At 46.1% G+C, this 72089-nt stretch overlaps 1 protein-coding gene across 1 annotated transcript; it reads left to right on the forward strand.

Moving 5' to 3' along the window:
- Positions 1-19736: 19736 nt before the first annotated feature.
- On the forward strand, positions 19737-58748 carry LOC119431660 (choline transporter-like protein 1). Its single transcript, XM_037699138.2, has 15 exons — positions 19737-19756; positions 24372-24450; positions 24551-24614; positions 26099-26207; positions 29137-29260; positions 30448-30495; positions 31184-31255; positions 33766-33897; positions 36769-36875; positions 37822-37962; positions 38800-38912; positions 40332-40498; positions 47648-47740; positions 56065-56157; positions 58608-58748. The coding sequence occupies exons 1-15, from the start codon at positions 19737-19739 to the stop codon at positions 58668-58670; spliced, it is 1425 nt and encodes a 474-aa protein (XP_037555066.1). The 3' UTR covers positions 58671-58748.
- The last annotated feature ends 13341 nt before the right edge of the window (positions 58749-72089 follow it).

Genomic DNA, 72089 nt, shown 5'->3' on the forward strand with positions numbered 1-72089 from the left:
TCGCCGTTTCGCTGTGGCCGGTGGCCGCACCGCGAGCTGAGCCGTTGCCTAGAAACCACCGCAGCTGGCAGCGCTGCTCGCCGCGCCATCTGGCATGAGGTCAGAGGAGGAGCCGTTGAAACCGCATTGCAACAACAGAGGAGGAGCCGGCATTGCATGGTATATGTAGAAGGGGCGGATTGGTGGGATTCGTCGGCCGATATGGAAAGTGAATCGGAGAGAATGAAAGAAGCCAGGCTTCGTCGTAGGAACGGAACCAAGAGGAGGCAGCGAGCAGAGGAGGCGGAGGAAGAACGAGCCGCACGCCTCGAGAAGCGTCGTAAGTACGAAGCGGCCAGGCGGGTGGATTCAGATGAGGATAGCACCCGAAACGTGCTCAATTCACTGGACGACAACCCCTTATCCTCCCGCTTTACCGACCATCGGGCCGTCTTTGTGGCAATTGAGAAACAACAAGATGAAGACTTTCAAAATAAATGCGTTACACTTTAAAAATGTCTAGTCTTTAATGTAACCATCACTTAACGAGAGGTAACAACCAAACCTAAACACTCAGACGTACGAAGCTAAACGATAAAGATGTAACCGTAGAGAGAACCAAGCTAAACAATAAAATTAACCGTACCTCTCACTACGCACACCCCGGCATAACTGAGTTAATGATGATGAATAAACATTTATTAGGCCCAAAATATATTGGTGGTGCCCACAGGTACCAGACGGGGTGGTTCCCTAGTTACGGGACCCATATGTTCCCAGCAGCTCCTGGCCCCTGTCCGTCAGTGCGAGCTGAATCGGTAGGGCGGGGCTGGATAACAAGGTCTCCCATCGCTCAAGGGGTTGGGGATTGGGGGTGTTGGCGGGAAGGGTAGGAGGGGGGGTCTTGAGTTCTGTGCACTCGGCCAAGATATGCGGCAGGGTGCCCTTTTCCCTTTTGCAAAAAGGACAGAGCGTATCATGTTCCGCGGGGTACATGCGGTTCATCAGTACGGGATGCGCAAGCGATCCCGCCTGCGCTCGACGCAGGATGGTCTGTTGTTGCCTGGTGAGTTTGGGGTGCGGTTCTGGCAGTTTGCACCTTTCCTCTCGGTACATCCGGGTAATGTCCCGAAAGCTGGTAACCGGGTGCGGTAGCTCTTCCGGCTCGTGCTCTGCCCGGATTGACATTTCTCGGGCATGGTAGTCAGCGATGGTGTTGCCTGCTACCTGCGAGTGAGCCGGGACCCACACGAGCTCTATGGCTCTTCCCGGAGGCTTGCACTTGGATAGAATGGCTCGGGCCGCGGAGGAGATTACCCCCCTGCGGAAGCTTCCGTAGGCTGTCTTTGAGTCGGTGACCACGGTGTCAAGCAACCGTCAATTTTATTCTCCCATCATCTTTCAACAAAGCCTTCATAGAAAAGAGCTCTCCTGTGACGCTTGTTTTGTACCGCCGGTAAAACACACTCATATGGTTCAGCAATAGTCACCTTCATCACCTTTTACCCACGGACTTGGCTTCCGAGAGTCATGTCGTAGGTTCGAAACTCGGGAACGGTTTTAGATGCGAAGCACCTTATGCGCCCGGGCTGTCGGCGTCTCCTGTCGTAGTCACGGTAAGCAAGTGGCTCGTGCTTGCGCTCGGCCCGCGCTCGTGAAACTGCTCCCGCGTTCGTCGTCGTCGTCTTCCACAGCTGGCTGCGTTGCCGCTCACCATTCCAGCAGGACTCCATGTGGCCCAGGTTACCTTGCGTGGCCCAGATTGTGATATCATCCGCGTAAAGAGCATGATGAATATCAGGCACAGAAGCCAATTTGGAGGCAAGATGAAGCATGGCTAATTGAAGAGGAGGGGAGACAGGACCGCGCCTTGAGGTGTTCCCCTCGAGCCGATTATGTATATAGTCCGTGTTCCGCATCTTGTATGCGTATGTAGGCTTGGCGTTCTGTAAGATATTGTCTTATGTAATTGAATGTTTTGTGGCCACAGTTGGTGTAACTGAGGTGGTCTAGGATTACTTCGTGCTTGACGTTGTTGAATGCGCCTTTAAGATCCAAGGCCAGGACCACCTTGTCATTTTGGGGACATTCGACAGTCCGCGTTCCGCGCGCGTCTTCGACCTTATGGGAGCGGAGAGAGTGGCACGTCTGCAAGTTAACCCATACATTTACCTACTGAATGCATTAACGCTTGGCAAATAGCCAAAACCAGTACGTGACTGTTCTCCTTGGAACGAAGATTTGGCATCTCATGCGAGCATGTTGTCTCAAAGAATCCCCATTCTCGGACTGATCTTCTGAATGACATTTTTCATTGTAACGTTTGAAATACGTCCCAGCCTTGCCAATGGAGACAACAAGCTGAAACATTTGTAGGAAAAATAAAGTCCTTTATTTAAATAAAGGGACTGCTTATGGACTTTTTTGAAAAGCTTGGATTAGTAGTCAGAATTATAATGTTTTGCAATCATGACCGAGGCTAAAAATAACTTGCTTGATTGCTTGGTTCTTAGTTTGTTTTCTTGGTTTCTTAGAATCTCGCTCCTTGTGCCTCTGCTTCTAGCAAGTGTACTATTTCCCCTGTTTGGGTTGGTACTTATTTAGTATTCTGAAGCTCACGTTATTTCCGGAAAACTATGTCCTGCTTTGCTAGAAACTCGTCTTCAAAGAAAATTCACCGACAATTACCCTTGCTGCCTAATGCAAATTTCGTGCGCTGCCGTTTAGATGTTTTCAATTCGCGGTAAATTATTGCAAAGAATTTCATTCTGAACGACAGGGCATTGAGCCTCTGCTCGGGCAGCTCGTTCAGCCAACAGCGGCAGACGAAGCATTTCCACCGGTTCCGTCACTCGTTCTTCTGAAAGAAAGCGTGAACACGGGAACGCTTGGCTCGCGCGGAGCGCATTCTCTAGCGGCGGCTGCACTGCAGGTGAAGTAGCGCATGCGCAGTGGGTCCGAAGCCCACGCCAGCGCTTTGTTCCCGCGCTGGTCGCATGCTTGGTCGCCGCCAGCACTCTGCTTTCCTCCTAACCCACTCGCCATACCCTCTTCTGCTTTCCGCCTCCAGGTTACGCTGCACCCTCTTCTCCGCTTTCCTTGTCGCGTCTTCCATCCCTTCGCTTTCAACTTTCGCGGTGCTCGTTCGCTCGAATACGCCACCGCCGACGCTCTCCGCAGGAGCGGGCGCTTAAGAGTAACGCTCTAAAACACCATGTTTGCTGCACTCATTACGTTTCAGAAAAATCTGTATTGCCTAACAAAAATGCCAGGCCTGCGCGGCACACGCAGCACAGTCACAGCGTAAGCTAGACGAGCGTTTCGACAGTGCTACCTAGTAATTTGAGTGAATGCGTCAGGAACGCGCTTGGGACGCCTTCGCGCGCGCAAGCCGACGCGTTCCATCGCCGATGGCTAGCGCCCTTCGGCCCAGCGAAGCGGCCGTCAATGCAATTACGGCTGTCACATTCGCTCCCATTGCAACGCACCCGACGCGGCCTGCTTGGGACGTCGTCGCGCGTGCAAGCCGACGCGTTCCATCGCCGATGGCTAGCGCCGTTCAGACCATCCAAGCGGCCGACAATGCAACTACGGCTGTCACATTCGCTCCCATTGCAACGCGCCCAATCTAGTGCAATCAGCGTGATCCTGAGCGTCCGTCTGCATGTCGCCCATCTGCATGGCGGCATAACGACGACTGTGTGACGCCGACACAGTAATGACTAAGCAGGAATGACGACAATGAGATGTCGGTTCTCAAATAATGACGATGCTATATAACGACAACATCGCGAGGACGACGACATGAGGACATTCTAGTGACGACGAGTGTATAACGTCGATGGCTTGACAACGATAGCAAGATGACAATAGGATGACGATGCCGGAATGACGGTGATGGAGGGACAATAGATGCGTGATAGCGACTGCCTGACGTCGAGAGATAATCACAATGGTTGAATCATGATTGAATAACCACGGAATTATAACGACAGATTGAGGAGCAAGAAATGACGTTCATAGATTGATCAAAGTGATATGACGACAATGACATGACGAAAAGCAGATGGCGTTCCTGATGTGATGACGACGGTAAAATGACAGCGTGACGACGACGGTGTGACGAGTACCGGATTAAAAATTTCGCAGTTTCACCGGAGAGGCGAAGCATCAATTACGATAGCAAATTAGTAGAGAGCTATACGGAGTAAGGAAAGTAGTTTTACAAGCTGTATAAGTTTCGGTATACACCAGCACCGCGCAGAACTGTTGTCGACGCCATCGGCGTTCTGCCCGCGTTCGCACTGAACGTGCGCGTTCGTTGACGGTGCCTGAACGTTGACGGTGCCTCTGGGGGCGGCTCGGAGGTTTTCGACGATTTTTTATTGCGATAGCAATTATATGGACACTCAAAAGCAGATTTCTGCCGTCGCCGTCGCCAACGCCGTGAGGTTCCGTATGACGTCAACGGAGATGATATCGTCGCCGCGCGCCGAACGCTGTATGTGCGAGTGAAAGGGCGCGAGGGACGCGCGCTTTCATTTCTGCAAGCGGGAAGGCCTCGCGGCCTCCCATCCCATCCCGGGCCTAACAGGCTCGGCACAACACCCCTGCAGACTCTGCAGCACTCTACGGCCTACCACCTCGGCCGATACGTGCCGCCTCAGCCTGCCGGTTTGCTACGCCCAGCCATGGTGACTCCACTCTATCCCTTCTTTCGCTCCCACTTACCCCTCCCCGTTGGCGCTGAGCCGTGCTCCCTCAAGGGCTGCAGAAGATAGCGTCAACCTTTCCCTTTCCTCAAGAACCACTTACTACTACTACGGGGAGTGAACGCACGGCGGAGAACAAACGCGCGTTCTGCGCTGTGCTCCCTTAAGGGCAGCAGAAGTAGGCGTCTCTTTCCTCCTCTACAATCACCATATATTTAGAGCAAACGTGCCTTCTTCCGACGCACGAAAGGCCGTGGGGGGGGGGGAGGGGGAGGGAAGGGAGGCGACGTTTAGCTGCGGCACCAAGTGCCTATTTATATCAGAGGCTCCGGCAACAGTCACTCACCAACGCCGCACGCATTTTGAGCGAACGCGGGCAAAACGCCGACGGCGTCGACAACAGTTCTGCGTGTTGCCGGTGCTGCTGCATGTCCAAGTTTATACAGCTGATAAAGCTGCTATCATTGCTCCGTATAGCTCTCTTCAAATTTGCTATCGCAATTGATGCTTCGCCTTTCAGGTGAAACTGCGACTTTTTTTATATAAATACCCATTTGATGCCGCAGCTAAACGTCGTCTCCCCTCCCTCCCTCCCTCCCTCCCGTCCCCCCACGGCCTTTCGCGCGACGGAGAAAGTCGCGTTTGCTCTATATATATGGTGATTGTAAAGGAGGAAAGAGACGCTTAATTCTGCAGCCCTTCAGGGAGCACGGCGCAGAACGCGCGTTTGCTCTATGCCGTGTGTTCTCCCCCGTGAAAGCGCGCGTCCCTCGCGCTCTTTCACTCGCACATGCATCATACGGCGCGCGGCGACGATTTAATCACCGTTCACGTCATACGGAACCTCACGGCGACGGCTACAGCGACGGCGACGCCGACGGCAGAAATCCACTTGGATTGCCGATGTAATTGCTATCGCAATAATAGAAAGAGAGCAGAAGAGGAGAGAGAAAAAAAGTGGTCGCAGTTTCACCTGAAAGGCGAAGCATCATTTGCGATAGCAAATTTGTAGAGAGCTATACGGAGTAAATGATAGTAGCTTTATCAGCTGTATAAACTTGGACATGCAGCAGCACCGGCGGCAACACGCAGAACTAATGTCGACGCCGTCGGCGTTTTGCCCACGTTCGCACAAAATGCGTGCGGCGTTGCTGACTGGTGCCGGAGCCTCTGATATAAATAGGCACTTGGTGCCGCAGCTAAAAGTCACCTCCCTTCCCTCCCCCCCCCCCCCCCACCGCCTTTAGCGCGTCGGAAGAAGGCGCGTTTGCTCTCATATATGCTGACTGTAAAGGAGGAAAGAGACGCCTACTTCTGCAGCCCTTAAGGAAGCACGGCGCAGAACGCGCGATTGTTTTCCGCCGTGGGTTCACTCCCCGTGAAAGAGCGCGTCCCTCGCGGCCTTTCACTCGCACATACAGCGTTCGGCGGCCCGCGGCGACGATTTCGTCTTCATTGACGTCATACGGAACCTCACGGCAACGGCGACGGCGACGCCGACGGCAGAAATCTGCTTTGGAGTGTCCATATAATTGCTATCGCAATAATAAATGACTAGTACAAGCGAAACGCGAGCACTATAGAGTGGTAAGGAGAGAGTGGTTGTGAAGAGGAAGAGGCGCTATTATAGTGGTAGGGGGCGGCGTTTGAAATTCCATAGTGAAGGCCCGTAGACCGCAGGAATCTTAGTCGCGCGAATAAAGCCTTATGCGTGGACGTTGTTTGGGAGCGCTGGTCTAGAGCTTTTAGATCGGATAGTGGACGATTGTCCAATTGGCCACACTTATACGCTTGCCTCTCGGCTCTATCGCGCGGGTTGATACAGATAATGTGTTCGAGCGTTTTGTCACTGCTGCATGTGTCACACATTGGGCTGTTGGCCATTCAAATAAGGAATGAAGTTTGTAAATGGGACGCATAGCCACAGACGGTACAACATGCCCTGTTCAAGTCGTGGTATCCTAGGCGGTAGATGTATCTTTTTCTACGGAGACAATGAAGTAAATCACACATGGTCAAAACGTTCCAGTCCCCACAGAGGCTACGTACATTCACGGGACATCAATCGCAGCCCAGCAGCGTGTGTTCGCGAAAGTGGAGTCAAAACTCATTAACAACTTTCATGTGCCGATCGGTTGACTTCGTCGGCGTGGTCATTCCCTCTGATGTTTTTTTTTTTTCGAAAGTTCGTCCAACGGCATAAACTATTAAATATAGAAATGTAAGCCGGTTTCAGCCATGAACTGCAATAGTGCCCGATGATTGCTTCCATAGAGCCATGAATCATTGTCCGGTGGTCGCGTAGGATGAAGGCCCACTGTTTGCAGGTAGTGCCGTCGTACCTAGTTTAGACCAGGGCATGTCCACAACAGAGGTTTGATTGTTGCCGCGGACGGTCGAGTTGGGCAGTATGGGCAGGTATCCGTAAACGATCCACGGAGGTGTTGTGGCCATGCATATGTTCAATGTCCCGAAAACCAGTGAAAGATTAGGTTGTGTCCGTTGTCATGGCTGAAATCCGGCGAAAAGCCGTTGTGTGTCTGTCCGTAGGCTATCCAATTTTCGAGGCCATTTGTTCATTGGGTCCTTGACACATTGGGCTTTGTATGCATTGAAGGCCTGCCTTGGAAAGACAAAACGTTTTCCATTGTTGTGGTGGTTCCCGAGTAATGAAATCAAGTGCAGCACAAAGTGCATCGAGCTCTGAACCTATCCATGTAGTCACACATGACGTTTTCAACATGATTTCTTCGGATTTTTCCGGAATGATTACTGTAGCAGTAGAGCTGTGAAGCTTTACCGAACCACCTGTGTAGATATATTGCCGGAATCTGAGCATGTTATAAATGAGTTCCAAGGTTGCTGTCGTGGTGCACTGCAAGGCGGAGTACTGAGCCCTACACTACTGAGCCTGGTGCTTGTTGGCCTCGCCGATTCTTGTCCGCAAACTGTACAGACCTCCATATACGACGACGAATTTTTTTTTTCGCTCTTGGTATAACGTCAGTACGAAACTAAATATATGCATGCAGGCTCGTTTCATAAGATACGCTAATGGTGACTTATAAATTGTGTTGTCCGTAATGTATTTTTCACGGTCTTCAGCTTGATCACTGTTCAATGTCACGCATTTAAGTATATTTTCGCGAATCGCCTTTGTCTCACGGCACGTCCAAAGTAGATGGCGGGCATCCGCTGCAGACGCAGGAGATGAGGGCTTATTCGGACACTGAACAATGTCTTCGTATGGTTGACCCTAAGTATAAGTGATGGCTGCTGTAGGGGCTACCCAGGCCCGAAGTCCACCCGCGAAAGATTGTGGGAAAGGGCGCAGGGGGCCGAGGGTGTCCCGCCGAAGGATGGATTTTTGGGCAATGAAAACAGAGCATGGACCACAGAGAAGGGTAAGAGGACTAGGTACGGGTATCGAGAAAGAGTGAACAATGCGGTCGGCAAGGTCATTGTTGTGTTCATGACCTTGTGCCTACACCCATTGGACAGAAATGTTCACACGTGTTGAAATAGGAATTTTGTGGCTCTCCTCCGAAGTGTGCAACGTTCTTGTTACTTGTTTCAGATGTTTAACTGCGCCGAAGCGTTCAGGATAGATGTCGGATGCGTTGGTGTTAGGCAAGTTGACGAGGGTTTCTATCGCACTTGCATATGGGCTTCAGGAGTGGCAAGGCCGCGCACGAGTTCAGAAGGCTTCAATGGAAGTGTGAATACATCTAAGATAGCAAGGCCTTGACTATTCACATGAAAAAAAAAAACAATTTCGGGGGTTTACGTGGAGAACAAAGATCTGTTTATGAGGCATGCCATAGTGGGAGGCTCCGAATTAATTTCGATCATCTGTTGTTCTTTGACGTGCACCCAATGCACGGTACACGGGAGTTTTAGTGCGCTAGCACTAGGGCTTCCAATCCGGCGAAAAGCCGTTTTGTGTTGGTCTGTGGGCTAGCGCGACCGTGAAGAGCCAGAAGCACGGAGAGAGAGAGAAGGCAAGGAGTAGGTACGTCACGCGTTGGAGGTGAGTAACCACCTGCAGCCAATGACAGGCTCCCGACTCACAGGGCGCAGCCAATGAGAGCGCGTGCGGCAGTCAGCTGCAACCAATTGGAAGCAGCGCTCGGCCGTAGTTGCGGAGGTGGGGCGTCGCGCGCGGATCTCCACCTCTCACAGATAGTTTAGCAGCTGGCCAGGACAAGTCGTGTCGCAGTTCTATGGAGATGGACCATGTTCTATGGAGATGGGTCCACCTAGGTTGGTCGACGGACGCCGGGCTTGACGGAACGCGCCAGTGCGGCTGAAACGACAACGTGAGCGTGCGTCGACTGATCCTGATATTGTCACTAAACGAGAGAAGACGATGGAAGCAGAAAGGTTGAGAACATGTCGTGAACGTGCAAATGAAATTCCTGCACAAAGGGAAGGCCACCTTGACCCTGATGCTGAGGCCATGAGAAAAGCGCGGACTAACAAAATTTCTGAAAGGGCTGAAGATCACGGTCTTCCGCCCCCGGTGCAGGTGCGGCCCGCGACTACGACAAAGTAGTCCCTTAGGACAAAATAAAGTTTCTTGTCTGTCTGTCTGTCCGAACAGAGACAACGCCGCATGGACGCCAATGCGACGGCGTGGGTTCATGCCCCCTCCTGCGGCCAGTTCTTTCGTCCACTTTCAGTTGCATTAATTTATCATTTCTTTAATTCATTCATTAAATACATGTAATTTTCCCTATGTCGTCCTTAGTGTCTGTTTGTTGGCTTCCTATGATATGACTAATGAAATCGGGCCCCTCGGTTCCCTTTCTTCTCGTTCATCACATAACAAGGGTCTCAAATCCGGCAACATTTATGCCTTTAGATAGCATGTGTGGGTCTATTGACCTGGTGCCTTCACCCAAAAAGATCACGTACTAGTGACGCCTGCGGCAGAAAGAATGTTCCACATCCGCCGCTAAGGTTTGTGAGTGGTGGCGCTGGCTAACACTCCCAGGGTTAGTTCTAGTTGTAAACAAGTCGCATTTTTGCCCGAAATGCGAAGCAATAATTGCGAAAGCAAATTAGTAGAGAGCAATACGGATTAAGGATGGTAGTTTTATCGGCTATATAAACTTGGACACATTCGCTCACTAACTGAATTAACAAGCATGGTGTCAGCGCGCACAAGCAAACATGAGTAGATCACACTTTATTACCGCAAACAACCGCTGTCAAAACGGTGGCGTTAGCAAGTGCAGCTGCAGCAGCGAACGAGGGTTCCTGCGGTCTATTGCTTCAACGGAAACTGAGCGGTGAAAGCACAGTGTATACAGAGGTAGGAGCCGTGTGCAGATCGCTTTCAAGATGCGGTGCGCACGACCGCCCGCAGCTGTGCAAAGTACAAGTACGTAGTTGCTGGCAGAGGAGAAGCGGCTCCCCCTCCCTCCCGCTCTGCCTTCCCTTTTTCCTCCTTTCGCGTGCGAGATTGAGTCTCCACTTCCCCTTGCGCCCATTCGCAAGATACCCAGTTGGTGCCGCAGCACCCTTCCCTTCCCCACGGCCTGACGTCAGGATCCTGACGATGCCGTGCAGTGTTCCGCGGCTATGAACGCTGCGGCTCATACGCTAGTTTATGACGATGGGGCGGACTTGCGCAGCAAACGCACGACTTGGCCATCGTGCCGGGCGAAAACAAAAAAGCCGGTGTCCTTGCTCTTTGACGAATATGCCGAAGACACTCAATACAGACAATACGGATAATATATAAATTCACTATAGCAATATTCACTATAGCAGACCTACCACCACAGCTTCGCTGGCTTCCATCTTCCCAGCAGTGGAGGCGCTCTCGTTATTTTTATTCATTGCCTATTTCAAATGAGGGAGCGTGGAGAACTGTGGCGATCATACTGGAATAAGAATTTCTATCGGCTATCTTCAGGAAAAAGAATTACATAGCTACTTCAGTGTGTAAGATGTAGCAACTGCGATACGACGACTTTCTATTATTGTCGGGCACCTCAGGTTGAAGACGCGACAATTCGCAATTAATTCGCAAACCGTGCAAAACTGCAATGCGCATATAGCGCAGAATACTAGAGTATATGCTGAAGGGACAGATTATGTTTTCCTGGTAAACGACAAAGTTGTATGCCCTCGCCCTCAAGCACAAACCATAAAGCCATGTCTAGGAATCTTTGACATTGCCCTTCGGCTGTCTGTGAAACTTCACCGCACTGCACCAACATAACTCAATCCGCAACACTTTCAAAAAAGCAATATTTCAGAAGACCGCCAGAATTTCAACAACTTGCGTTTCGCAACGTTGAGAGGGTGCGTCCTTTTATGAACGTGCATACTTACGGCACTTCGTTTTAAAGTCTGTTTCTTATAGCAGAAGTTTGGGCAGGTCAGGACGCTGCTATAACGCAAGATGGAAGGTTACGAATAAGTGTCATCAATATGTATGTTATTAGGATGGCGTATTCTCTCGATGGTGCTAACTGAAAGTTGCTGAAATTGGGGCCACCTTTCGAACTAGCATTTCTAAAAATGCTGTTCACCGATTTACACTGGTGCACTGCGGTGAAGTTTCACAGATGGTTGCAGGTGCAATACACAGAATTCCTGGGTATGGCGAAACTTTGAAAGTAATGAGAAAGGTCCAGTTGAGCTAGATGGCTACATACATCTGCAATTTTAAATAATTACATATAGGATCAGTGGAAGCTGAGAAGCTTCATAAACTATTGAAATGTAATCATGTTCGCTTGAAAGTCAATTCAAACGTTGACGTTCTCCTTGAACGACGACGTTCCCTTGAATGGTGAAACTCCCTTTACAATTTACGCTCTTTCTACCGTGACGCCACATATTCTAGCGGCGTCAGGCAGGTGCTGGTTAGATGTTCGTCTATAACGAATGCCATTACGGTTTTAAGTACGCCGACAGCCTTGCTACCTTGAAAAATACGTAGAGAGGTAATCACCGCCGCATACATCGAACGTCTGATTCGGCCACTTTCGCTGGTTATAATCGGTAGTCTAGCTTCCTGGAAATGTCCATAGAGCATTGGAATGAAACGTTGTATACTACTCCAAGCTAATTTTCTGTTCATCCACCCCATGGCCTCATCATGACGGCGGTGGCGCCTGCCACTCGCTAAGACGCAGCTTCGAGCGTCTCGCTGGTCAGGACCAAAAAAAAAAATGCACACGGGTACAAAATAATCACGAGGCAAAATAATCTTCGTGAATGAAGCTTTCCCACGACACGAGGGGGCCGCGACAGCGACCACCACCTGGAGGCAGGTGTTGGCGTCGTTCTCCCTACGTCCCTCCCTGCGCTCCGTGGGAAGGACGCCACAGGTGTTGTTCAACTCGGGCAAGGAGAGACCCGGGATTCCACGGAGTGCTACACGACGGTCTCGTATTGCCGCGGAGAGCCACACCGAGCGAAGCCGTTGTCGGTTACCGTTTTTCTCGAGGGGAAAGCGCCGAAGTCGACCCCGACACCGTCACCTGCCTCGGGAGACGATGACGACGCAACCAGCACGGCGGTCGTCACCTCTGGGGTCTTGCACTCGGCGGGACCGTGAGAACCCATTGTGTTTCGGCGTGGCGGTCATTAGCGTAGTAATTTTCGGACGCGACAGTAGCGGTGGTCGCGACGGACATTTGCGCTTTGGGAAACTTGTGACCAGGTTAAAGACATCTCGAGAGAGAGGCAAGCGTCTGCAGCGGCAGGTGTTCTCATTCGCCCAATTAGTGCAATGTATTGAACTACAGAAGGTGTCATGAGAAGTATTTCATGCGACGTTCTTTTTTTTTTTTTTTTTTTGTCGTTCCGAAGTGGGAAGCAGCAGTTTTTGTCGCCACCTATAACCGGCACCTAGCTCCGGCTATAATACGTACGCGTATGTCTTTAGCAAATGTTGTCTTTTGTATGTGTCTTCAGTACTAACATTGATATACCATGCTGTGTTTACTGAGAACATATATTCATCGTGATTAACAGTTGTATAGTGATATGTTTAATAATATTAGGGCCGGAGCCCTTGTGAAGCTGCTTGTAAGTGGCATACGGTTGCGGTCCCGGTATATTGTCTTTCTGGTTTGTAATAACTGAATGCAAAATAAATAGTTTCAAAATCAAATCAGAACGTTTCAGGTATTGCGTGTGGTATAGAAGGTACATTTGAAGTTAGTAAAAAATAATTCATTCTCTTTGGCTGATATTCCTTGACCGCCTTATTCAAGTCTTGTCTCCACAACGAATGTGTTTCACAGATGAAAGAATATGGTTGCTTGTCCAGAGAAAACAAATAGGTGATTTTTCACCTGAATATGATCCCCATTATCACGTACTTTACACTGAAATGTAAATAGTATAAGACGACTACACTGGTGATCAACAGGCGACATAAGTATTAATGCGTCAGCGTATTTTCAGTTGAAGGTAAATACCGGACGATCTGCTGTTTCCTGCCTTGAAAGTGTGCATAATCATTCATGCGCCAGCTCAGGCATTCAGATTTTGTACATGTTGAAAAAAAAAACATCATTAATATACACTTATTCTTAACTATTACAAACAGTTCAAGCGTCCATATTTTATGGAGATGCCCCTCTTACACACAGATGTCTATTAATAGTTCCAATTTTTGCGTATTCTCGAGCTTAGTTTTTTTTTTCTTACTTTCAGGAGCCCGTGCACGAAGCTATTGAGTGACATAAACCTGAGTGTAGGTTAATTACAAGCAGCCGCGCACACAAGATCATCCAACATATAGCTTTTGTCTTCACATTCAATAAGAGACTTGCTACAGGGCTACATAGGCAGAGGATCATCCCTGAAGAAATGCGGACTAGTGCAAACTGCACATTAAGATCTGAAGGGCAGCACGTGACCAAGGCGCCGGAACGCGTCACGGTTGAAGTCCTTCCGCGATTCACGAGACGACCGCCGGGTTTTCAAGAAGACGTTGACCGCGCCATTCCCAAGGTAGGCACGGAAGCGCGTCGACGTGTACACGCACCCGTGAATGAAGGTGACAGCTTGAATGAAATTGCCGGAAGCTCGTAGTAAACGTGCGCACTGAACTGAGCGCTGGCAATGCTGCCTACTGGGCAGTATTTTTCAGGCAGGGCAAGCAACCAGAGTGCATTTGGGGTTGCCGAATTTTGAGGGGCTTTTGAGTTTGAATTTTGAGGGAATTTTGAGTTGGCGATAAGCATTTCACTTTGATCATGAGAAGGACATTTACAGAAGAATGAAATTGGGTTGGAGTGCATACGACCGGAATTGCCAAATCCTGACTGGGAGCTTACCACTGCCGTTGAAGAGTAAAGTGTACAATCATTGCATTCTACCAGTGCTAACATACGGGGCAGAAACTTGGAAGTTAACAAAGAAGCTCGAGAACAAGTTAAGGACCGCACAAAGAGCGATGGAACGAAAAATGTTACGCCTAATGTTAAGAGGCAGGAAGATAGTAGTAGTAGTAGTAGTAGTAGTAGTAGTAGTAGTAGTAGTAGTAGTAGTAGTAGTAGTAGTAGTAGTAGTAGTAGTAGTAGTAGTAGTAGTAGAAAGCTTTATTTGGTGCTTTGTAACGAAATCCCACAGGGTGGAGCCCTCAGTCCAGGGCCCCATTTGTTGCTGCTGTTCGGCTGGCCCGGTCGATCAGGTATCGCTGGTCGTCGAAGGCTGTGCTGGAGTGGCTTTCCACTGGGATGGGGAGGCGTTGGGTATTCTAGGTAAGCCGGGTGGTTTGGAGCATTCCCACGTAGATTGGTAGAGGTTTGGGTGTCCACCACAGAAAGGACATTTGTCGGGTACTGGCTAGGGTAAAAAGTGCGGCGGAGAGCAAGGCTGGGGAAGGTATTAGTTTGGAGCTGGCGCCAAGCGGCTGCATCTGCACGGTTTAGCTTCACGTGTGGTGGAGGGAATGTTCTACGGGATAGTCTGTGGTGTTGTAGTATATGCGTGTATGTAAGCGGTATCGTTTCCACCTTGTCTGGGTTGGACTGGTCTTCCACCGGTGCCTGGAGGGTTAGGCCTCGGGCTGTCACATGAACGCGCTCATTGCCAGAGAGAGACGCATGCCCAGGTGTCCAGACTAGGTGAACTAGTGGAATATTTTGCCTCTTGTGTAGCATTTTATTAGCGATCGGTGAAATCCGTCCTTGTGCGTAGTTTAGACATACTTGCTGGGAATCTGCAAGAATATATATGATCTTATCTGGGGGGTGAGCGCTGATGGCGAGGGCTATGGCACATTCTTCCGCTTCCGTGCAGTTGTAAGTGCTTATTGTGGCTGATAATACTGCTAATAGAAGATGTGGAGGTGGTTTCCGTATGCTCGGTGCAGTGCCATTGCACGTGCAGCGCGCCTGCCTTATGTTGTTCGGGGTGCTCGGTGTTCGGGTCCGAGGTATGGGGGCCACTGTTATGTTTTCTTTGATGTTTGGTGCGATTGACAGAGGCTCTCGTGGGGCAAACTCTGACGTTGGGTAACGTAATTGTCTGAGTACGTGCCTTCCTGTCGATGTACGTGTCAGTCGTTCGATCTGACCGACTTTCTGGGCTTCGATTAATTCGGCCATGGTGTTATGCAAACCAAGCTGCAATAGTGTGGCTGTTGGGTTGCAGATAGGAAGGCCTGGCGCCGTTTTCACCACTGTTCCTATGAAGGTGTCTAGCTTTTTTTTTTTTTTTTTTTTTTTGGAAGGGGGGGGGAGGGGTGAGTCGTTGGTAAGGTGCGTGATAGGTAAAGCGGCTTACGATTAAAGCGTGTATGATGCACATGACGTCGGATTCCTTTAGGCCGTGGCGGCGGTTCGTGACCCGCCGGATCATGTGCACTACCTGATTAATCTGTTTCTTCAGTAGCGTCAGGGTATATGTCGCTTTCGCATTGGCTTGACCGTGGAGCTCTAGTAAGCGTAATTTGTTAACCTTATTTACAGGTTCACCCTCGATAGTCACCGTGATGTCAGGCGGTAGGTGATGTTTCCTTTGGAGTTTTTTTTACTATAAGCAGTTCTGACTTTTGAGGTGCGCACGTAAGTCCCCCTGGTCGTGCATATTTCTGGGCGACATCCGCTGCTGCTTGTAGTGCGTCCTGTATTTCACCATCTGAGCCACTGGTGGCCCAGATGGTGGTATCATCAGCATAAAGCGCATGCCTAATTCCCGGTATGGCATCTAGTAGAGCAGGTAGTCTGCTCATAGCTATGTTAAATAGCACGGGGGAAAGCACCGACCCTTGTGGCGTGCCTTTTCCCGCAAGAGGGATGGAGTCCGAACGTATATTTCCTATACCTATAGTCACAGTGCGATCTTTAAGAAACGCCCGGTGTGGATCAGAGAGCAAACGGCGATAGCGGATATTCTCGCTGACATTAAGAAAAAAAATGGAGCTGGGCAGGCCATGTAACGCGTAGGATGGATAACCGGTGGACCATTAGAGTTACCGAATCGATACCGAAAGAAGGGAAGTGCAGTCGAGGATGGCAGAAGACTAGGTGGGGTGATGAAGTCAGGAAATTGGCAGGCGCTAGTTGAAATCAGCTACCGCAAGACAGCGGTAATTGGAGGTCGCAGAGAGAGGCCTTCGTCCTAAAGTGAACATAAAAAAAGCTGTCGCAGTTTCACCTGAAAGGCGAAGCATCAATTGCAATAGCAAACTTGTAGAGAGCTAAACGGAGTAATGATAGTAGCTTGATCAGCTGTATAAACTTGGACATGCAGCAGCACCGGCAACACGCAGAACTGTTGTCGAGCGACGCCGTCGGCGTTTGCCCGCGTTCGTAGAAAATGCTGTGCGGCGTTGGTGACTGTTGCCGGAGCCTCTGATATAAATAGGCACTTGGTGCCGCAGCTAAACGTCGCCTCCCCCCCCCCCCCCCCCTCCCTTTCGCGCGTAGGAAGAAGGCGCGTTTGCTCTACATATATGGTGATTGTAAAGGAGGAAAGAGACGCCTATATATACTTCTGCAGCCCTTAAGGGAGCACGGCGCAGAACGCACGTTTGTTCTCCGCCGTGGGTTCACTCCCCGTGAAATTGTGCGTCCCTCGCGCCCTTTCACTCGCACATACAGTGTTCGGCGCGCGGCGACGATTTCATCTCCATTGACGTCATACGGAACCTCATGGCGACGGCGACGACGACGGCAGAAATCTGCTTTGGAGTGTCCATATAATTGCTATCGCAATAAAATAGGCTGATGATGATGATGAGTTTGCATTGAAGAAGCTTACAAAGCACAATAACTGCATCCTGGTATTAGACATGCGATGTATACCTGCGAAGTCGGGACTTACGTGTCGGGTCGCTCACCGGCTATGTCCGTACTGAGTTATCCAAGTCATCACAAGGTGTGTCAGATATCGACTGTTTGAACACTTACTTACCGATGTCCTAATACTTTCAGGCTTGTTAGCTGCACAAGCAATTACAGGAAGCTGCCAAAGATACCCCATGTGTTCAGATAATGCTAAGAAAGCTTGACATTGGCTACCTTGCTTTCAGGGAAGGGTTTGAGCGCTGTGCGGTTGGGAAGACGAAAAAAGCAAAGCACACGTTAAAACATGGAAATACCTGCGCACGTGCAAATATTCCCCTGGTTTCTTTGGTTCTGTTCTTTCTGGTACCTTTGTCCAATCATTTAGCAGAGGATAGTGAACTGAATTGTTTTCTGGCCTAACATGCTTGGTGTCTCTGTTTCCTTTCTCTCTCTCCTGGCGCCAGAAGTGTTGCTTTCACAAGGGCAATCACTTATCTATCTTTCAGATTATGTTACCAGTCCGCCTAAAGAGTTCTGCTAACCTCAGCTAGCATATATGCTACCTTAATTTTTTTTCTCTAATCCAAAGTGCCATCGTTCGATAATTAAAGGTTCAACATAACTTTCTACTTCGATTCCTCCATTCGCGATCTTTGTGCCCTTTTCAAATTACTTAATTATCCTCGAAGATTCAGCAGCAGCAGATTAGTGTTCCTGTAAATATAATTCATCTACCACATTTTAGAAATTGCTAAAATAAAGTTGAGGAAAATCGGCATTTGCAGCGGCTCAGGACCACCAAATAATTTGACACTTGAACGTGTCCTAGAACGCAGAAGCCAGACACTCTGCCGAGTATCCGGCGAACGCCAACAGGATGTCTATGTTTTTGTGGAAGTGTTTTGTGTAGCGAGACGCTGGTCTTCCCTTTGTTTCGAAGGCACGCGTGCGACGAGTGCATGGGTTGAGCTTGCTGTTGCAACGGTTGGTGACTTCGCCAGCGCGAAACCGGAAGGAGGTTCACCTTCCCACGATCCCACGCGGTGTTCAAGGAGGACAGTGAGCCGTTTACTTGTTCTCGTCCACATATTTCTAAGCCGTGGTGGCCGCAATGGTGTAAATGCCCCTCGGAACTGATGCATTCGATAGGAAACCGGGGAGGGTTGGCATACGCGGTCAACAGAAAATAATGCAGGCTATAATTGTTGTGAAGTGAACGACCAAAAAAATGAGATTGGCAAATTCAGAACAACCTTTCCGGTATAGAGTACACAAGTAGGCAGTGGATGGCTTTTTCACTTGAACATTGCAAAGCGTTGAATATAATCTTTCTGCCTCTTCATTTATGAGATAGCTACCACACACCTGTACGCGTCAAGGTGTTCGTGTATTAATGCCGCACGCGCCAAATAGTCATGTTGCAGCGGTAAGCGCCTTATCATGCTATGTCACGCGTTGCCCTGGGCCGCATCGCCCGCAAGGTGTTTCATAGCTGCCGCAAAGTGCAGCCATCTCTGACCAGAGAATTGGGAGAGACTTTATGTGTTGATCGTGTTCAAGTGATTTTCGCTTTCACGGAAGCAACTTATTTTGTGGTATGACTTATTGCTCGGTGAAACCTCATGTCATGAATGATAGCGCAGACAAGTGATGCTCCTACCTCATTAAATTTTATAAGCTACGTTTGGACAACGCCAGTTGCATGCATGTCTGCCGCACTGTACTAATTTTTGCTTGATCAGAAGCGCATGTTCACGCATCGTCGCTCTCCGAGAGGGAATTGTGCATCCTTCACGCCTCTCCCCCCCCCCCCCCCCAAAAAAAAAGAGACAAGAAAACCTCAACTTGGCCGTTTTCGCAGTTGTGACCGGTATTCCTAGACCTCGCAATGTCAACGGTAATTTTTCCTCTCGCGAGGATGCCACTGAAAGAGCAGCCAGCAAACTGGATGCATTTGCTGGTTGCATTTCTTTTTAGTTCTGAATAATAATTTGATATAGATGAAGAAATATCTATTAAGTCATTTTTTTTCTTGGAACTATGCTAATCTTGCAAAGACAGTAGATGCGAGGCCACAAACATGACCGCAGTGCATGGGCAGTTTGAACAAGTTTTGCAAAGCGCGAGGCGAGTACATAGTAAAGCTATAAGTCAAGTCATCTGTTACAATATTCATTCTATAATTACTTTAATCACAACGTCAACAGTAAGCATAAAGAATACTGTAGAAAAATGCATGGTAGTGCAACCACGTTGTTGTAATGGCAATGCGAGCAAGTTAATACGTTAATATATGTTAATGCTACCTTTCTCTCCCCTTCTCCGTTCCCCCAGTGTAGGGTAGCCAACCGGACACGGTCAAGTTAAACCTACCTGCCTTTCATTAGTCATTTTTTCTCTCTCTCTCTCGCATAAATTATGAAGCAGAACACTCAAGTCATGCTAGTTTAGCTTGATTTTGTAAAGCCAGCGTACCAGTTTTCTTCAATAAATGAATTCGTTAATTGGATGGCACCACATGCTTAAAAGATGAATTTTTATTGCATGTCTTTCCACTTGCTCTAGTCTGTTAATCAGTTGTTTCGGCAATGACACCAAATATAAGCATACTTTATAGCGGCATTCCAAATTTCGTGACAATTATTGCAATTTATATTTTTGTACAAGATGCAATTATTTGCAAACAGGTCGATTTTTGCATGCCATTAAGAAGGCAAATTATTATTGTGCATGATAAATAAAACAGTGCCGAAGACACTGCCTTGGCGCACACATTATGGCACAGGAGCTAAATTGGTAGGTTCACAATTAATTTGTGCAAACTTTGAGTGCTTAGTCCGCCTGCTTTCAATCGAAACGTGTATGTGCATTGCACTTTGTGGTCTCCTGATGTAGACTGAAAGTTCTATTTCGATTAGTTTTATTTTCTGTAGCACACAATGAACGACCTTAGAATAGTCCAGCAATACTTGGTGCGTCCTTTATTGCGTATACACTCTTAAAAACGTTTGCACCCTTTCGGGCTTGTGCTACAACAATAATCGTCATCTGCCTTTCTCGTATTTCCTTTCTTTAACGCTGCGAGGCCAGTATTTCCAGGTAGCAACCGGCACGCCCGTTGTGAGAGTTACATAGCATTCTCGAGGGGAAAGTAGTGAGTGCACAGTTTTCAAGAAAGGAAACGGAAGTAAGGCAGATGACGTTTCTTGTTGCAGGACAAGATAAGGCCCACAGGGTGCAAACTTTTTTAAGAGTGTGCATTTTGGTGTATGTCGCATGTTATTCCGGTTAGCGGCATCACTGCCGAAAGTCCTCTACGGAAATCGCATCTTCAAGGTCAAATAATATATTTTTGGTCATGTTACTAATTTATGCGTTTTAAAACAGCGCGCGATGAAGGGGGCGAAACCCACATCTTCCGCATAACGCGTTCGTGCTCTACCATGTGAGCCACGGCGACGGCCGTTCTCGAGCCCGGGCCCCTTGCTTGGGCATTTCTTGGTCAGCGAATGTAGTGGCGCTGCACACGCCCCGTCACGAATAAATGTAATGGAAGGAGCATTACTACCTTGGAAAATTTATGAGCCAGAAGGCGAGGCTGAAGATTTCGGGATATTCACAGTGTAGGCCAGAGACAATTGAGCCACAATACAACATTCTAGATGCTGATGTGAGCTAGGATTTACCAGGTACTTTTTACCAGGTACTTTTAGACCAGGTACAGACGATTTCAGGACAACGTGGCAATTCTTTTTTTTTTTGTCGTAACGGGCAATGCAACCCCCCCCCCCCCCCTCCTAGCTTATGGGTCCGATTAAGGTAGAATGAATTGTAGCCATCAAGAGTGAAAGTTGGTCCCTCATTTGGGCAGCAAGTTTCAGTCAACGTTATGTGGTCAAATGTCAATTGTAATTGTTCTAAATAGAGTGCGACGTCGTCTTTTTATAGGTAATTGACCTGGTGTTAATATGTTCATATGTAGGAGTAAGCTGCTGGTTTGGTTATGTGAGCAGACATCTCGAGGAAAAGCAAGCTCTAGATAATCCATAGTGAACAGCTATTCAAACTTTCGGGCAAGCACAGCAATGGACATTACGCCAGCGCACAACCTCTCTGCCCTTCAAAAATCCTGTCGATATCAGGCTCGCTTGGTATGTGTACAGCAGGTGTTTCGTCAGACTGCTTAGTATATATCTTTCCGTTGAATGACCACACCGATTTCCATTACATTCCTTATTTCTTTTTGACAGCAATCGCGAGCAGTTTTTTGAACTTCTTGCAGAGATGCTCATTGACATACACAGGTGGTGAAAAATAACTTGAGTTGCCAGTGCCTAAATCTGCATTTGTAATGGGTGCTCTCTTTGCTTTCCTACCCGTCTTCAAATCTGAAGGTCATCAGTTCGAATCCTACTCCAGTCCACCACATTTTCAGGCATGTAGTGGTGCCTGACACCGGCGAAAAAAAATATATTGCCGAGAGCTAGTGGGGCTATACTAGTTCAGGTGCAACCAAACTAAGAAGGCCCACTAAGCTTCATCAAAGTCACTCTCTCACCAGAACAGGAATTGGCCTCCCTGGTGCAGTATTCAGCCACTATATATATACCTCCCTCATGACTCCGACAAATGGAGATCACAGGGAGAGGCCTTCGTCCTGCAGTGGACATAAAATATAGGCTGCTGCTGATGATGATAATATCACAGTCGTCGGCGAAAATGCGTATGCTAGAAGTTATGTTGTTAGCTATGTCATTTATGTAAATTAAAAAGAGAACTGGCCCTAATACTGACCCCTGCGGTACGCCCGATATTATTGCAGTACAGCTAAAAATGGGCTCTCTAATCTAGACGTGTTGAAAGCGACTGCGCACGAATTATTCGATGCAAAACATGGCATTATAGACAAGTTGCAGTTTATGAACCTTCTTATTTATTCTTCTGTGGGGCACCCGATCAAAAGCTTTTGATAAATCTATAAGTATAGCATCAACGTAGTGCAAAGCATGCAAGGAGTTATCAAAATCGCTTACTAGTTCAAGTAACTGTGTTTGACAGGACATCTTGTATCTAAATCCGTGTTGTTGTTCAAGCAGTTTTGAATTGAACAACGATGTTACTTTTGTTCTCTGTTCTACTCGGCACACGGCGACTCGCCTCCATGTCACCCTTGCCAAGCGCTAAGTTTACAAAGCAAATAATTCACAGATTCATTTTCCCTTTTCACAACGCCTTGCATCTCTTTGTTAACACTCATAGAGTACTGATCACAGCTGTTCAATCGATTCTCCAATTCAATCACACAGGTTTTCAAGGACAAGTTTTCTAGGTGCCGAGAAGCGTTATCACCGTCCAGCCGAGCAGTTTCTGCGACAGCTTGCTCCAGTTTTATTGCGATAGCAATTATATGGACACTTGAACCGGATTTCTGCCGTCGGCGTCGTCGTCGCCGTCGCCGTGAGGTTCCCTATAGATAAAATCTTCGCCGCGCGCCGTATGCCGAGAGGAAGCGTGCGGAGACGCGCGCTATCACGGAGAGCGAAACGCACTCAATCTCCCACGCGCAAGCAAGGAAGCAGGAAGCCAGCGCCGGAGGGAGCAAGGGGGGGGGGGGGGGGCGCACTTCTCGGCCAACAACCGCGCTCGTCGCTCGCTCGCACCGTCTCTTATCTCCACACGGCTCTGACCTTTAAGTGCATTCGCCGCTCAGTTTCCGTTGAAGCGATAGACCGCACGTACCTTCGCCCGCTGCGGCGTATGCTTACTGCCAGCGTTTTGACAGTCGTTGTCTGCTGTCATTCAGTGTGATCTCTTCGTGTTTGTGCGCGCTCACACCACGCTTGTTCATTCAGTTCGTAATAGTCGGGCCACATTTTCCAACGCACGCTACACACGCAATGCTGCCCGGATCGGCAGTGCAGCGCTACAGGTGTGTCCCTTCGCACGCGCTGCCCACGGGAAGCGCTTCTCATCAACACCACCGTTTCACACGCGCCTTCTCGTGGTCATCGAGTCTCTCTTCATGTCGGTCTACTTACGCCGCAGCACACCTGCTTACTTAATCAGCTCATGTTTACTACAATTCATATTGCTACCAAAGCCGCTCACCTTACTTCGTATGACATTGCTGTGTTGCTATCGCATTCATTGCTTCGCCCTTAGGGCGAAACTGTGACATTTTTTTAGGGACGAAGCTCCTTAGGGCGTGGGTCTGTCCTTCCTCCGATGTAGTATGTAGCCACCTGTAGTGATATGAAGTGTTCACTAGATGGCGTTCCGGTTCCGCTTCCACTTCCGGTTCCGGTTCCACTTCTGGTTCCGGTTCCACTTTGCGCGCGTTCGGTGCGAATGCGGGCAAAACGCCGACGGCGTCGACAATAGTTCTGCGCGTTGCTGGTGCTGCTGCATGTCTAAGTTTATACAGCTGATAAATCTACCTTGAGTCGACCCCATGGCTGCTTCGCATACTACTCAGGGTTCCCCTACGGGAAGATGGTGTAATTTTCTCTCTCATTCCCGACGCACGCTCTCTTTATCTCTCGTCCGTAGCTGTGGTTTACCCGAATGATCCCCCGGTGCTTCGCCCACCCATCATCATTCCCTTCGTGGATATGCTGTGATTTTTTTCTTCAGGTCATCAATAGTGTCATGAGCATAGTCAATGCTTTTAGTCATGTTCTTTTGCTCTGTTTTCAAATCTCGAATTTCATTGCTGAAATTCCTTTCCACACACTCACGGAACATCTTAAGTTCCTGCTACATATCTTCCCAGAATTTCAGACATTCAGTACTCACTTCCTCTTTAAATTTAGCGATAACAAATCAATATTTCATTTTTCTAATAATGTGCGAGAAGTGAGGAGAAAGCAGCACAGCAAATACAAAAAGACAGCTTGGCAGCAATGACAGAACACTTCAAAGTAAAAAAAAAAGAAATTACAAGCGGCCTAATATACTTCGTCACTAACCTGTCCAGAACGCAGATTGCTAATTACGACGTTCACAGTTCCATCGCCGCTGCCAAGTGGTGCAGCCGGTGATGTGAGCGCTCCTCTTGTGCGGTGAATCTCGTGACGTGGACGTAGATGTACCGCGCAGGGCATGGCAGCACGCAGGCGCACAATGAATCACGCAACAACGTATCTATACAGCCAGGGACCACATCACTTTTCCTTCCAGGATCGGGTATCACCGGTGAAAAAAACTTGCGTCACCCTGTACAGAAAGCATAGTGCTTATTACGACGTTCACAGTTCCGTCGCCACTGCCAAGTGCCTGAGGCCGTCGCGAAAACGTCGCCTCTTGCAGACACTTTTGTTCAAGTGACAATAATCGTTTCACCACTTCTGCTTTTTCAATCGCGCTTCATGTGGTACACATGTATGCTTAAAAATAAGCTTTGTCCACGCAGTGCCGGCCTGCTGCCTTACGTTTGCTCGGTGCAAGCATCCGAGGTGCGTGAGTTCATACTCAGGGATTCGGACTCGAAGGTAAGCGACAATCGTGCAAATGGTCCCTATAGCATCCTCTTGCCAACGACTTCGCAAATAAGAACTAAAGATGCCAAACTATTCTTTCCAATATTTTCAGATTCTCGCTGGGGACCTGCTGTGGCAAATGGATGAAATGTGTTTTGTGGTGCTGATAGGAATAGGTAAGGGCTCGTGGATAGCGCCTGGCGTAAACGCTGCGGTATAAATGAAATCCTTAAGAACTCAACAAAGGCGTGTGAGTATTTAGGGCTCCTGTAAACGAGAAACGAAAAAAAATAATCGTGTGTTTTCGCTCTCCAACTCGGTAGCGCCATGGAGCGGGTGAGTGTGACGTTGTGCAGTACAGCCCTTGTCATGTCGAATTTTCAATGGTATTCGAACTATAATGTCAAATTTTTTGTCAACTCTTAGTAACCTCGAAGGACAGATACATATACGCCCTTTGTAAATAGCTTAAAAGTAAACATGACGAAATGTGTCAATATGATGACATATTACATGCGGCAGAAAGCACCAGTGGTACCTAACAACATTGTTGCTTTAAAAGTAATCGATGACAGTGTTCACAAATCCTTGCGTGAAATGACGCTTCCAATTGTTTTCGCAGCGAATTGATGTGCCATTCACAGAAAAAGTATTAACATGTTATTGGGTTTATATTTTACATTATATCGAGACGCATTTCGAATCTTTACATAAGGAATGAACAGGGAGCGCTTTGCAATAAAACGCCGAAAAAGAAACGTTATGATTTCACTTATAATAACGTCTTTGCATAATAGGCCAATACATTTGGAGACCTCTTACAAAGGTGCGTTTTATCGGCTCACCGCTTCATGTCCACTGTCAGGGCTTGCAAGAAGCAAATTCTTGTACAAGTAGCTGCAGAAATACTCACTATCTATAATCAGCCGCGACTTATTTTGAAAGGCTGATTATAGACAGTGAGAAATAGTGAGTTGTGAGTTGAAAGATGCACGGCTGACGGTTGGGCATTTAGTGTTTTAGCTGATAACAGCGGCGGCGAAACACGTAATGATTTGAATGAGAAATTTCTCGCTCAGTGTTCAGTACGAGAGAAGTTGCTAGCAAGAAATACTTGTTGAATGTTTGTACTTATCCACAATTTATTACGAAAACCATTCCTTGCGTCGTACACAAAAGAAGGTCGCTCTAATTTCCAGTTAGGACAACATGCTCACAATTTGTAAGTTACAGAGATGAACTGATATACTTTGCGTGTGGCGAACCTATAGGTAGCTCTGTCAGTGAATTCAGCAGTATTTCGCTGACGCACACAAACTCCCAGAACGCCACACTGTCCGCGGCGTTCGCGCTGCGACTAGCGTTCTTATGCTGATCGCATGGTCACGAGTTTGAGTTCCCGTTCTGGCAGCCTCATTTCGATGGTGGGAAATACAATTTGTTCCGTATCATACTGTGCCGTCTACTACGGCACCTTTCATTACCGCATGTGGCCTCGGGATGTTAAACTTCACGAAATTATGAAAAAAAAAACCGCACTCAAATAAATACCAGCAAACAGCCATCGGTGCTCATTCGCACAAAAACACAAAGCTCATCTCTGAGATAACAAGCGTTCAGCTTGCTGGAAGCGCTCTTACGTCAGCCTCGATCACTGCAGGCATCACAATTGTTTGGATGCTGTGCCTTCGCTTCTGGATGAGCATCTACTCTTGGCTGGTGATGATGGCGTCGGCTGTCAGCACGCTAGCCTTCACAATCACACTTTGGTAAGATCTTCTCTTATAGGATGCACGATTTGGCAGTGCTCTTCGAGAGCGTGTGATGCACAGGGAAGTGATTCTAGGTAATTGTTACAGAGGTAAAATGAGGAAGGGAAATATCCAAATGTATAGGTTGAATTTCCCTTTATTTTTATTTATTTATTTATTTATTTATTTACTTATTTGTTACAGCAATATTAGCCCCCATAAACGCAATGAATATGGGGGGGGGGGGGGGCGGAGACACATCATTTTCATGTAACATACCAAGTTTCATAGAAACAAGAATAAAAGAGAAAAAAATACCTGAAAAATGAAATTGCTATGAAAGCGTAGGAAAATTATGTGACACCATTGCCCACTAGTTACGAGTGGTCCCGCAGCGAGGATAACGCATGCGAGAAGCTGCGTTCACAGTACTATGATGCAATCTCAGAAAAGATTGATCTTTCTCGTTATGTCGCATCGTGAAGTAAGCCGTGCTAAAGAAAGGCGGGGTCAGCGCCCATGTTCGGTATGTGTTTAAACTTACAAACTTCCTATCGTGTACCTTCACTGCTTTAACACGATTTTTAAAAGCGTATAAAGGAAGGAAGGAAGGAAGGAAGGAAAACAAGAGGTGAAAGACCGAGAGGTTAACCAGGTTAAGTGTCTGGTTGGCTACTATGCACAAGGGTGCGGCGTAAGGGCAAAAAAAAAAAAAAAAAAAAAAAAAACAGAAAACAAGAGAATATTTTAAAAAAGGAACGCATCAGTTCGCACATTCCATAGTTTTTTAAATGAGCCCTGTTTCTTTAAAAAAAAACATACTAGCGCTTTTAAAGCAGTTTGTGCAGAGGTCGGCTGGGACCAGGGACCAACAATTCTGGCTTCCGTAAGGGTACGGTTGTCAATCTTGTTGAGAGTGGTGCTGAGGACGTTTCTTTGTGCACTAAAACGATGACAAACACACAAAGGTTTCACTATCGTCTCTTTACATTCGCAAGTTTCGCAATTTGGAGTTGCGGCCGTTCCGATAAGGCAGGAGTACGCGTTGGTGAAAGCTACTGCTAGCCATAGGCGACAAGTGAGAGTTACCTCCCGTCGTGGTAAGCCATTTGGAAGGCGGAGCTTCAGATCACAATCCATGGAACAAAGGCGCTGGTTTTTAGAGTCTGCCGAATTTTATTGGGCCAACCTAAGCTCGCGAGCAAGCGCGCGGTGCTTTCCCGTTGCTTCTGTTCTTGACAACGGGATAGTGTCACAATCGGCACTGGTATGTGAAGATCCAGCCGCTGCGTCTGCTTGCTCGTTTCCAAGGATACCACAGTGACTACCCATTGAAATACGATGTCATGTCCTTCGTCAACTGCCCGATGGTAAATTTCTCGTTTGTCCACGACACGTCGTTCGTGGGGTGCACGGCGCAATGCAGAGAGCAAACTCTGGAGGACGGCTTTGTAATCGCAGAAGATGACTTATTTCTGGTGCGTTTTTTGATCGATCAATTAAATTGCTGCACACCGAGCTGCAAGTTCGACAGCCGTCGTTGATGTCAAGTGCGATGTCCTCAATTTTATCACTGTAGATTTTGCTGGGACATATACTGCAGTTGCTGAATTGGATAGCATGACCGACCCATCGGTGTAAACATGTAAGCGGACACTGTGGACCTCATGTAGTTGCAATAATGCTGCCTGCTTCAATGCTGCTGACGGTATTTGTGCCTTCTTCTTGATGCCTAGATTCGTAAGGAATACATGAGGTTAATGCAGACACCACTGTGGCAACGAAGGCCATGATGCTGGGACGTAATCCAAGGGTAGCGATGCTGCGGGAGTAGTCAGGAGACTGCTAAAACTCTTATGCGGCCCAGTTGTTGGCAGGCAAGCAAGACGGTGAACGCCTATCCTTGCGACATGTCGAATGTGCACTCTCAGAGCGTCGACTACAATATACTTGATTTAGGGTGGTCACGTCCCATGATGATTGTGGCTGCTTGTATACTCTGGATTGTGCGAAGGTTCGTTTTACTGGTGCTTCCCAGCACGGGCATGCTATATCTTAGGAATTCCATAAATAATGGAAGGTACAGCTGTAGCATCGATTGCACAGATGCGCCCGAAGACTTTGCGTTGACAAATTTGAATACATGGGATATTGCAGTCAACATCTTTTTTATATATGTAATATGTGGCGTCTAAGACAAATCACGGTCGATGATGATTCCAATTTTGCCTTCTTTCATGTTTAGTCTTCTGTCATGTTGAACCATTTCTAAAATTCACCTAGCCTTCATTTGGAGGGATGTTGTTCTGGTCAAGTTGGCGTATAGTTAAAGTATGATGGTTCCAGCAAGGTGACGCGATTCTTTACTATTAAAGTGCTGAGATTATAAAAACAAGGCACCCTAGATACCAGCTGTGCCTGTGTTGATTACTGATAAGTTTTTTTTCCTGTTTTGTTTGTTTTTATATCCCACTTTGCTGAAACCATCAGATTTCCTAATTGAAAAAAAAAAGTGAAGATAACAATGGTGCCAATAGTAAGTGAATAACATTTTTTTCGCGAATGTAGGCGAGTACCCAAATGGGGCTGAGCCCTGCCTCACACCTCTCGACCTCTGCACATGCATTGGCTTTATGCACAGGCTTCTTCACAGGCACCCACGTTTATGCTCAGCATATTGAGGCGGCTTCGCGCCGTTAAGTTATGCTAAGACAACGCACAAATCATTACCAATTTTCACTTACATATGCTAAGAAGTTATTTGAATGCCTACGTAGAAAAACGCAACAAACAGACATGGACCGATACAGAGAACACCTTGATGACATTTAACTTTTTTCTCACACAGACGAGGTTAGCACTATGTTAAATTTTCTGCTTAGTTATACAGAAATAGAGGGACCTATTTTTTTAGATACCTAAGACATTGCGTAGCACTTATTTGCAGGTTGGCCTGGGGCAATGACATCACACTATATAGGCGCTCGCCTGGTGACGTGATGGAGCTGTCCAAACACAATGAACGCAGTAACCTGTGGATCGTGGTATTGGTGCTACTCACGATACTCACGGTAGGTGTAACAAGCACTGCTTACAATTGTTGATACTTTGTTAGCTGCTCATAAGTCCTTTGTTTCCCGACGTTCCTTGCCGCCAGCTTTCCCTGATCCAACCAATTGGTTCACCCAATTGATCCAATTGGTTGATCCGATTGATTCAGTACAATTGATCCAACCAACTGGTAATATACAAAACGGGTCGCTTGGTGTTTAGAACACACATAAAGCCGAGATCAGCTATTCTAGTGTAGTTTATACAGCATGGGCCGATAACACTCCCTTCAAGCATTTTCTTTTTTTCTGCACAGATGCGCAAATCCAAATGCATCGCTTGGAGTTGTCGCCACCATCACTGATTTGGCACACTTCAAAACTTTCATTCATAAACATCGCTGAAGTTACGCCAGTTTTACTGTAAACCACCGTATTTGTTTCTACTCCTCTTGAGATGTCCCTGATTTGGAGCTGTTAGGTATCATAATTGAATAAGGTCTGAGCACTTAAAGGTGCGTTGGTGTGTCAGAAGAGAAACATTGACTATGAAAGCGTAAATTTTCGAAATACCAAGTAGTAGCAGCTATTTGCTATTTATGTCCTAGTTTTCTTTATGATACGTATTTGCAAAACGTCCTCTGGTTTCATGAAAGCGACACGGATGAAAATAACCATAAAGTGTAATGTGCCGCTCAATATTCCATGGGTACTCATTAAGAGAATCTGAAGTTTTTTTAATTTTGACTGAGGTTACCTTATTTCTAGTGATATTATCCAATTATATTAGGAGAAAGCTATGGTCCTAGTCTAACAAATTAACTTCTAAGAGCATGCTTACGAGGGAAAACAACTGAAATATACGCAAACAATACAACTGATTTCCAGACATAATCTTTTTTAACTTGCAGGGTGCACACCTATATTGATGAAGCAAGCCTAGGCAAAAAAAAAACAACGAAAAAAAAACGAATGATTTTGAACAAAATATTGTTATCACACGTTAAACGTGTGTATAGAAAACAGCATTAATTTGCGATACACAGGAGAATACTCTGCCGGTACACTTGTCTCCATCAAAACATTTTAGGCAGCTTTGATATTTTGCGCATGCAATTGCGTGTGTACTTCACATTCCTTCATTATCTTTTGGCATGATCCCAGTGTTAAACAAGCCGGTGGTATAAAGGCCAAATTTGTTGTTACAGATCGTCACACTGCTCATGATTGCCGCCGTTCTCAAGAAAGTCACGATGGTAAGGCACGAAGTTAAATCACCAGTTTTATCATCATTACATCATCATCATTAGATCATCATCATCATAATCGTCCTATATTTCTGTTCACTGCAGGACGAAAGCCTCTCTTTGCGGTCTCCAATTACCCCTGACTTGCGCTAGCTGATTGCAACTTGCGCCTGCAAATTTCCTAACTTGACCATCCTATCTAGTTTTCTGCTGTTCTCGACTGCGCTTCCCTTCTCTTGGTATCCATTCTGCAACTTCAATGGTCCACCGGTTAGAGCATTTGATAGCTAACACTAACTGTCTTACTAATTTTGCGCTTGAGAGCTAACCATAATTTGCCACTTGTAGTAAATACTGATGACGGCGCTCTTGGATTAGATATTCTGGACAATACAAACCACCAATTTGCTAACATTGATGGTGTGGAGCACAACGATAATGTAGGCACAGTATTTATGAAAAATTTCCTTCCTGGTAACTGAGTTGAACTTACGTCGCTGCTGTTTGCAAGGAAGAACACGGGGGACGTTTACCACAGGATAGCTCACTTCCCCGCTTGCTTTTCTAACCTTTAAAGCCTAAATCATAACTCATAGGTAGCGTAGTACTGCAGGAAAACAGCTTCCTCGCCACTGAAATTTGTCTCCTACATAATTTACCACCGAAGCCAATTACTGCTTCTTCCCGCGCTGCGCAGATTGTGGGTGTGTTAGAAGAAGCCGGAAGAGCCCTTGGTGACGTGCCTTCTCTTTTCGGCCAAGCTATCATGGTGAGAAATTTACGCTGTGCTTGTCAGTTTTGCTTAGTTTTCGATGACAATATGGTGCTGAACGTTACTGAACAAGAAGATATATGTTGCTGCTACTACGGCGGGTAGTTCTCGAGTAAAGTTATTGGGCCGTGGAGTGGCGCTGATGATTCTGCTCGCAGAAAGGAGTGTCCTCTGAAGTCATGATCCCAGTCTTACTTAGTACTTCCAGAAAATAGTAATTTTAACAACAATAATAGTATTATTGAATAAAGAATAATTTATTTAGTCAATGTGCAAATGTCAGAGAAATTAAAATTCATGAAACGTAACTCACCAAAGGTAACATATACTGCCAACGCATAATCTACATAATACCGGGTGTTCAAAATTAAGCTTTACGGAATTTTTAAAAATCGCCTGTGGCAGGTAGCATAATTCTTATCGTTGAGGTGGATTATCAACACGATAAATCGAAACACGTATTCAACTAATGAACAAAAATTGACTAATGAACTTCTGAGTTAATTGCTTTAAACAGATATTGCAATTGACGAATTTTAGCCGGTGAGCTTGCAAGACACATCCACTTGAAATAAGTTTCCACGATGACACCAGTTTCGAGATATTATTTCCCAAAATGTGGGACGAAATACATAAGCGTACCACTTACTTTTGTACTTCAATGTATAAAACAGCATTCTGGTAAAAAAGTAAGTAGAACAACCGTGCATTTTTACGGTGGGTTTGATGGCGCATACCTCCAAACTGGCGCCATTCTGGAAATTCATCCCAAGTGGATATGCCTGACAAGCTCACCGGCTACAATTCTTAAATTGCAATATGTCTCGTAAAGTAATTAACTAACAATTTATTTAGAGAATTTTGTTAATTATTCGAATATGTCTTTCGATTTCTCATGCTACTAATATCCGCCTCTTCGGAAAATTTCGTAAAGCTGAATTTTGAACACTCGGTAGATTGGAGGAAACTAATTTGCTTATTCGTGGCATATTTGTAATCCTATTATGCATAGGGCTACACTTGTTGGTTTTAAAACCATCTTTAAAGTGACAGCAACCTATCTGTATAGTGCAAGCACTGTACTAGTCCTACAATTTTCGTTTTTTCCGGTGTGTTTATTTAGACATCTTGTGGGCATTTTGCAGTTAGGGTGTTTATATGACGAAGGGATGTTACGTAATTTTTTTTCGAAGAAGACGGCCAGTAAATCTCCATTTGCTATGCGTTACTAATAATTAGGCTACAGCCACTCGCCAAAATATCAACTGTGTTAACGTGTTGTGTCGAGTACACAATGAGCAGACAATGCACTCTCAGTAGGCAATGGTTTAAATTTTTTTATTCGCATTATAATTTTATTTTTATAGGCAAATACTCAATGCGCCCTTCGAAATGTTTGCATGCCCGTTATTATGTGAAATTGTGTAGAGAACTCAGGCAGTTCTATGTTTCAAACTGCTTTGGGGTGTGCACTCAGGTAGAATGTTTTCGGCGAAATGCGAAGGCACCAGTGTAGTCACATTTAGGTTCAGGTTCAAAACCCACAGGTGGTCAAAATTATTCCGGAATTTCCCACTATAGGCGTGCCTCATAATCAGATCGCGGTTTAGGCACGTAAAACCCCATTATTTCAATTTCACACATTTTTTTATAGTGTTTGGTTTTCTACCGTGCTGCACGAATGCCCTTTGTTTCAAGCTGATTATTTGAGTAATCCTTAGCTACCCGTCATGAGCACACTTTTTCAATACGCTCATTTTAAATATAAACAGAAGTAAAATAACGAAAATGCAAGTTGAATATGACAAGGGCTTGAAGAAAGAAACATGTAAGGGGAAACTCAGGGAGGTAAAATCTTCTCTTCTACCTTACGCTGAAGAACAGGAAAAAGTGACGCAAAATACTCGAAAATTGAGAAAGAGAGAAAGACAGAGAAACAGGCAGCGCAGACACAAGATCACGGCCAGTAACTATCCCCGCAGGCTATCACTGCACAGTATCACTTGTAGCACAATGAACACCTCTTTGAGTTACCACCGATATTGCAGGTCTCTTGTCCTAAAGCAGTAATAGTGCGAAAAGAACTTGTTAGGAAAGTAGACGATGAGGCTTGCTGTACATTCTTTCTTTGGCGCGCGGTTTTGAACGCGAAAAAAGGACAGACGAGATACAGTGAAGTGGCCAAAGATGTCAGTGCCTTCGTTGCCCTCAACTGCCACGGGTTATGAGGTCGCCATTCTAAAATAGTTTGTTTTGATATTCGTCCTCGACGATATCACACAAGCGTGATTGCAAGCGATCATCTCTGTACATTGAAAAGAGGACAGTGACAGTGAATGCGTAGAAGAGTCTCCGCGGCACCACAGTCATCACCCGAGGCGCTTTAAGCCCACCCGATGCGCAACGCAAAATAGTTTGCTTGAACCACACCCAGCCACCACTAGCCTTCCGTGAAACTTACGTCGTAGTAGCATTCCATTCTTTCCATCGACTTGGTCATATTGCAGGCAGCCGGAGGAATTGTTGTAATCGCTGGGTTCTGGCTTCTTGGTCTCATCGCCATGCTGTCGGTTGTGCATCCATTCATTGACGACGCACAGCAGCGGACCGTTGGTTTTCATACAGACGGCTTTTTTCTGGTAAGGTACACTTCTGTGCTTTCTGCAGCTGTTTAGATCATGTGACCTTTGAATAGTATACTTCACCTAGGAGCGTGTCTGAATAAATGGAACGGGAGAATCGTGTTTTGTCACATATTAAAGAACAAGGTTGAACTTATAACTGTAGCAAGTTAATTTTTGTATAGCAATGAATCGATGTTTTAAGGAATTATTTAAATTTGCAGAATTATTAAAAGACGTATTAATCATGTTTAGGATTCTGCAACATTAGCACAACATGTGGTATTCATTTTACAACGCTCTGATATATAACACTATTTCATAAACAGGGTTTTGGCAAAATCCTTACAAGCATTGTAACAATTTTATGAAAGGTATAAACTGACAAGCATGCTCATTCACTTCACATGCGCTAGCAGTTGCTCTTGACAGAACTGCCACATGAGGCTTTCGTGCAGAGTTGCGGTTTTGCAAACTTTCTACCTAGTTTCGTTCCTTACCATTCTATACCAATTTTTGTAAGCAATTGAACGCTTAAGTGCAGTTTACATCCTATATTACGCATTTTTGGCTTTCATCTGTTAAGTACGATACATACTGTATTTTCCGTGCTATAGTCCGCACCCGGTATATAGTCCAGAAGGGTGAAATTGTGTCTAAAATATTTTTTAGGGAGCCCTCAACCACTTCATAGTCCACAGGGACGAACTACTATACTGTAAAGTAGAAAAGATAAAATTTGATTGCCAACTAGTTAAGCTCTGGTGCCTTTAATAAACTGCATATAATAGTCAATCCTACAAACCTAACGAGGTGCCCTATGCATTCGTCCAGTTTTCGTGTATGCGTGTTCCATTTCTTGCATCTAGGCCTCAACGTCAAATTGTTTCGTGTTACGCCTTTTCGACGCCAACGCAGCGGTTTCTTGTATTGTGCGCATAAATGAGGATGCTTATAAATACTTGGCAACGAGGTTTCGAGCACTTGCTAAGAATTGGACGCACTCAAAAGCAGTGACTTTACGCATGTCTAGCAGCAGTCGCTTCCGTATCACAAACTCCCAATGTGGGCTGGAAATATTGCTCGTGCTCCGCGACGATCATTGCGCTGCTGATTTCGCTGTGTTTTAGCTCGGGAAACATTTGTAAGCGTAGCGTTGAATTGTTCTCTTCATGCGTGCTTCCGGCCTTAAAAAAATAAAATAAGGCGTAGTCTGCAGCCACTATGATTTGTCCGCACACCACAGCATTTCCACTTTTAAACTTGCACAGACAGCGGAAAATACAGTGCATTCAAATAAGTTGAGTAAGATTCTAAATTGGTTGAGGGGTAGTCTATATTTGTACGTTCTAAATGTAGTTGAATAGTGAAGCCTTAGCTGGCCCTAAAGTAAACCTTCATCTTAAGTCTGAAGCCCACGTATGCCTTGTTGCAGAACTTCGCACAGGTTTCCTTAAAACAAGCCACATTTATTCGGCTGTGGAATCACACCACGACATTATGCATTGTTGGGACTCGCGTTGATGTCCGGTTCCATCCTACCGCGATCCGCCAGTTGTTGGGGCGCCTGCTACTACAACCTCGACCGGCATCTCTTCTAGGTAGCGTAGCGCTGCCGGCAGGCTATAGGCGTCCGGTAGATCATGGCGACCAGGCAGGGCGAGACGATTTTAAGTGCGAAACTTGCACGGTTTATTTCATGTTGAAGGATTACAAAGAAGAGAATGAATGAATATACATGGCGGGGCCGCTTAAATGGGCCCTCTAACAATGAGGCGGGGTTTCGCTCCAGTCACGTGACAGGCAAGTCCAGTTGGGGGGGGGGGGGATGCGGCAGCAGCTCCCTCTCGCCTAGGCGACGTTTCCCCGGGCTTGCCTCCGCTGGCGGCAACCCGAGGCTCCTGAAGACGTTATTCGTGGAAGGCGGGCCTATTCGCCCCCCCCCCCCCCCCCACGCACATGTACACAAAAGGATCAGCCACTCGGGCGTCCCAGTCCCCCCACCTGTACACAAAAGGATCAGACACTACTGTGTTCCAGATGCTCCGGACGAACGTTTCGTAGAAGGCGGGCCTACTCGCCTCCCCGCACCTGCGCACAAAAGGATCGGCCACTACTGCGTCCCGCACGCGACAACCAAGCACGATGGGGAGACCTCCTCCGTTAATCCTTTTAAACGGGCTGTCGTACGTCAACCATAACAGCATGCGTATGTATCGCTGGATCACAAGGGCCTCCATTTTAATTGCACCGTTCATGGTCGCCACAAGAACAAGATGACCCAAAGCTAAATAAAGGTTATTAATAAAAGCATTGCGCCATAAAAAATTACACCATCTTTCTGTAGGGGAATTCCCTGAGTAGTATGCGAAGCAGCCATGGGGTCGACTCATGGCAGTTTTATCAGCTGTATAAACTTGGACATTCAGCAGCACCAGCAACGCGCAGAACTGTTGTCGACGCCGTCGGCGTTTTGCCCGCGTTCGCACCGAACGCGCTCGGCGTTGGTGACTGTTGCCAGTGCCTCTGGGGCGCCTACCGTCGCGCCTCTAACCTAAGCTGCTTCGCATTATCGCGCGCGGAGCCGCAGGTGTCGCCAGTCGTTGAGCAATCCGGAGAGGAGCGGATCGTCGGAGAGGAGAGGAGGAATGCTGAGAGGAGAGGAGATGAGACAAGGAGAGGATGATGCACAGTAGGGGTGTGGACGCACGGCGGTTGGATGGATGGAGGGAGGTAGGGAGGGAGGGAGTGACATAGCCCCGAGCGTAAGATGCTTCGCATCTAAAAGAGCCTTTCGGCATACCCAAAACGTTTGGTTTTGGGGATGACAATCTTCCTGTGATTGTATCTTGCTCTAATGTCTTGTTTTTGTTGTGTTTCTTATGACAGGCCATGTGCCCGCCATATGTATTATTATTCCTCTGGCTGGCCAACATCATCCTGAGCTGCCAGCACTTCGTCGTAGCTAGCACCATAGCCGCCTGGTACTTTACAAGGTCAGTTGTTCATCGAAGCAAATATTACTATTGTAGCCCATCCACACCTGTATTTGTATAGCGCACAAATTCTAGGTTAATCGATTGGGTTGCACTGTTTGCAGAGCCGTAAGGACAATTAGATTTCCGGAGATAACTTTCGCTGCAAAAAGTCGTCATATTATGCTAACAATTGACTGAATTATTTTAGTTACTGCGTCGAGCAGCATGAAAATTATTCTCGGATAAGTTGAATTCCCCAGGTTATCGAGAACATTCGTAAGCTCCTAGAAAGCTTAAGAAAACTGAAGTGCCGCATGAATAACAGATGAAATTTCATCGAGAACGCTGCATCTTCCCCCAAAGCTGCCTCAGCGTGACGATTAGCTGTAATAACAAAGTGCTTTGAATAGCGCAATCTGGTTGTGACCGGAGTATTCGAGACGCACCAGTTAGTGGAACCTTCAAGAATTAGGGGTTTCAGGAGTACCAGATGGTTCTTGGTTGACTATACATGCACATATAGTGCATGCGCCATTTCTAGAAGAAGGAAGCCGAATCACATCCTTTCTTTTGATGCACTCAAGTTTACAGTGCACGGGTTGGCGCTGGCCTAAAGTAATAAGCTTTTCTGGTAAATTTCTGTATATTCATTGTATAGACTGCGTACAAAATCATTGTTATTTAAAAGGAAATTAGGCTAATCAGACTGCAAAGCGGCTTTGATGAAGTCTTTACGCAAACTAATGACTCTCTAAATTACGTTTAGCAAATAAATTGAAAAGTGCTGTTCTGGGCGCCGTAAGTTTGGGGCTCCGTAAGGAAACAAGTGGGTAAGAAGGATGCAACAAGAACCAAACTTGTTAAAATAGTCTTGTATTTCTGTTGTTGAAACGCTTTCTCTTACTCAATCTCGATGGAAATCGTCTAAGCACTGCTGTCGCTTCGTGATTCTATGGCGGTGCAGGCACAAGACGCACATGAGCGCGCCGGTGATGAGGAGCATGCAGCTCCTGGTAGGCTACCACCTGGGCTCGATCATCTACGGCTCGCTGGCACTCGTCGTCGCGGATCCCCTGAGGGCGATCATCTCTGGCACACGTCTCGTGTGAGTGAGTAGAGGCACGGAGTTGCAGGCTAACACTCATCAAAACGAACTCGTAAGAAGATGAGGAGCAACCCCAATGGGCATGTACAGCTGCTGGTAATGGTGCTAGTTTGAACACACACAGCAACGGTGTCTAATTAGGAAAACACACTTTTATGCGTGATGATGTTTGTGGCATACCATATAATCATGGGGCGTGCCGAATGAACATTCGCCTTCTGAGAGGCTATTATTAACGGAAACGAATGCAGTATGTACCAACTGTCTTTTGTTGTTGTTGTTATTGCTGCTTCCATTTTCTTAATGCTTTTCTACTTCGGAGTGATAACAGCGTAGCCCCCGTGTACGCAGTTGCGCATACGCATAGGTAAAGTTAACGAACATTCTCAGTTTGTTTTACCGCTATCCGGGTTGAGTAAGTAGAAAAATATGCCCATTCGCCTTCCATCGCAACTAAAAACACTGGCGCACTGGCCCTAATTATTGGTCGCAAATAAACTGGCTGCATGGATTTCTGAAGCCACTAAGAGTTACTAACGGTTTTCAAAACGTTGTTAGGCAAGTTGTCAACAACAATTTCTTAGGAAATCCTTTGCCGACTCATTGCGTGATCAGCATCTTTATCATTGTCCTAAGTGTAAACATAATGAGAAAGCGACACGTAGTTAGTTCCACTATTTTGCCCAGGGTTACTTTTTTATTATTCATTTTATATGTACATGCGCACACGTCTACAATGGCTAGAGACAACACTTGAACAAACTGCATATCGCTGAGAATAAAAAGAAACCACTGTAAGTAAATACAAATATATGTTTCAAATGCTTTCTTTTCTAGCTGGCATGATAATACTCAGGCGGGGGCGTCAGCCACCAGGCTTGTGAGGCCGTGTTGTAGCTGCCTCGACCGATTTTTGATGCACCTCAACCGCAAGGCCTACATTGTCATGGGTGAGCATTTTTTCATCTCTAATGAATACACAAACATAGTCTTTACGGCTTCGATCCCCTTATAGTAAGCCCAGTCCCAAGGTTCGTTCTGCTCAAAAGCTTCTATGAATGTTTACGCTGACGTGGATGTAAACTGTGAACGGAAGAGTTGCATGGAAGTTCAGTAGTCGACCAAATGGAAGCAGCACTTTCGCGTTTTATTTGACAAAACCACGATATGATTACGGGACCTGCCGCATTGAAGAACCCTGGCTTAACGGCCAATGTTTTTTAACAAGCACTCAATACATGGTAAACGAGCCTATTGTGTATTCCGCCTCCATTGCAACGCGGCAACAGAAGCCGGGATCCGAACAGCTACTTTCGTTATCGATGCAACGCCACATCCACTGAGCTACCACGTACAGCAGGTTGAACGCAAAATAGTTGCAACTTGGGTTTTAAGGAAACTCTAAAGAGTAGCACTAAATACGTTTAAACTGAGAAATTTGGTGACTTTATTTTCTTACGCTGTACAAAGTTGATTGTTAGAATAAAAAATGAAGGCCAAAGTTCTAATTTTCGATTTGCGTGCCTAAAAAGCATAGTGCTGCACTTCAGTGCGCCGTCACCATGTCATAAATACTTTTTCGTATTTCGGCCGTTGCGACTCAGCGAAAGTTCTTGAAACTTTTTATGATCAGTCTTATTAACTATGAATACACTGCAGCCCGTCATTACTCTTAAAGAACCGCGGACAGTCAAATTTTGCTTTAGCTTCTGTGCTTTAATGAGTTGGTCTGTGTCTGATATTCATGGAATGGAACCGTCAGTGCTCCTATGTGACCAATACTTACTGATAGCATTGTCAGCCATCATACATTTTAGCGTCATTTCCAAACGCGCGCCCCAAACCATACGAAACGGCCACCGAATCGCGGCGTCCGCAACTTGTCGCACACGTGAACTCTTGTAGATCTGCGTAAATATGCTTCGTGTGCGCTGCCGGAGTGCTTTCGCAGATTACACACGCACGCACTTTGATTCTCGTGAAGGTTCATTCCAAGTAAACTGCCTCATCCAGCGTGGTTTATGTATCGCGGTTGCAAGCTAGGAGGGGGAAGACGATGTAGAAGTTCGCTTTTATATCATTCAGATAGTAAACGGTTGTACTTTCGGAAACATTCCAAGCTGCAAAATGACCTATAGGGGCCCAACACATTAAGATTTTCAATCGTAATTGCATTTTGCCATCAGCTATGCCCCTTCGCTAATTATTTGTTCAGCATTAGGATTGGCAGGAATTTTTCCCACGAGAAATCGTAGCGCAAGAACTTTTTATAATACAAGCGCAGCTTAAGTGAGCACAACAATCTGTGAAAATGACGTCCCCAAAGCTGATGGGCCGCACTTGGCACGCGTCTGCATGACTCGTTTCAGCGATGCATGGCTTGAGCTTCCGTACCAGCGGTCGGAGGGTGCTACGGCTACTAGACCGTCATTGCCAGCAGGTGGCGAAACTCGACACCGTCTCTGGGTTCGTGCTCTTCCTAGCCAAATTCAACGTTGCACTGCTGGCAGTGTTTAGCGGACTCTGGATCATTAAGGTAAGACAGCATTCAGTGAGTTTGAATCCAAACTTAGCGACACTCTTCTCACAGTTCGAGTGCCTTATCAAGCGCATGACTTACTGATTTGAAAAAAAAATCGCTGGCTGTTTCGTAATCGAGTGTAGATGTAAGCATGACGGCTACCGGCAAAGCAGACTGGTTGGAGATTATACGGAACGGCCACCGAATCGCGGCGTCCGCAACTTGTCGCACACGTGAACTCTTTTAGATCTGCGTAAATATGCTTCGTGTGCGCTGCCGGAGTGCTTTCGCAGATTACACACGCACGCACTCTAATTCTCGTGAAGGTTCATTCCAAGTAAACTGCCTCATCCAGCGTGGTTTATGTACTGCGGTTGCAAGCTAGGAGGGGGAAGACGATGTAGAAGTTCGCCTTTATATCATTCAGATAGTAAACGGTTGTACTTTCGGAAACATTCCAGAGAGAGAGAGAGAGAGAAAATTATTTAATGAAAGGCAGGGAGGTTAACCAGGACTGAGCCCGGTTGGCTACCCTACGCTGGGGGAAGGAAAAAGGGGAGAGAGAGATTAAGAGAAGAATCGGTCACTCAGTCCTGTAGTTTTTAAAAATCGCAGCAGCGCTTTTGTGGCCTTTTGCAGCTGTGATATTCGAGGCCATGGTCCCAAGATCTTGCTCAAAGTGAACGGTCTTCTATCTAGCCTATTGAGAACGTTGCAGAGGTCATGTCTTTCGTTTTGAAAAGATGGACAGTAGCATAGTAGGTGTTCTATAGTCTCATCGACACCGCAGGCATTACACTCGGCGCTATCAGCCATTCCAATCAAACACGTGTAAGCATTGGTGAATGCAACACCCAAGCGTAAGCGGCACAGCATTGTTTCCTCATTTCGAGGAAGTCCAGGCAACAGCCGCAGCTGCATAGATGGGTCGAGAGAATGCAACCAATGTTGGGCGAATTCAGTTGTATGCCACATCTCCAATGTCATAGTTTGCGCCAGCTTGCTTAGGTGTTGGGCTGCGTCAGTCCTCGATAAAGGTACAGAAACAATATTTGCTCCTTCGTGTGCTTTCCTAGCAGCTTCGTCGGCGATGTCGTTGCCGGTGATACCGCAATGACTCGGCAGCCACTGAAACACGACGTCGTGTCCATTTGCGATCGTATGGTGGTGCATTTCTCGTATCTCCGAGACGAGTTGTTCGCAGGACCCGCGACGGAGAGCTGACAAAAGACATTGTAGGGCCGCCTTTGAATCACATAATATTACCCACCGATTAGCCGGTTGGTTGTTAATATAATCAATGGCACCTCGGAGGGCAACAAGTTCCGAAGCGGTCGATGATGTCACGTGAGACGTCTTGTATGTGATGCTCATTGATCGTGATGGTATAACCACTGCGCCGGTGGAGCTGGTCTGAGTGGAAGAGCCATCCGTATATATGTGGATTCGGTCAGAGTAGAGAGAGTGCAAGCAATCGAGAGCTGCTTGCTTCAAGGCCAAAGTGGGCAGGTCCGTCTTTTTTCTTATTCCTGGAACGTAAAGGCGCACTTCAGGTTGTTTTAAACACCACAACGCTGACGGTGAACGTGTCGAGGGTGTGAACCCCGATGGTAGGGAGGCACTATGAATGCTGACCACGTTGGAGAATGACGCCCGTGGTCGTCGTTCTGGCAGGGAGGCAAGAGAGCCTCCCTGTGCATGATGGTGCGCACGTGTCTTCGCGAGAACCCGCGCCCATCTCCGCTAGTCTTATCTTGAGTTCTAGAATTTCCTTTTCGATTTTGTGCTGTTGTTCACGCTCTACGCGTGCTCGTTCATGCTCCTTCTCTTTCTCTTGTCGAGTGTACTCGAAGAATGTCATCGCCTCATCCTTAGACATATTCAAATCCTTTGCTATTGCCGCCAAACGCTCCCACTCCATCTTTGCTACTGCCGAGTATCGGTGACTGGGCTAAGATAGAATCCGGGAACGGATCCTGGCAGGCTCGCCAATTGTGATGTGTTTTGTTGTCACCGATCTCGGAGGCGTGCGGGTGTTAGACGAGATGGAGAAGGAAGACGGATGGCGACACAGCAAACAGATTTTTTAATGACACGCACACTCAAAACCAAAACTAAAAATCAAGCACACTGCGGGAAGAAAGACTAATAAAGATACAAACTAATGTACAAAGCCTAATATACAAAACGTTCTACTTGGCGCCTATGCGCGTCCGTGGCGGCTAACTCTTCCGAGTCAGGCAACCCTGTCTTATTTCTGCGACGCTACAAATAAGAGTCACCTTGCTGCGTTCGTCGTTGCACGTTTGTCCGAGTCCGAGGCTCGTCGGTCCCTTTTCTCTAGCAGTGGGTGTACTCGTTGATGCTATAGTCGTTTTTGTCTTGTTGTCGGCGCGTCGTCTCTTTACCAGTAGGGAGTTCGCCTGTACTTGGTCGGTGATGAGCTCGTCAGCAATGGTGCTCGCCGTAGCTTAGGCCTACCTGCCTAGGCCTAGCGTCGGGACGCGTCGCTACTTCTTCAAGAGTGCCGACGTGGCGTCCTGAGGAGAATCAATCGTGCCGGTCTGCCGCAGAAGGGGGAGCCTCTCTGGGGTGCCTGGTCCTGCCGTGAGAAGCTGCAGCTCGTCCAGGAGCCTCGCCCGAACTTGCCGAGGTCGACGGCCACGCCTTGGACGGCCAACGTCACGGACTCGGCCAGACCCCCAAGTCTCCCGTCGCCAGTGCGGTGCTGGCGATGCGACCTTCCTGGCCCGGAACCACGTCGATTTCTTTTGCAGCTTGGAAACATTCCAAGCTGCAAAATGACCTATAGGGGCCCAACTCATTAAGATTTTCAATCGTAATTGCATTTTGCCATCAGCTATGCCCCTTCGCTAATTATTTGTTCAGCATTAGGATTGACAGGAATTTTTCCTACGAGAAATCATAGCGCAAGAACTTTTTATAATACAAGCGAACATGCACTAGCCACATTCTTAAAATGGGCGTAGTGCATGTTCGCAATGGTACACCCCACCCCACTATACCGCAGCACGTCATAGTGTGCACTGGTCCATATAAACGCGGCCCTGCTAGAAGAAGAAAACCGGCTCAATATAGCTCATAATTTACGCTGACTCTACTATTTTCCTAGGCAAAGTACTATAGATAGATATTGTTAGAAAATACACAATACACAACACAACGTAATATTTTCATGTGAACGAAGGGATTGCCAAAAAAATATTTTAGTCATGACGCCAGCCGTTTCTCTTTCGACAGCAAAATACGGGCGCTATAGCCCAAACTATTCTAGTCTGCTTCTGTCCCCTTTCTGCCATTAGCAGTCTGCGTTTGGTAGAAAATTTTTTGAGCTACTTCCACTACGCGAATTTATGGAAACGCTAAAGCTTGCCGCCCTATATGACACGCACACACCGACTATGCATGATAAGGCTCAAGAAAAGAAAACAGATTGTTTCAAGTTCTCCACGTTTTTTGTCATTAGTCTTCCGTTAGTGGTAAAAAAATTTCGCATTGCACCTATTTAATCTGTCTGTCACGTGAAGTCGCAAAACTGCGAAAACACGAAGTCGTACTGACCTTTACGCACTACAGTTGGATTATTCGCCGTACAAAACGGGATTTTTCTCGGAATAGCCGGGGACTACCCCGTTGTGAAAGGAGTGGAAGATGGTTGCCGGTATATGGCACTGAATGAATTCGGGGTTTTGCGTGCCAAGCTAGGATTTGATTATGAGACAGGCTGTGGTAGGGGACTCCGGAATAATTTTGACCATCGGGCGATCTTTAACGCACCCCCACTGCGCATGGCTTTGGCAAAGGCTACTCGCGGAGCTGCTAGGGAGAATGAATTTGTCTGCGAAGCATAAAGTTTTTTTCGTGGCAGTGTAGCGTGCTCGAGCCCTTTCAGCACGTTTACGACATCGCTCTGCAAACTTACTTCGCAGAGCAGCATTTCTGCCACCCGCCGCAATTGTCGACCAGCCACCGCAATTTAAAAGGGAGAGTGAACCTATCGCACAGTTCGGCACCACGATCCTTACTCGGTTATCTGCTTTCTCTACGGTAGTTCGGTCCCACTGAAGCACTCATGACGTTTACGTGCTCCTCACCTCTTATAAGTGAATTAGATAAGAAATATAATTTTCATAAGCGTTCGTCAGGTCTCTCGGAAATTTGAGTACCGCAGTTTTCTATACGTGACACAAAAAATAGTTGCTGCTCCTGTAAAAAAAAAAAAAGAAGAAAGTGATTGCACTGCGTTTTCACAACACTCCTACACTGGCCCCGACACGAAGAGCTCAAGCGAGAAATCATCATCAGCCTATGTTTATGTCCACTGCAGGATGAAGGCCTCTCCCTGCGATCTCCAATTACCCATGTCTTGTCCTAGCTGATTCCAACTTGTGCCTGAAAATTTCCTAACTTCATCACCCCACCTAGTTTTCTGCCGTCCTCGACCACGCTTCGTTTCTCTCGGTATCCATTCTGTATCTCTAATGGTCCACCGGTTATCCATCCTACGTATTACATGGCCTACTCAGCTCTATTTTTTCCTCTTAATGTCAACTAGAATATCGGCCATCCTTGTTTGCTCTCTGATCCACACCGCTCTCTTCCTGTCTCTTAACGTTAGGCCTAACATTTTCGTTCCTTCGCTCCTTGTGCGGTCATTAACTTGTTCTCGAGCTTCTTTGTTAACCTTCAAGTTTCTGCCCGATATGTTAGCACCGGTAGAATTCAATGGTTGTACACTTTTCATTTCAACGACAGTGGTAAGCTCCCAGTAAGGATTTGGTAATGCCGACAGTAAGCACTTCAACCCAATTTTATTCTTTTGTGAATTACTTTCTCATGATCAGGGTCTCCTGTGAGTAACCCACTTAGATAAACATACTTGTTTACCGACTCTAGAGGATGACTGGCGATCCTCAATTTTGTTCCCTTACCAGGCTATTCAACATTACCTTTGTCGTCTGAATATTTATCTTCAACCCCAGTCTTACACTTTCTCGGTTAAGGTCGTCAACTATTTGTTGTAACTGCAATATTCCTGATATTTGCCATTGATCCTGACTCCTAAGCCTCGCCATTCCAAGAGCTTGAATACTTCTTCTAAGCATGCAGTAAATAACATGGGAGAGCTTGTGTCTCCTAGCCTGACCCCTTGCTGGATAGGTAATTTTCTACTTTTTTTTGTGGAGAAACAAGGTTGCTGTGCAATCCCTGTAGATAATTGCCAATATATTCACGTCTGCATCCTGTACTCCTCGGTTACGTAATACCTCTATGACTGCTGGTATCTCTACTGAATCAAATGCTTTTTCATGATATATGACAGCCATATAGAGAGGTTGATTGTACTCCGCAGATTTCTCTATTACCTGGTTGATGACATGGATATGATCCATCGTAGAATATCCCTTCCCGAAGCCAGCCTGTTCTCTTGGCTGGCTGAAGTCAAGCGTTGCCCTGATTCTATTTGAAGTTACCTTGTGAATATTTCATACAACACTGAAAGCACCCTAATCGGTCTATAATTCTTCAATTCTTTAACATCTCCCTTCTTATGGATGAGTATAATGTTGGCGTTCTTCCAGCTTTATGGTTCACTTGAAGTCGTGAGACATTGCGCATAAAGGGCTGCAAGCTTTTCAAGCATAATATCTCCTCCTCCTTTGAATAAATCGACTGTTAGTCCATCTTCTCCAGCAGCTTTTCCCCTGGCCATGTCTTGCAAGGCCCTTCTAACTTCGTCGCTAGTTATAGAAGGAGCCTCTGTATGCTGTTCACCACTACTCCGAATTAAAGTAGCTTGGCTGCTCTGGGAACAGCACAGGTCAGTACAGAATCATTCCGCTTTTTTACTATGTCATCAAAATTGCTGATATTACCCTTCTTGTCTTTCAGTGCATACATCTTGCCTTGACCTATACCAAGTTTTCTTCTCACTGATTTCATGCTGCGTCCATGTTTTACTGCTTCCTCAATTTTTCGACGTTATAACTTCAAATATCCCCTACATTCTTCTTGTTCATCAGTTTTGAAAGTTCTGTGAATTTTATCTGATCTCTCGAGTTTGACACTTTCATGTTTTGTCGTTTCTTTATTAGGTTCTTTTTTTACTTGGGAGAGCTTACCTACTGGTTGCCTATGGTGCCTTATCACCCGTTTCAATTGCTGGTTCTGAGATCAGCCTAGTTACGGTTTGATTCATTACCTCTATGTTGTTTTCATCTTCCTCTTCTGAAGCTGCATAGTTTGCGAGCACCAGCTTTAATTGGTCTGCTTTTACCCTTACTGTGTCTAGGTTGGCCTCTTTCTTCTTCAAAATTTTTATTCTTTGTCTCTTCAAAGTGAGAGAAATATGAGAAATACACTGTTGCAAACATTTTAGCTTGTGACATGCGCGTGTGCGAATCTTCTAGCTGCAACCATTCGAACAGTTGCAATGCCATTCCTTTTCTTTTATTTGTTCCACATTTGGCAGTAGCAGGAACCGCATAAAACTCCCTAACCTGTGATTGTTTTCACAAAGCATTGAGCTTACAATGCCACATTACCAACTCAGGCATAATATAAATGCGTGGCATTCATGATGGAATACATCAGCAGCAGTTTGTTGGCACTTAAGAGGACTTGTTACTGTTTGGTGTACGTTTTCTGATTGTTAAAAACAATGATTGCTGTTTTATCTCTGCTATTCTGTGCACGGCCACTGATAGATCACCTACATGTTAGATCATACACCAATCACAAGCTGAACGCGTCACACATAGCTTTTGCACTGCCAGGGTTACTTTAAGATCTGAGATGCGCTGTGAACGTTCACTTCTCCGAGTCTGTTGTTTAATTAGGACGGCGTTTTCGAAATACAATAACCCTGAACACCAGAACAAGCAGGACGGGGCTGGGTCCGTGCGCCTGCCCAACAGTTCTTGCAGAATTCGACATCCTTCGTATCCACAGAATCCCGGGAGCACAAGCACAGTCACAAAAAGGGGGGGGGGGGGGGGGACAAATTATGGTGGATAAGAAAAACCGCAGCTTATACGGGGGTTTCATGTACTTATCCTTCAGGTGCATGTGTTAGAAATATCAAGGCGTTTAGCATGAGCAGTGCCAATTGACGTCTTCTTTTCTATTTTTTTTTGTCTTCAGGAAAACCAGACGACGGTGTATGTGTGGGCTCCTTTGATTGCAGCTGGCTGCGTAGCATACTATATAGCTGATTCCTGCATATCGCTTTATGAGGTGAGCAGTGTGGATAAAACATTGGTGCATGTGTCATTGGCTGCCGAGTGCATTGACAGCACAGCTTCCCAATGTTATTTGTGGCACTGTAGTCCTTATGCAGTAACCTGTCTTTGAAATACGTAGCATTGCTATGCAAATACATACTACTCCATGGTAACAATACGTCTGGAATATATTCACTAGAAAGCTGCCTCTTTAATACGGCCGTGTTTATCTTATTAACTGATAAATAGTGAATATATCGTTACAGATAGTTTGTACATGTACCAAAGGAAGTAATAATTCGCATCTCAAGTGTTCCTAATTGCAATTGTATCGTGTATTTATTTCATTTGCAAATACTACCATATTGCATAGCAAGATGTAGCAGGAGTGAGTAGAGATTTATAAGCAAACATAGCACATAGAATACACATTGCGCTACTGCATACGTAGCAAGAACAAAGAGCAATAACAGTATTACATGAAAATACTTTAAAAATTGATCAAGAGGCAAGTAATGCACACAACTTTCCAGATTATTTCACTGCTCAATAACGCTTAACAAGAAAGAGAACTTATTACAATGTATAGAGAGGAATAATATTTAATGGGTGGGTGCGTCGAGTACGTGGTGCAAGACGGTAGCTTTTATGGCAAAAGTTCCATGAACTATCTTACAAAGCAAAATAATGCACTAAATATTGTGTCTGTAGGCTAGGTTACGAAGTGACACATCATTTGTGAAGGATGGAGGTGATAAATGGCCGTCATGTCTTCGAAATATGAATGTAATGGCATTGTTATAGACTCTCGAGTCTTTTAATGTCGCAAGCATGATGAGACAACCACAGAGCCGAGGCGTATTTAAGTAGGAGCCTTACTATGCTTTTATAAGCAACTAACGTGCTTCATTTGGTGCGCCTTTGAAGTGGCGTATTAAGTAACCTAGTTTTTACTGAGCTTTTGCACATAATATTTCTACATGTGTATGCTACTTTACATTCGGCGAGAAAGTTAGCCCTAAGTTTCCGAACTCATTATCGATATATAAATACTACAATTATCCTCGTAGGTGTGTTCTAGGGGTACAATCCCATTAAGAAAAGTAATTTTAAAGTGTTTGTAAAGTTTATACCCATTACTATTTTTCATTTCAGTCGCAAAAGAGAGAAAATGCCTCATTTAAGTTTTCTTGATCATTGCGACTTGGGACATAGAGTGATGCTCGCAGTGGTCGACATATAACTTTTTTTTACCCGAATAGTTTCCAATAGCTTGAACGAGATCGGTAATATTGCTGCATCCCGTCCGTCCTGTACAAATCCTCCGCTCACACTCCTCACGAACGCGAACCTAATTGACGTAGACGTGAATGGTGTTCCATTGAAGGCATTGGTTGATACTGGAGCCCAAGTGTCCATAATGAGCGCTAATATTTGTCGTCGCCTCAAAAAAGTTCTTACGCCTGCCATCACTCGGGCCGTACGCGTCGCCAATGGCGCCACTGTTGCCGTCAGTGGTATGTGCACTGCGCGCGTAGGAATTGCTGGCCGCAACGTTCCAGTCCTGTTCACCGTGCTGACCAGTTGCCCTCACGACCTCATCTTCGGGCTCGACTTTCTGACGACGCATTCTGCCCTCATCGACTGTTCCACCGGTACGCTGTGCCTCGAGCTTCCTCTTGTTCCCGACGTTCGCCCCGAACAACCGAACACCCTCTGCACTACAGCGTTTGTTCGGTTACCTCCAAAAGCCCTCACCTTCGTCGAATTGGCCTCGACGGCAACCGTGCCTGATGGCGACTATGTCGTCGCCCCTATTCGTGACGTCCTCCTGGCGCGCGACGTCTCTGTGCCACACTCCGTCGTTACCCTTGCCGCTAATGGGATGTGTCTCCCCGTCATCAATTTTGGCTTGACGAAGCAAGTGCTACCTGAAGGCATAGTGGTGGCCACGCTCCGGTCTGTGACAGACGACCACGTCACTACTTTTGCAGCCGACGCGTCTTCAGATCCTCCTGTTTACCCACAGGATGCCTTGAACCTCGACGGCCCATTACGTCCCATGGTCGCTCCGGACCTCGCCCCTGACCAAGCAGCCGCCCTATATCGCCTTTTGTTGTCCTATCGCGACATATTTGACACTGAAAATCGCCCACTTGGTCAGACGTCCCTTGTTCATCATCGGATAAACACTGGTGATGCTGTTCCCACTCACCGCCGACCGTATCGATATAAACAATGAATAAGAATGAGCCCAGTACTAAGCTCTGGAGGACTCCTGAGGTTACATTGATGTGAGATATCTGTTTGGGATTGAAAGCTACACATTGAGTGCTTCAGTGCAAATAATCAGTTAGCCAGTCTAGGAGTTTAACATCAGTAATAAATGATCTGAGCTTAAGAAGACGCTTGTTGTGACGTTTTGTGGTAAATACCTTTGAACAATTTATAAAGATGGTATCCACTTTTGCACGCATATTTTGCACCGGAGCAAGGGGGTGGGTGAATTCAATTAATTGGAATGTGGTGCAAAAACCAGCAAGAAATCCGTGTGGTGCATTCGATTGCGTTCGGTCAAGTATTTGATAATATATTTGCAAATCATGTGCTCTAAAAGTTAGGACCAGCTAGAAAACAAGGAAATTTGCCTGTAATTGCATGCTAAAAGTTTGCCGTTGTCTTTGTCAACTAGAATCACTTGGGCATACGATAAAATTTTGGGAAAAGTGGCTGGTTCAAATGATTTCTTGAAAAGCATAGTAAGGTAGCAAGAGCTCCATTCGCAATATCGTTTTAAAAACACGTGAGGTATCTTGTCTGATGCGGCACATTTTGTCGTATCGAATTTTAAAACAACGTTGTTTACATCTGCAGTAGTAATTTCTATGCCCTGGAAGGATGGCAATCCTGTATTCACGGAAAAAGCGGGGGTAATGCGCCATCAGAAGTAAAAACTGACATTTCATGTCATTTCATTTTATTTCCCATCTTACAGTACAAATGGGGGGGGGGGGGTTGTAGAAAAACAAAAAGCTGCGCCAGGAAAGCTTGACGAGTCTACAAACCTAATGTTCAGCAGGGGGGCAGTACTGGAACTTGTACAATTTTATAACTTAAATAAGTACACGAAGGAATCACTAAAGAATACGCAAAACAGCAATATGTACACATAAACGAACGTAAGCCATGTTATTTAAATACATACTATCAAGTTCTTCGCGCGAACAGGAAAACAAACCAAAATTAATGACAGCATAGCCATTGAGAAGAGACGGACGAGCATAGTGAAGGCCTTTTTTTCCAAGATTAAGTCGAGGTATCGGTACTATCCATTCGTCGCCATGCCTTGTTGGATAGCCTAATACCTTTTTCCTTAGTTCTGCTAATTTCCTGAGGTTGGCTATATTATTCGTAATGTCCGATTTGAAGATGAAGCTAAGACGAGATTTATAAAGGTTATGTACTTTAATCACTCTAGACTGACTAAATAAAGCTGTACGGCTATTAAATGATTCAGATGTCATTGAAGGATCATAGGTAAAAACCATTATTATTAAAGGAAAAGGGCGACGGTCACCAAGAATTCTAGCTTTCCAAAACTTAGTTGGGTTGTCGTTGATAAACATAACAAACGTTTTGTCTCGGTCACATTAGTCTTTATAGTAGCTGAAAGGGTTTTAAGCAAGGAAATGACATCACGAGGGGCAGAAAGTTGGCTCAGTGAATTCTCTTGATACTTCGTATGAGCTGAATAATTTTTCTTGTATACCAAGTCTTCTTGGGATTACGCTTTACGCATTTGTTTGGGGCAAACTGAGAAACTCAATTGCGAATAATGGTACAAATCCTTATGAGCTGCGCATGAACGTTAGAAAAATAGCTACAAGGTAAAAAGCTGTCCAATGATAATTCAAGCATATCGCCAATGGAGGGTTCATCAGCTCGAGAAAAGTCACAAACAGATTTGTAATTATGTTGCTCAGGATGAAGTGCTGCATTCCATTTGACGATAACTGCTTTATGGTCAGACAGACCCTGAACAACTTGACAGCCATAACCATTTTCCAGTGGGTGCGCATTTATGAACACGAGGCCTAAGATGGAACCTTCATGGATAACGGTGCTGACCACTTGCGTTATGTCTAAAGATTGGCACATTGCTTTACCACGACCATTTGAACACAGTGATAACCATTCCATACCAGATGTATTAAAGTCATTGTAATTTTAACTGGGATTCATGGCGCTAAAACGACACAAGGACGAGGAAGAACACGGGACGAGCGCTAACTTTCAACAATTTCTTTATTGCAATTGGTAAGCATATATATACTCACTGGGAAAGGCACTGCAAAAGACGCACTGAAGGAAAGAAGAAAAGGAAAAAACAGTCAAGTAGCTACTATGCCAAAAGTGCAAGCTCTTGGCAAAGTGCAGTGCCTTTCCCAGTGAGTATATATATGCTTACCAACTGCAATAAAGCAATTGTTGAAAGTTAGCGCTCGTCCCGTGTTCTTCCTCGTCCTTGTGTCGTTTTAGCGCCATGAATCTCAGTTAAAGTTACAATGACCTACCAACACGCCCAAACTTCTTACCTGCTAAAGTGTATTAAAGTCGCCAGAAATAATCATTTTACAACTGAGTTCTAAGAATTACTTCTAAGAAATTGTCTTTAGTGTTTGCGTCTCGGTTAAGTGCGCCGATGGCCATGACAAACCCATGTAGCCGGGCCTTACATCAGATTGATTCTAGATTCGTAAGTTTTCTTACGTTACTGTACTCAATGACACTTTTTATTAAAAGTGCTACGCCGCTACCTCGACTAGAAATTCTGTTTTTTATTAAAACAGTATTACAGAGTGGCAGGGATTCAGCATCCAGAATCGATTTATTCAACCAAGTTTCCATTGGACAAATGAGGGATGAATTAATAGATTGAGCGACACAGTGAAAGGGTTTTATCTTGTTTAATAGGCTACACACAATATTACTTAGTAACCATAAACTTGCTTCTGTGGAAAGTCACGCCTTACGTTTATTAACGCCATTCTGTGCTTCGCTCACACTGCAGCGCACATTTGTCAACCAACAGAGAATCAAACTGCAGCTTTACGTTTCTGGCGCCTCTTCGTATGCAAGCAGACACTGTCCTCAGTACCCTTCCATATATGCCTCTCGTGGGCACTAAAATGTTCATTGACATATATCTTCCTTCCTTTCAGCTTATCTGCATTAAAGATGATCGCAACTTTGCATCTGTGACCTTAAAGCTTACGTATAAGCGGACATGGCTCAACATTTTTATGCGTGTATATCCTGAGACATCTTTCTATAAGGTCGCATTTGATTTAAATTTTAGAAGTAATTATCCTTGATACTGACCCAAGTAGTACTTCAGCAGATTCAGACGGTTGTTGTGGGAGACCGCAGATAATCACATTGTTCTTACGTGACCTGTTCTCTAAAATATCGATTTGAGTATCGAGTTTGCTAACAATGTTTTTAAGATCTGCAACTGTTTTCTCAACCTGTTCGATGCGCGACGTCACATTGACGACAGTAGAGGTAGTATTTCCCAGTTAGACAAGCCTTTCTTCGAAAGAAGCACATTTGATGAATTTGGCTAACTTGAGGCTGACCAGAAAGTAGGTCAAACACTAAGGTTTAATTTTCCCGATAAGTGGTTAGTCCCTACATTTCCAAGCAACAATAATATTTGCTTCAACATGTCTATCACACAAGACGATACAGACAGAGGGTCTGGCAGTAGCAATATAAATCAATCATCGCTTCAATAGCAGTATGAAGTGACCTTTTACACTACCTGTAAAATAGAGCAAGCAAGATTTAGCCAGCTGTACGCCATGCCGCTGTTGGACCCAATGAAGAGCAGGCAGTCAGCAGGTGGCATTACACACTGTCCTAATGTTGCAGATGTCGCTTCGTTCCCAGCCTGTGCGCAGCTGAAGCATGTTGAAAACGTAGCACGTCCTTCTGCTGTGTCATAGTGGTAACGTAACGACAGAAGAAGGACTTCACTATAGCACGACAAAGCCGATGAATGCGCCAGGAACGGAATGGACAGGCAGGTCTGCGTCGGAACACAATCCTGGTGATAATGCTCAACGGTACATGCGTCAATCTGCAAGACAAAGCAGGCTGTACACCAGCTGTACGCCATGCCGCTGCCGAACCAACTCTAAAACACAAATTTGTATAAACTGGTCTTTTGGTTGCCGCAGCACTGACGGTGCAATTTCGTCGACAATAATTTACGAACGGGCATGTCTTGAAGAAAAAGAGCTGCATTCATATTTCGCACGTTTTAAAAAATTGCTTTACAAGCTTTTCCATCATACCTTTTAGAGTAGAGAAACGAGAAAATTGGCTGAATCGTGCTTTAGTTGCAACAGATATTGGGTGCATATGGTGGCTGAAGTGACAGAACTGAACAGTGTTTTTCTCTTTTGTGACTAAAAGAAGCGCATAGTTCGCAGCGCTAAGTTTAGGTGCCCGTTTAACGAAGCAAAGAATTTCCAAGAAAGTAAAAAGAAAGTTCGGGGGTTTCCGAAGTGCATCTGCTTAAAGTTATTACCGACAATATGCAACCAGAATTGACTCTGAACACTTAAGCATGTCGTTAATGCAGATTCTAATTCTTGTAATCGTGTGCCATACTAAGTGAAAGCAATTTTCTTTTCTCTCAGTGGTTAATTTTGAAGTAACTAAATAGGAGCATGAAGGTCCCTTCATCACAAGAACTGAAACCTTCGGATGTAGATAACAATTAATGCCACTTCGAAAGCCCGTTATACCAATATCCACGTGGTTGCTTCATTTTTGTTATTCGCTATGAGTCACTAATACTGCATTTGCACGATTCTAACGCACACCTTTTCGATTAAAATGTGCATTCATATTTGTATGCGCCCCCGTTACGATCGCAACTAATCATAACTAATTCTACTCAAAATCGAAAACGAAACCGATTCCTACTAAGAAAGAGTTCAATGCAAGGTAGCCAGCCACACTGCCATCGAGCGTGTCGTCTCAAGAAAGCGACGCTCGGAGACATCGCAACGAGGGTGCAGGGTGCGTGGAATGCCCTCCCGCAGACGATGGTTGCGTGAGACTTCAAGAAGTGTGGCATTTCTAATGCATTAAACGAAACTGAAGATGACATTCTGTGGTCAGTAGACGGCGAAACGGAGGTGTTGTCCCACTTCGATCGTGACTAGCCGCTGAGATTCAGCTGCGGGCATGTCTCTGTGCCTTTGTATGTTCCATAAGATCGTCTCAACACGATACGCGTCGACTCTGGTTTCGTTGCTTGATGTGCGCGGTTGAATCGGCAGCAAGTTATTTTTTTAATGTTTGGGCGGTAATATAACTGCGCGTTACAATCGGTGGCGTGGTAGAATCATGCAAATAGGGTAATTGGCACGCAGTGCACAATGCAGTTGAGGAACTTGCAGAATGAGCCGCTCTTCATTCAGCGATGTCTAAGAGCCATGCTTAGGCTGATGTCCATGGTCCATGGCGTGTTTTAGAGGAATGCAAAGGATGGGGATATACGGCTATTTTCTTGTCTGAAAATTTTCTGAAATTTCAACTATACTAGTAAATCATGTACAAATCGGCTTCTATCACAACAAAAGAAATGTATTTTACCTGCCACTTCTGCAATCAACATCCGAAATAATGCATTTGCTATGATACCTATATGGGGCCTTCCAATGCCATAGCTGTGGCTGAGTTGAGTTACTCTTGCGTGCTATTTATGATTACGTTCACTGGGGCTTCCCATACGCAACGCAGATCAGCGGCGGCTGAGGAGCCTAATGGCGGGGCTGCAAAGTAATTCAATTGGAAAACAACACATGAGCAATCATGGAAGCCTAACGTTTTTCATTGTACCGGTAGATTCGTCGTAGTAGGCTTCGCTATAACTGCGTTTAGAATACCTATATAATTGAGGCATTCGGCCGAGGAACATATGGAATCGTTCGTTCTACAGGTGATTTTGTAGTGTATGCGTTCGCAGTAAACGCACCCGGCTCTATTTCAGGCCAGTTGGTAAGCCGTCAGTTGATAATATATTGGCCAAAACTTATTGCATACCGTGCCCGCTCAATCAAGTAACCATAGGTGAAACACAACGTGGTCAAAGGTCAGCGTAAAGCAAACGTGCCGATGCCCACAGTCTCCATGAAGAGCATACGAAGAGAACCCGTTACATGTGGTGCGTTTATAATGGCACTTGTGTTCTCAGTGTTGCAAGAGTATAATCTGATTTATAAGTAAGATAAACCAAGAGGTACTTTCAATCACTCGCAGGTGGCGGTGGATACGCTGTTCCTCTGCTTCAGCGAGGACTGTGAGAAAAACAATGGAGTGACAAAACCATATTTTGTCACAGATTCTTTGAGGGTAAGCAGAACAAAAGTGTGTGGAAAATTACTTGTACTGTCTTCAATGAACGGCTGCAGAAAGTTAAATTATAAATTCATGACACACGTGAAAGAGAGTTTTTGCTTACGCCAGCTGCCTAGAGTGGACAGATAAAGTTGACATAAATGTGGAATAGGTAGATCTTTATGTGTGAGCTTGTATATTGATGGTGAGATACTATTTACCACGCTTCACAAGAATTCGGGTTGTCGACGCAAACAAGTGTTGGCAGCAGAATCGCACAGCAAATAAAAATAATTCAGTGCCATAGAGAGAGGTAAATGAGCTTTGAATGAATATTGGGTATATGGAGGTTTAACGCAATTGCTGGATGCCATGTGAAACGACGCTTCAGTGAAGCAGGTTATGCAGCTGGGCGCGATGCATGCGTGTCTCAAGTTTTATTGTATGGTACATACATGTAATCCCAAGCTATATTGATGTTAGTGCATCGCACATGCCTTAAAATTATTATTGTGCAATGCTTACAATTATGGCCTGCACCATTCATAGGCTAGGCCGAAATGCAAACATCAAATTAGGAAGCTGCAGAGTTGCTGTACTAGTTCATGCAGCGAAATCACGAGAACGGAATCTGTGCATGACGCTTATCGAAGGGAACATTCGTGATGAGAGGTTTATGTAGAGATAAGTACAACACAAATTCTAATGCATTTACGCATCTATATACCGCTTATGTTGTAGACATACACACATTCTGGAAGACTGCTCGACAAAATGTGTTACACACTGGAACTTGCATAATGGTCCCAAAATGGATAGCCCAATAGGAGAAATAATAAAAAAATTGAACAGGTCATCGACTTTTATGCTCTGTTTTGTCAGCAGGTATATGCGCTTTAGAGATAGTTGTATGATCTGTCAGTATATGCGCAGATTTTTCTCAAGATCTACTGCCTTACTAGGCAGAGGAGAGTTACGCTCACTAGGAATACGTTGCGGTGAAAATCTTGTGCAACCTACTCAAATGTTCTAGATATTTTATATATAATTAGCGTGCGCGAACAGCTCTTTTGGTGAAGACTGTCCGGGGAGGGAGAGGAAGTTTGAGAAAGCAAGTAAAATTAGGTGCATAAAGACGCTCCTCCGCAAGAGCTAGGTATATTGTAATAAAGAGGAGAGAGTTGTTTTTTTCGGTTGTATAGCCCGTCCTTCCTTTATTCGTTGGTGCTAACTTTCCGGGCCGAGGACTGTGCATACCCTGTTTGTTCTTATTGCGCCGGTACTGGGTCAAGGCTGTCTATTGCTACACAATGTAGAACACGTTGGTTCGCTTTGCAGCGTAACGCCTCAAACTGCAATCTGTAGATTTGTGTGGTCCACCCGGATCAGAACTCGTCATGACAAATGAAAAAGAAACACAAAACGGAAAGGCTAGTAACCTTTTTGGCGCGACGCACCACTGTAAGCCATGAAAAAAAAAAGAAAACAAGTGGTAAAGGAGACGAAAGCTTTGCTTGAAATTCCGAAGGTGTTAGCCCATGATGGACGGGCGCTGTTTGTCTCACCCTTTGTTCGGTGTTACGTAAAAAGCTATTGTACAACGTAGTTCCCGCACACTTGCTATACATATACCTGATTGACAAGTAATATGATGATAACGTTCAATGTACTTCACGCACATTGCTATAAATATACTTGATTTAGAAGTAATATGATGATAACGCGCTAGATCGAACTGAGACATTGAACACAGAAAGAACCCGAAGGCATTAGCTACACTTCTATTTTATTTCATGACATTGTAACACTTTTTGCTAATCATGTGCACTTAATTGGTGCAAAGTTACCTGAAAGGCTGTGCTCTTGAGTGTTCAAATGCCATATGTTAGGAGGTTAGTGGGCACATCAGATATAATTAAGGTGCTTCGCGTTCTAGTTGCTCTTTAAGTGGCAATGAGTGTTTAATAACTATATAACCCAGGTAATTAAATCAATCGACATCAAAGCGACCGTGCGTGAATGAGGCTAGTAAAAACAAGCAGTACACTGCGCCTGCGCACGTCTTTACACTTTGTGTTAGCTAAACTCTCTGTACCTTCTAGATTCAATAGAGCAATCCAATACTTACATAACTGGGAGACTAGCTGCATCAAAATTTTCATTTGTATACTTCCATTGAACCAATTGTATGAACGCTCCCGTATTTGATATGACAGCTAATTTATTTTCTCAAGAATTGTCATATGATTTAGTACACTGGTTGCCATCTGTGTCAGGTACTTTCTTGTGCTTGAATATGAATTTTATGCGTTTACTGCACAAAACGGGGGCCTGACAGCTGCTAGTCAATAACGATGGAGTCAAATCTGTGCAAGAAATACTTACGAAACAACTTTCGTAGAAGGTTTCCTGTGCGATTTCGCATGATAACCCAAGTTTGATTCTTTCTTTTGACTGCAATGCAGGCCTTCATGCATGACAGCAAGAACGAACTTCCGGACATTGGAAGCACGAGAGTGACGTCATAGGACTATGGTACACGCTCACATGGATCAATGCACAGAGTGTAAAAAAAAGACATATTTTTATTAAAGTGCCACGCATTGATGGCGGCCTGGTACATACCATTGGAGTCAAAGTTGTTTTAAGGGCTCCCCATAACTACTATCTGTGAATTACGCTAATGAAAAACTCATATGCCGTATAAGTTGCACCGAACATGTCAAAATGGTTGACGCAATTGAATGGGTGGCCGTATTACACCCCCAAATAGTATAGAGTTCTTCGAAAGCTGTTTCCACAAAAAATACCAGCTTCCCCAGAAAAACTAGCACCACTTCCTCGTAACCACCTGTTTTCACCTTTGTACACCTATGTACATACATGCCTCATGTGATATCCCGAACGGGGTCTTTTAGACTAATCAAATGAATTCACAAGAAAAAAAAGCACTTCCTCAACTCTGAATTCAAGTTTGGCCCCACTTAGGGAGTAAACGAAAATTATGCCCGCTTTAGATGATCGCAAATAATCTTTTTTTAGCAACATCTGTCAGAGGTAACAAAAAAGTCGCAGTTTAGTCTAAAACGCAAATCATCGATTGAGATGCTTTGCGTGGACTGCTATTGGGGGCGAGCGCCACCACTGGAAAAGCTGGCGCCGCCGTCGGCGTGACGTGGTATCAGTGATCTAATCACGTGGGCACTGCGGCCTCGTCGTCTGCTTCGGAAGCGCCGAAGCGAGCTTAAAACGAAAGTTTTTCCCACCAGCGCTATGGTATTGATTAAGTGGGGATGTTTTCCCGCTTCGGGTGAATGCTTGACAGCACTTGAAAGCACTATAATAGGTAGTGACTGCCTTTGAAGGCGTCCGACGTGTTAGGCTATTGCTCGGTACTGCGCAGTGCCGGACGCGTACGCAACGGAGCCCGGTGACAGCCTTCACACGTACCCGCAGGCCACGAAGCTGCGTGTAGCTTGGATTGCGAAACCTAGAACTGGCAAGTAGCCATCAAGTACAGCTGGGGTGTGCCGCAAGGAGTTCCGCGAGGGGAGATTTCTCCTACGGCGTTGGGGCTGCGGTGTTCGGGGAGTAGCAGAAAGCACGCAATGAGAAGCTCGCCAGCGCGCGCTGCCCGGTTAATGTCATGAAGATTCGGTCTATGAACTTGTTGATGCTAGATACTGGCAAGTTCATCAGAATGGAAAGGGAACGGTAGGAAGTACATTCAAGAAAGGCATGGCGTATGCTCATATTTGTGTTAGCACCAAAGAATGAATGTACTGAAATCACAAAAAGAAGCAGCGGGAAATTCCCCGCCCAGAAGACCGACGCCACTTGAGAAATAACGATATTGAAACTTCCAATAATTTAGGAGAAAAGAAAAAAAACATTGAATCGTCGCGATGGTACATTACGAGTCGCCCTATAGCACCTAAGTCCCTAGTTATAACGAAAATATTTTTGAACAGCTCTGATAGCGTTCACGCCGCCATGGTTGCTTGTGTACTGTCAAATGTTCATATGCTGCGGCCTAAAGCTCACGGCACGGTGTGAAAAGGCGCTCGCAGCGAAAGCGAAACATTTTGCGCGGACATGCATGCAGACGCGCAGTCGGTCGCTGCAAACCCGTGCGATCAATGCATTGAGGCTTCATTCTGTTATGCTCAATTTGGTTGTATGGACAGCACACTATAAAAATATATTTCACATAGTCCGCTCTCAGAGATTGCCTACCATTCACGCAAGCTGGTGTGGGGGACTCCATCGCGTCGACCACGCGCAATGGGGGCTCACTGTACGTATTCGGTAAAGAGATAGCTGCTGCAAACTATTCTGCGCTTTCAGTTTGCCCAAGATCATTATTTTGACAGTAAGAAACTTCCCTCGTTTGAAGAGTACTTACAGAAATCACCAGGAGGGCTCCCGCGTGATGTTTTCATTGAGCGCCGACAGCCAAACCTATGAGGAGTGCGTCGCGTTATCCCTCATACTACGCAACCCCCTTCGGCTACTTGGAACCACTCGGTGAACGTGGATCTTAGCGGTTCCAGAGACGAACCGCATTACGAAACGACCGAACCACCACGTCATGATCCACCCCCTGAATGTTTTGATGAACGCCCACGCAACTTTCGTCCAGGAACACTTACCGCTACCTACGACTTTCAAGGGGAAGAGCCTCGGTACTCTCTACCGATGTCTTCGGCAGAGTACTTCAATCCGCATGCTGAAGTTTGCCTTTTGCCAGTGTGTTACTTCTGCGGCATGCCTGGCCACATAGCTAGGTATTATAGCCGACGCCGAGCATCGAAATACGGACCATCAGCGCCGACTATGCGGTCTAGCCGTCTAGGCTGCGCAATCAGTGGCCAGGAGACTCCACCTCAGGAAACCACTTCCGAGAGGACCAACGCACCGCCCAGGAGACCTACTTTGGGGAAGAAAGAACCCGGAACCGCTAGCGCTCCCCTGCCTCCGACCAGACTCTGACGCCACCACCAGCCTTCCAATCCTCCCGATCACCATCCCCTCGAGCGCGATTCACGTTGCCATTGCATCGGCACCGTTTCGTGTCGGCACCGTTTCGTGTCGCCCCCTCCGGGAAACTAACCAGCGCCGCCGATGGAGGTGAGGCCGCTGGAAAATATGCGCTGCCGACTCAACTGCCTCCAACTATTTTCATGCTTAAGAATAAGGTTGATGTGCTGATTGATGGGGTCTCTACAGGGGTTTTAGTCGGCACGAAAGAAACTGTATCGGTCATGAGTATGGGGTTTAAAGGCCTTCTGGGACGCAAGTTTATGTTTGGTTGCGACCAGTGCACAAGTTTCCGTGGATTCAGTGGTGAATCAATACAGCCGGTTGTTGTGTGTGTAATGTGGATGTGTCTTTGGGTGCAGAGTTTACTGTTCTTCCTCGCTCCTCGCATGAAATGATTCGGGGGATTTACTTTTTTGCAATTGTGTGGTGCCAATGTTGACTGCCGGACGGGAGAACTCAATGTCGGCACGAGTGTTTCGCCCGTGCTTTTTGAAAGTGCAGCTTGTCCGGAGAGTGTGTTTTGCGTGTCTGCTGATACAGTTGTGCCCGCTTTATCCGCGATGCGTGTTTCCGTCGCATGTTCATCTCCGACTGGTATCTCGTTCGATGCTGCAGTGGAACCTGCAAAACGGAACTGAAGGAAAAACGTGTTGATTCCGCACTGCGTTGTCTCAGTGATCAATGGATGCGCGAGTCTGTGGGTGCTAACCTGTTCCACTGAAGCGGCAGTGCCACCTCAAGGCCTAAAGCTTGCCACATTTCAGGAAGACTCGCCCATATCGGTGGGAGTACTTACAGAGCTACCCGATGGAGGAGCAACCAGTGTCTCGAGCCTCGAGCCCCGGGAGCACGAAGATACTTTCCATGATTGATAAATCACTAAGTGATCATGAGTGTCGAGTGTTGATGGCCCTGCTTACGAAATACTCCTCAGTATTGGAATCTGCGCAGCACGACGGCCCGACAGGAGGCGCCCAGACAATCCGACAAAAACCCTACCGTGTGTCTCCGGCAGAACGCAAGATAATCAGCGATCAAGTCCAAGAAATGCTGTGCAAAGGCGTCATTCGAGAATCATCTAGTCCTTGGGCCACCCCCGTGATATTGGTGAAGAACAAAGACGGCACGGGGTGGTTCTGCGTTGATTATCGTCGCCTAAACGCCGTTGCTAAGAAATATCCGCTCCCACGAATTGACGACGCCATCGACGGCCTCTTAGCGGCATCTTAGTTATCCTCGGTCGATTTATGGTCAGGTTACTGGCAAATTCCTGTGCTCAAAGACGACATAGAAAAGACAGCATTTGTAACGCCCGACGGACTATTTGAGTTTAACGTGATGTCCTTCGTGTTGTGTAACGCGCCCGCAACGTTCGAAAGGTTCATGGACACGATATTACGCGGTCTGAAATGGGAAGATTGCATGTGCCACTTAAACGACGTTGTGATCTTCGGGCGACCGTTTAGTGAGCACAACAAACGTTGGGACTTGGTCTTAAACTGCTTGGAGAAGGCGGGTTTTGTGCTCAATTTGCCAAAATAACGTTTTGGGGAACGACAAACTCTAGTGCTAGGACATCTGGTCGTTAAAGAAGGCATCCAACCAGATCCACAAAAGACTGCGGCCGTAGAAGCATTTAAGGTACCTGACTCTGTCAAGCAGTTAAGAACTTTCTTGGGTTTGTGCTCCTACTTTCGCGGATTCATTCCCAGGTTTGCTGACATGGCTCATCCCCTTACACGCCTGCTCCAAAAAGGCGTTCCCTTTGAGGGGACTGCCGATTTCGACTCATCGTTTCGCCAGCTGAAATTCCTGTTGACGTCTCAGCCAATTCTTCACCACTTCGATCCTTCATCACCAACTGAGATTCACAACGAAGTCAGTGGCGTAGGCATCGGTGCTGTGCTAGTTCAGCGTATTGGGGACAGCGCGCACGTGATCTCGTACGCTAACCGGTCCTTTAGTCGCTCCGAGAGCAACTACACTGTGACCGACCAACAAAGTCTGGCGGTCATCTTTGCAGTGGAACGGTTTCGTTCGCATCTCTACGGGCACCCCTTCACTGTCGTAACGCGAGCATAGCGAGCATGTCGTTGACTTGGTCTTCTATAACTTTCTGTTCAGCAGACGATACGCGGTAAGGGCGGCGACGAATGACGCGGGATCCGTCGGTTTCGATGCGATGCGTGGCCACGGTTGTTTTACCCAAGCCATCCGAACACACGTTAAAGCAAGATTGGTGTTTCCTTAACACGGTCAGCAAGCCATCACTCTGAGTTGGCCTCAGATCTGATCTCACAGTAGCCCTGAGAACACTGGGTGAACCGTCCGCAGGCGTATATAATATACACAATATATATATATATATATATATATATATATATATTGTCACGTGTCAACGCGAACAAGAGACAACACGTTGGACAAGACGGCGGAACAGCTTAAGAATCACCAGCACAAAGACATCTTCTTCGTCTTCGAATTACCCTGTCCTACTACTAAGAGTCAGTTAATGCACATACTGTAATGGTCGTTTAAACGTCTACATAGAGTACGCGTCAATATATATATATATATATATATATATAGGCCATGTACTGCGTAGGATAGATAACCAGTGGACTATTACTATCACAGAATGCATGCCTAGAGAAAGAAAGTCAGTGGAGGACGGCAGGAAACTAGTTGGGGTGATCAAGTTAGGAAATTTGCTGGCGCAAGTTGGAATCAGCTAGTGCTAGAGAGGGGTAATTGGAAATCTCAGGGAGAGGCATTCGTCCTGCAGTAGACATAAATATAGCCTGATGATGATGATTTGTATATATATAAACAGGTGAATTGACGAGCATGCAGCATACAAAAAAACGCACAAGTAGAAAGAGGCATTCCTTGCGTTAGCGTTAGAATAATATAATAGTGACGAGAGTGGTCATATTGCAATCGCAAAAGCGGTAACATGAAATGACTTGAAGAGCGGCTTTTTGTATTATTTATTTTTCCTGACGCGGGAACAATGTTCGTTTTTGTGTAAAAGCACGAAAATAGAACTTCATCTGTTATCCTATTGCTACAGGCTGATGTCAAACAGGGGTTTATGTACAATATTTGCAGAGTGACAGCGAGTAGCACCACAACCACAAAGATGGCGGGCCGGGGCACAGGTCGTGCTGTTTTTCGTCTGCTATGCAACGTATTAGTCGTTATGCGCCCAGCGTTTGGAAACGAAACGAAACGTCTTCTTCGTCCGCCGCATAGATGGCTTGTAACACTATTTTCTCTGCTAAGGTATACTAAGAGCCAGCGCTTTGCAAGTGTCACTTCAGCTTGGGACAGAATTCCTTGAATCATGCAATGCATAACGCTACCGTGCGCTCGAAGGCGCGACTTAGGCAGGCCCTTTAGCGAGCGGACCCTAGTCTGGCCCGGGCCCGCGGCTTCAAGCCCCAGCCTGTCCCGAGTCCCCCGAAAAACACTTCGGACGGCCGGGCCGGGCCCGGGCTTTCGGGTCGGCCCGGATTCGTGTGGAGCTCTAATCTCTACAACACCGACCCAATAAGGTTTACCACAACACCAAACTTCATTTTCACGTTAAATAGTTCGCGCTTCGGGCAATCCTCTCATGTTTGCCTTTTAAAAGCCAAGCTTTTCTTGCGACTGTTACTGTGCTTCATAGGTGTGGGTGATCTGTTTTCTTGCCGAATTGTCCACCAATCACAGCGGATTACTCCCGCCGCGGGGTTCCTTGCACCACCACAAGATACTGCTCGCCTCCGTGCATCCGCGAAGCAGCCTGGGTGACTATTTGACACCGCCCCGTTTCAAACGGGCTGCCAATAAATCATCATCATAATCACTGTGGCAGTGGCGGCGCCATCCGTGCAGGGGACTGAAAAAAAGAACCAGAATACTCATCTTCGGGGAACAAGCACGCAAGCAAGCATCCGCGGCAGCGGCGATGGCATTGCATTGGTCTCTCTACTTAGCCTAATTAAATACGTCCGGGTCACTTTGTGTGGACATTAAATAAACACCAAACTTATGTTTCAACTCTTTATGAACTCACACAAAGCTTTGCATTGTATAGATTCCAACTCGTTGAATCTGCTGCATATTTTTATACATCATCATCATCATCAGCCTATATTTATGTCTACTGCAGGACGAAGGCCTCTCCCTGCGATCTGCAATTTATACATATAGACTGCTTGAGCTATTATGTATAGACGTGAGCAGCCTTGCCTGGAACGCGGCAACGGTGGCTTCCAGGGCTCTCCGGAGCCAGCGAGCGACGTCTAACGGTAGTTGCTGAGCCCAAACGTGCCGAGCACCTACCGTTAGACGTGCGACCCAACAGTTAGCGTTAGGCGTCACTGGCTGGCTCCGGAGAGCCCCGGACGCAGCGGTTCCCGCGTTCATATATAGACAAGGCTGCTCACGTCTGTACATGGTATGCGTGCAACATAACTTGAATAGCTCAAGCAAGGTGCCTCATATCATTGGTGTTTCTAGTTTTTTTAACGTAGACTTCGCGACGGAATAATAATGAGCACATAGTTATCTGAACTGCGCCATGCGCCATACGGGAACACGATGCCGTCAGCATTTGCGTTAGTGACCTTTCAACTGTAGACTGTTTTTGCCGAGATCTCATCATTGTTTCAGCGTATCTTTCCTGTGAATTTCGAGGCGACAGTCTTGTGCAGCCTCTGGCTCGGGGTGGCATTTACAAAGGCCTACTCGTTCCGCATTGGAATGGGGGATACGCCCATGTGCGACTCTTGTGGAACCAGAGAAACAATTGAACATGTCTTATGTCTCTGTCCCCAGTTCGACGTCGAGCGTGAAGCTCTCCGAACAGCATTGAACCGGCTGGACTCTCGACCATTTTCGGAAATGAAGATCCTTGGACCATGGCCGTATGCGTCGATGGTACAGAAAGCCACGAAAGTCTTGTTGCTCTACCTCAAGTCGACAGGTCTTGGCGACCGTCTGTAGACTTCGTGCGAAGTTTCAAATGTGTGCGAAACTGTGCTCTCTCTATTTCCTTTCTTTCTCTTTTCATCTCTATACCCCCTTTACCCAGTGCAGGGCAGCAAACCGAACACGTGTCTGGTTAAACTCTCTGCCTTTCCTCTCTTCTATTTCTCCTTCTCTTAGCGAGCAGTATGTGCGTCAGCTCTGATAAATCAGTACTAGCGGCTTGCTGTCACATGCAGCACGCTACGCGAAGAGGACGAGAAGTGCATATAGGCTTCACATAACTGAAAGCGTTTTCGCCGCCGAGACTATACGTCATAGTGTCATAAAGGCATCTCATTTGAATTTACGTGCTTATTTCTATGCGAAGGCTCACATTGTTTTCTTGTACGTCATTCTGAAAACATGAAAAAAAAATAAAATACCACTAGGCAAGAACGCAGCATACCTTCTGCTGAATAGCTTGCAAAGAATCAGTCGTGGTGGCGCTCCCATGAATAAATGCATCAGCGACAAGAACTGTTTTTTTTTTATGAATAGCTTTCTTTGACCCCTCTCGCTCGTTTTTTTTTGTGTGACTGGCGGCGGTAGTTGATACGACGTGAGATACAAAGGCGCCGAGGGATTTGTTCGAAGAAGGGTGGTTTCGCGAGATCCAGTTGCGGGGTGGGCCAGGAGCAAGGGGTTCGTTCATTCGTTCGTTCGTTCATTGAACCACTCATTAGTTCGTTCGTTTCATCGCTCGCTCATTCGTGGGATCGGACTTTTTGATTACGTTAACAAGTATCGTCGATAGCTTCTGCACAATATTTTACGCTAACATATTGCTGTCTTTAGAGTATAAATTTTGACGTATTGCCACTTTAAGCATTAGCTGTGTGTGTGTCGATGTGTTCATAATACTTAACGGAAGTTTTCTTTGCACTCCTATCTTTTCTTCCGTTTACAAACTTCGAACGTCGTTTGCATCCTTGAGTAATATATGGCGCGACTTCTCAAAGTGTGAATCGGCGTGACTAGGTGTTTACATTTCGGCATACACCATAACAGTGCAGTGCACAAGCATAAACAGCTTCAGGATACTCGTGGCATATGATATTTATGAACCCATTTATTCACATCCGATATATTTATGAGATTTATTACACGCTTCACGAAAGTTTTGCTTCACCTACAGTGCAACATGTGGGTTGCATCTATATAATTTTGTAGCGTGGGCTTTCTTCAGTTCGTTCGCCAGCTTCACGCAGTTGGTGCCATCCGCAGTGGAGGCCTTTGCAGCTCGCGAAGATCGGCGAATGTTCGCGAAAAGGGTACCTCTACCAATAGGAGATGAGCATTCGGTCCCATGACGCAAAGCTGGGTTCCTTGCAACACCACCAGATAGTGTTGCCCTCCGCGCCTCACGGGTGGTAGAATCGAGCGATTGCGCCGGCACAATCGTTCAATGTTTGCCGCGACGCGGTCCCAACTCAGATTTTCCTGCCTGAATAGGTGGCCAACTGGGAGTTTGCCAACCCCATCGCGCGAAGCAGATGGTGTTTAACATCACGGCATTTAGTCTTTTCACGGGAACGCTGGCCGAAGTGAAACCCTAAGAGCACTCGGCTGCGCCAGGGTACGCTTAAAAACTAGCGAGCACTCAAGTCAAAGACCACAGCGTAGTAACTTTAACCAGGACACTATAAAGCACCGATTACACAGAAACGTTATGGAGGAAGCAGGATCTTCCTACCTTCAAGGACCGAAAACATCTAGGCATCACTACGGTGAACGTTCAAACATTCATGTGACGAACTCGTAACGTTCGTGTGAATTTTTTTAAATTACGAGCCCTTCAGTAAAATTTCTCAGTGTACACCTCAGATGTGGTTTCAAACATTACATTAGATGCAGCCACCCAGCCCTGAATGTGTCGCGCGTGTGGGAAGGGGCGCGGACAGGCACCTAACTTTGGGGAGGGGGGGGGGGAGATACAGGTGTATGTTGTACATCATATTATGCAAAATATCCTTACACTCAAATACTGGAGGTTACGACCCTGGTTACGCCTGTGCTTAGATGCTTTCTCGTCAGAATACTACACGAAACACTCGTCACCCTGGGATACTCCTTAAACATAACCCAGGGCTTACTCCCAAATAGCCCGATCCTAGGAACGAATGATGTAATGAGTGATTCAACGAACGAACGAACGAACTAACGAACGAACGAACGAACGAACGAACGAACGAACGAACGAACGAACGAACGAATGATCAAACGAATGAACCCCTTTCTCCTGGCCCACCCCACAACTTGGTTTCGCGAAAGCACCCATCTTCGCGAAGCATCCTCGACAGCAACCCGAGTGAAAGGGGCAAATGACGCTATTCGCAAGAAATATGTTCTTCTTGGTGATGCTTTTATTCATTGTGTAGTGAAGAGGAAGAAGAAGCACTCTTGCATCTGCCGCTGTGCACACGATCAGCGTTCGTGGACTATCTCGATTGTCTGAGACGTCATTGCCGTCTAATAAATCGTCGCACTACATTTGGAACGCCACAACGACTGATTCTTTGCAAGCTCTTCAGCAGAAGGTATGCTGCGTTCTTGCCTAGTGGTATTTGATTTTTTTTCGTGTTTTCGGAATGACGTACAAGAAAACAAATGTGAGCCATCGCATAGAAATAAGCATGTAAATTCAAATGAGATGCCTTTATGACACTATGATGTATATTCTCACCGGCGAAAACGCTTTCAGTTATCTGAAGCCTATATGCACTTCTTGTTCTGTTCGCGTAGCGTGCTGCATGTGACAACGAGCTGTTAGTACTCATGTATCAGAGCTGACGCACACACTGCTCTCTAAAAGGTTAGGTATAAAATATACCCATGGTAGAATGTGTAAGCGCGGCTGGACGAGGACGTAGAAAGAAACATACATACAGAGACAGCGCTACTTTCAAATATAGATTTTATTTTCGCACGCTACCAATAAATATCTACCGAACGAGTGGAAAGAAAGTAAGATAGAAAGGATAAAAAGAAATATTCAGTGGCGCATATCGATGAACCGTACACATGTCTAAGGCATGATGAAAACAAACACTGCAAAAGTTAGAGCGATAAACCTGGGTATCGTATCTTTTTTTTTCGGATAGCGACGCTGAAGGCTTGCTCACTCACCTTTCTCCTAATTTTGCAATTGGATAGGCCTGCACGATCTCCCTTGTCGTCCTGCTATGAGCCCTATACAAAACAGTGGTATCTTTAAACACGGATTTGCAGCCACTGCAGTCTCGGCAATGAATGCCCAGATCGCCCGAGATTACTCTGGTGACGTTATATTGAGGATATTTTAGTCTCTCATTGATACATCTGCCAGTTTGACCAACATACGTTTCATTCGCAGGAGAGTGGGATGGCATAGACACCGTTATGAGTGCAGGATACAAATTCTTGCCGATGTTGAGTAGAACCGGCGATGGTCTGGTTTTTCTCTGAATTAACCTGCTTGCATTGTTTCTGTACATGCTCCTAATATAACGTGTTTTAAACAAGTTCCTAAAATATAAGTGCGGCTCTCGAAATTCGTGATGAAAGATACGCTGAAATATAATCAGATCTCGCCAAAAACAGTCTACAGTTGAAAGGTCACTAACGCAAATGCTGACGGCATCGTGTTCGCGTATGGCGGCATGGTGCAGTTCAGATAACCGATATATGCTCATAATTATTCCTTCGCGAAGTCTACGTTAAAGGAAACTAGAAACTCCAATGATATGACTCACCTTGCTTGAGCTATTCAAGTTATGTTGCACGCATACCATGTACATTATATCTCAGGCAGTCCATATGTATAAAAATATGCATCAGACTCAACGAGTTGGAATATATATAAAAGCGAAGCGTTGTGGGAGTTCATAAAGAGTCGAAACATGAGTTTGTGTTGATTGAATATCCGCACAAAGTGACACAGACGGCTTTATTCAAGGTAAGTAGAGAGTCTAATGCAATGCCACTGCCGCTGACGCGGATGCTTGCTTGCTTGCTTGTTCCGCGAAGGTGAGTATTCTGGTTATTTTTATCTGTCCCCTGCACGGATGGCGCCGCCACTGCCACAGTGATTATGATGACAATGATTCACTGACATCCCCTTTCAAACGGGGCGGTGTCAGATAGTTAGCCAACCTGCTCCGCGGATGCACGCAGGCGAGCACTATCTAATGGTGGTGCAAGCAACACAGCGGTGGGAGTAATGCCGCTGTGATTGGTTGGCCTATTCATCTAGAAAACAGATAACCCACGCTTACGAAACCCAGTAAGGATCGCAACAAAAGCTTGGCTTTTAAAAGGCCAACATGAGAGGATCGCCTCAAGCGCGAACCATTTAAGGTGAGAACAAAGTTTGGTGTTGCGGTGAAGCTCATTGGATGGTGTTCTATGGATTAAAGCTCTGCACGAGCCCTGGCCGCCCCGAAAGCCCGGGCCCGGCCCGGCCGTCCGAAGCGCTTTTCGGCGGGCTCGGGTCGGGCCCGCGCTTGAAGCCGCGGGCCCAGGCTGGACTCGGGCCCGCTCATTAAAGGGGCCTAAATGGGGCCTTCTAGCGAACGGGAACGGTTATGCATTGCATGATTCGGGAAATTCTGTGCCAAGCTGAAGTGACACGTGCTAAGCGCTGGCGTTTAGTATACCTTAGGACAGAAGATAGTGTCACCAGCCGCCTATCCGGCTGACGAAGAAGACATTTCGTTTTGTTTCCAAACGCTGGCGCATACCCACTGAGACATTGCATAGAGGACGAAAAAGAGGACGACCGGTGCCCCGGCCCGGCATCTTTGTTGTTGCGGTGCCACTCGCTGTCACTGTGTAAATATTGTACATAAACCCATTATTGACATTTCTCCGTACCAGTAGAATAACAGACGAAGTGCCATTTTATTTCTTTTACACGCAAAAGTCGCCGTTTCACCCGAAAGGCGAAGCATCACTTGCGACAGCAAATTAGTAGACAGCTATACGAAATAACAATAGTAGCTTTATCAGCCGTATAAAGTTGTAAATATTCACTTACTAACTAAATAAACAAGCACGGTGTCATGCGCGCCCAGGTAAACATGAACACATCTCGCTCGATGACCACGGGAGCTCGTCAAAACGCTGGAGTGATAAAGCGCACCAACGGCAGCGAGCAAAATGACCTTCGCGGTGACTCTGGCTTTAACGCGAACTAAACGTCGAAAGCGCAGCGCATACGAAGCTGCCGGAACTCGGCGAATGCACTTTGGCCCATCGCAGATCGCTTTGAAGATGAGGCTTCTGCGGGCGCAAAATTCGGCAGCGTCGCAGATTGCTTTCAAGATAGCTCCGTGAGCAGCAGCCGCGTAAAGGCCGTTTCACATGGTGCGATTTTCGTCGCACCGGAAGTGCGATTTCCGTCGCATTCGATGAAAATCGCAGTCGCACGGCGGATTCTGCGATTTCCGGCTGCGACCAATCGGTTGGTCGCAGCGTCGCAATGATCGCTGCGATTTTTCCGTCGAAATTGCGCAGAGAGCTATTTCGCGGTCTGTTTTGAAAATGGCGTCAGTCGCTCAACACAACGTTTATAGATACTTTTTTGTCTATAAATGTTGGCTCAACAAACCTCGAACAGTGAAATAATTGAGTGGAGCCGTGGATTGCGCAATCGGTACGTACCATCAGCACCGACACGCGAACAGTGCAGATAAAAACTTGTAGGTCGGATTCGGTTCTGTGATTTCTATGCGTTTGTTGACACGCTACGTTGCTAATCACGCGATGTTGTTTTTTAGGTTGGCTTCGGGTGATAGAACGTACTTTTGCGTGATTTTCCGTTATTCACAGGTGCTGCGAGTTGGTAAATACTACGAGGTGTCCCTCACGGGAAGGCATGGCCTTCGGATGTCGTCCTAACTTTCTGG

This window comes from Dermacentor silvarum, chromosome 10, assembly GCF_013339745.2.
Source record: "Dermacentor silvarum isolate Dsil-2018 chromosome 10, BIME_Dsil_1.4, whole genome shotgun sequence".
Classification (NCBI taxonomy): Eukaryota; Metazoa; Arthropoda; class Arachnida; order Ixodida; family Ixodidae; genus Dermacentor; species Dermacentor silvarum.

What these genes read in the sequence shown, in the direction of transcription:
- LOC119431660 (XM_037699138.2), top strand. Translation starts at nt 19,737, where the DNA reads ATGGCACAGGAGCTAAATTG. An exon ending in TCAGGGATTCGGACTCGAAG is followed by an intron (nt 24,451 to 24,550) that starts GTAAGCGACAAT and finishes CAATATTTTCAG; the next exon opens with ATTCTCGCTGGGGACCTGCT. An exon ending in GCGGACTCTGGATCATTAAG is followed by an intron (nt 40,499 to 47,647) that starts GTAAGACAGCAT and finishes TTTTGTCTTCAG; the next exon opens with GAAAACCAGACGACGGTGTA.